The sequence below is a fragment of the Phaethon aethereus genome (assembly GCF_964289735.1).
Source record: "Phaethon aethereus genome assembly, chromosome: Z".
Classification (NCBI taxonomy): Eukaryota; Metazoa; Chordata; class Aves; order Phaethontiformes; family Phaethontidae; genus Phaethon; species Phaethon aethereus.
In genome coordinates, this window is record NC_138577.1 from 50,497,668 (window position 1) to 50,569,756 (window position 72,089).

General features: G+C 39.4%; 2 protein-coding genes across 3 annotated transcripts in view; both read left to right on the top strand.

The window, feature by feature from the left end:
* Positions 1-26,978: 26,978 nt before the first annotated feature.
* Positions 26,979-51,701, top strand: SPIN1 (spindlin 1; the record flags this gene model as incomplete). 2 transcript variants are annotated; one of them, XM_082012947.1, is made up of 5 exons in its annotated part: positions 26,979-27,037; positions 39,254-39,328; positions 47,206-47,459; positions 48,459-48,692; positions 51,502-51,701. In XM_082012947.1, 5 exons carry the CDS (start codon positions 26,979-26,981, stop codon positions 51,699-51,701), a joined length of 822 nt encoding a protein of 273 aa, XP_081869073.1. The 2 variants fall into 2 exon arrangements, with proteins under 2 accessions (XP_081869073.1, XP_081869074.1); XM_082012948.1 differs by having other exon boundaries at positions 26,979-27,030; positions 39,280-39,328.
* Positions 51,702-71,120: 19,419 nt separating this feature from the next.
* The window catches only part of NXNL2 (nucleoredoxin like 2), a gene marked incomplete at its 3' end in the record, with an annotated part of 9,110 nt that continues 8,141 nt past the window's right edge, over positions 71,121-72,089 (top strand). Inside the window, exon 1 of the mRNA XM_082013651.1 lies at positions 71,121-72,089. This exon is cut by the window's right edge and continues 66 nt beyond it. Within this exon, the coding sequence (XP_081869777.1) occupies positions 71,854-72,089 (236 nt within the window). The 5' untranslated portion in view covers positions 71,121-71,853.

Genomic DNA, 72,089 nt, shown 5'->3' on the forward strand with positions numbered 1-72,089 from the left:
AAGGATGGAGAGGTGCAACTACTAGTACCTGAATTAAAAGCTGTGGTAGCAAGAATTTTTCTGTTACAGGACACAAAAAGACTGGAGGAAAAAATTCCTGCAGAAGTAGAAGATGCAGTAACACCCGTGGTATAGGCTAGTGGAATGCCAGGTCAGTCCAAATTGGTGAAACCAGTTAAAATTGTTTTAAAGTCTGGAACTAAACTGGTAAGACAAGAACAGTATCCTATTAAGTGGGAAGCTAGAAAGGGGTTGGAAGAATTAATAATGATTTTTTTCAATTATGGGTTACTGATAGAGTGCATATCAGAATATAAGACCCGATATTGTCTGTCAAAAAAAAAAACTGCAGGGAATACTTTACTGACATCCTTGAAGGAAAAAATAAGTGGTTTATTGTACTTGGTCTCAAGGATGCTTTCTTCTGCATACACCTAGACAAGGACAGTCAGGTGATATTTTCCTTTGAACGGGAAAGCCCCACCACCAGATGTGAAACACAACTTAACTGGACAGTGCTACCTCAAGGGTTCAAAAATAGTCCTACAATATTTGGCAGCCAGTCAGCAAAGGAGCTGGAGTTAATGGCAAAAGTAAAACCCAGGGGGAACAATACTGCAGTATGTAGATGACATTTTGTTGGCTGAAGAGACTCAGGGAGAGTTTACCAATGACTATAAACCTGTTGAATTTCTTAGGACAAGGGGGATGTCAATGTACCGAAGAATAAAGCCCAGGCAGGGAAAGAGACTGTGATTAAATAAGGTTCTGAGATTTCACAAGGACACTGGAGACTGGGAGCCGAATAAAAGAAGCAATCTGCCAAACTTCAGAACCAAGAACTGTAAGAGTGCTGAGAGCATTTTTGAGTATGGTCAGATGGTGCAGACTGTGGATTCTCAGCTATGGACTATTGGTAAAACCCCTCTACAAAACTTTGAAGGGGTCAAAAGAGAACCACCTGCTATGGACCTCTGAATGCCAAGTAGCCTTTAAGGACTTGAAAAAGGCTTTCATATCAGCACCTGCACTGGGACTGCCTGATTTATCTAAACCTATTGAGCTATTTGTACATGAACAACAACATCTTGCCCTGGGCGTGCTGACTCAGAGGCTGGGAACATGGAGAAGAGCTGTAGGATATTTCTCCAAACAATTGGATAATGTGAGTAAAAGATGGCCAGGATGTTTGCGTGCTGTAGCCGCAACTGTTCTTTTAATCCAAGAAGTCAGGAAACTAACAATAGGGCAAAGAATCACTGTGTATGTTCCGCATATGGTGATTTCTGTCTTAGAACAAAAGGGAGGACATTGGCTGTCTCCAAGCTCAAACATCAAGTTACCCAGTTGGAAAAGGATGGTGTGGAACTTACAACCACCACAGCAATCAAACCTGCAGTGTTCTTGAATTCGGAGACAAGGGACTCTGAACCCTTGTACCATGATTACGTGCTCGATGGTTTGCAGGCAGAGTTGAGCAGACAGGATCTAAAAGATGAACCATTAATTATCTTTGATTCGGAGTTGTTTACAGATGGTAGCAGCTTTGTTGGAGATGGAAAACAGATGGATATGCAGTGGTCACAACTACACAGGTAGTAGAGGCTGGGACCCTCCCTATTAACACATCAGCCCAGAAGGCTGAGCTGGTGGCATTGAGACAAACCCTGAGGATAGTAGAAGGGAAAATAATTGCAGCTCTCCAATAACACATAATTTTGACAGGACCACTGACATTAGACGCTCCTGTCCACCAGTATCAACCAGGAGACTTTATATACGTAAAAACATGGCAGTCTGGCCCTCTGTGAGAAGAGTGGAAAGGACCCTTTCAGGTACTCGTAACAACCTGCACTGCAATCAAGGCAGAAGGAATTGAACCCCGGATTCACTACACTCCAGTAAAACCAGCATCAGCGTCGCTAAAAGAATGCAGTGGAAGGAAAAAATCTCACTCTGGTAAAGGAACTTCTACAACACAAGGATCTGAAATGGCTCTTGAAGAAGGTTCAGGAGAATGGACAAAAACTACTTACTGTCCATCATGAGGTGGAAAAAATACATCAAGTGTTAGAGGGAGTAAAGAAAGATGGAGAACACAAAGAGTGGGACAGTCTTTTTGGGTGGTCACCAACTGCTACCAGAATTCTAAACAAAATACTACACGCTGTTGTCGTGTTTTTAATATTTACCGTATTATGCCTTATTGTGACTCTTACTCTGTATATCAAGCTCTGGATTATGATGGAATGCTTAATGTATTTTACGATGTATATTTACTCTTAATTATGGCCATCTAGGTGAGATTCACAAAGAGATCTTACTTTGGAAATCTTAAGTGGGGGTGGGGCTGTCACAATCAAACTTGTTGATATGTAAATGTGTGCTTAGGAGGGGGACAGGCTAACTGTGGCAATCAAGGTTGCTGATACCTCAACAAGACATAAAGAGAACAATTCCTTTGGCGCCCACAACCACCAGAGACCACGTGAGGGATGCCCCCAGGATAGTGTGGAGTATGTGCGAAAGGAGGGAAATCATGCAGATGACTTCTGGGAACTAATCAACATAAGGCTACTTTTTCCAAGAAATGTGATGAATATGTGAATCATGACATGCATAAAAAAGCCTGCCTCTCACGAACTGGTGTGCATGTTAGGCGGACGGATCCCCCATGCACCCAGCGCTGAATAAAGAATGCCTGCCCTTTAATACTACATTGACGTTAAGGAGTTCTTTTCTCCGACTTTTTGGTAACAGTATCATTTTAGCTACTCCATTAGTTTTCCAGTTGTTCTCACACTGCTGACTTTATGGTGGCCTTGCATAGGGAGAACATTTTTTATTATGGTGACCAACTGTTGAGTCCACTTGCCATCTTTGAAGTTACACCTTCATTTTCACTTCACCACTTCTGGCCTGGCTGTATGCAGGTCCTGTTCTCTGGCAGCCTTGTATCTGGTAGTTCCCTTCTAACAGTGCCAGCTACCTCAGCGGGAGGCCCCTGGACTCAATCACTACAGCCACCTTTCTTGAGTGATGGTGGTGTGTGGTAGCATAACTATTCTTAATGGTTTCCTGCGTTGTTTGTTTTAGTGTCAGAGTGCTGGGGAGCCTGTCTGGTGAAGTCTAAGATTGCTTTTACCTGCATGTTTGGAAGTGCTTTAGAATTAAAGTGCTCCAATAAAATGTGTCGCTTTCTCTAAGGTTACTGGTGGATCTTCCATACTTTTGTTTTCAGAGAGTCTTCCTAATGGTTCAGAGGTAGTCTTGAATCCTGAGATCCCAATCTTGGCAAAGTAACTATGTAGCTTTGGGAGCAGCCTATTAAAATGACAGTTCCCTGTGAATGTGTGCCTCAGAGGATTTTTTTTTCTGCCCATTATATTGCTTTCTTTTCTCTCCTAGATTCCTGTTAGAGCAGAACAATTAATGAATACAGGGAATGTTTGTAAATGTAATCTGTTTTCAGACTACTATGCTGAGTTGTAAAGTGTAACATTACCTGGCAATTTAATATCCATCACTGATGCAGCTTCTTAGGGTGATCCTGCTCTACCCAGATGTGGCCAGTTACATATAAAATGAAAAAGTAATAAACTTGACTTTTTTTTCCCAGTGATGTTTTTTTACTTACTCTAAAGCAAGCTTTTCTACGTCATCTATGCCATCGTGCTGAGATCTGTAAAATTTCAGCTATATAGACTTTAATTTGACCCTGTTTCAAAAAAGAAATGCTTTCCCTCTGAACTGATATTAATCCAGTTTAAATGTAAAAATGAACATCGCTAGATCATAATCTCTTACCCTGAGTGTGTAAGAACAGAAAGATTTATTAGATGTCAGCCTTCTGGTATTTATTAAAATCAAATAATTATTTCTGTTGCAAAACTCATTTTCCTAATTTAGTATTTATGTTCCCTGCACAGAATTCTTCCTTAGTATGCTGAACAAAGGTAGCTTAAGTCCAATGTATAGTCTTGTGTTTGCTGTTGAGATTTTTAAATACGGAGGTTTCCAGCTTTCTAGGTTCAATGTAAATGTTGTGAACTGAGTAACGTAGGAGAAGGCATGTTCTGGAATAGTTCCCTGGTGACATTTCTCTTAAGTTTTCTTGGTAACCTTTTCCAAATGCCTTGACAAACATAACAGCTGCTAAATTTCAGTACTGTGCTTAGGCTTCTAGTATGCAAAGGTAAGTACCTATCATACACTGGCAAGTATGGTGTCTCTTCTGCACATCTGTAACTTATCTCTGGTCTTCAGCTTGAACGGTAAAAATATTTGCAGATCAGACTGTCTTTATTCAATTTTCTAGGAATGACAAAAGTCAATGAAAATAATGTTTGGAGGATGTAAGTCGTGTAACTCTTGGAAGACAGCTGGCGATGTCTGTATGATTGTGGACAATTGCTTGCCTGTCCTCTTTTATAAGCACACGTGTTTCAGGCAATGACCTGAACACCGAAGTGAAATCAGAATAGGGGCAAATATGTTAGAGATTAATTTACTGCTTCCTTCTTAAAACCTTCCAGTTGCAGAGAGCTTTATTAAATGGACATAATGACTTTTTGTTAATTAATCGCCTTCAGAAGATCTTTGTCTTAGTGGTGGAAGATGACACACAAATTGATTAACAGTTGTTTTGCCATCTGTGGAACTGCAGTTTTTGTGAGATATCATTGGTCAAAATTCGTGCTCTGACAAGTATATTCAAAAAATAGCTTAACAGTAATTCTGCCTTTCATGTGACTTCACAGAAACCTGGCTCTTAAATGCTTTTAGGGTTAAGGAATATGTTTGTATGAGGAATATGGTTAAGGTTTTTTATATACTTGGAAACCACACATTGTTGGATACTGACTGATGTGGTTGATAGGGGGAAAGGAGCATTCACAGTGATTGCTGTCCTTGGGGTGATCTCCCTGCTGCTGAAAGGAGGAGGAAAGGGCTTCCCTTAGGAGTGAATAAGGATAGAAATCTCTTGTAGTCCCTAGACTGCGGGAGTGTACCTCCGGTGAATTACGTGTCTCCATCTACACCTCCGTTTTGTCAGTAAAACCATACTTATCGTTAGGTGCCAGCCATAAGACATAGGGGGCAAGCAAATTGTCTTCTGGTTCATGTTCTCTCCTAACTATTCAAGTTGGGGTGGAGATTCACTCTTACCCAGAGTGTATACCTGTGGCTTGTATGGAGAGAGATGAGACAAATATATGGGGCATATATTTGATATTTGCTATATAGGGACATGTGGCTGTACTAAGAATGGATGAGGCATATATTTTTAAATAGTAATATCTTTCTGTGACCTTGGTAGGAAACCAGGGGTGAAGGAAGCATTTTATTACAGATAGTTTTAGGCTAGATACTTGAAGAATAGAATTTATATGGATGCATTTGAGGTGAGTTTTTTGTTTTGTTTTGTAAAAGTGGAGGGTGAGACTTTGCTGTGAATAAACATCTCTTTTTCAGTCATACTTAGGCCTCTAACCACATTTCTAGGAGATTTCATGTTTGGGTGGGAGTAGCACAAGGTTGGAGCAGGGGTCAGCATAAAAGGTGTGGGCGTGGTTGTCTGTTCTTGTGTGTGCTGTCCTTATTTATAGGACATAATTCTAGAAAGCCTCACCTGCTTTTATGGGGAACGATATCCTGCCTTCTGAGATCCTGTTTGCATTGGAAGATACCTCACATTTTCCCTTTCTGAATTTCTGTTTCTCCCCTTCTCTGCTCTTCAGTTGAGTAGACTCAACCTCGTTTCAAGTGCTACAGGACAGTTTAGTCCTCTCTGCAAATAAGTGTGCATTTCCAAAAGGAAGAAGGATGTGGGTATTTTGAGGGTGATGGTTGCTATTCCCAGTACCAAGATTGATGCAAAATCTTGGGAAATACAATTAAATGTTTATGTTAGTGAATCTAATTCAGGTCAGATACAAAGATTTCTGGAGAGAAAGTCGGATTAGGAAGCTAAAAAGAGAAAAGTCTCCGTCAACCTGTTGCTGCTGTTGAAAGTTCTCACTCTGAAGTCCTGTCTCAATTAATTGACTTTCTCACTTTATTTCTACTTGTGCTGCATGCACAGTGACATAATTCCAAAGCAGGGGTTTTGATCAGAGCTTATTATCAAGGTGTAAGAAAGGAAAGCATGTGGGACACGCAAGGTATGGTAGGGAACAAGTGATGCCAAGGGGTCCTCATTCTTAAAAGTCTTGACTACATTCTTGACATCATTTTGTCACCTTTCTGCTACTACAGAAGGGGAGGAATTCTACATTTTAAGGTAGCTGTTTCTGAGCAAAAATTGTCATATACTCAAACACATTCAGGTGTTCTCTTAAAGTACATTTTTTCACAGTCCGGTAGATAACTTTTCAGAGTAACTTGAAACAGTTCTTTGTCCTGTGAAGTACTTCATGATCTTCTGATTAGTTTCATGAGTATGCAGATACCATACCAGTATGGTACTGGAACTATGGAACTAGTACTTTGTGCATTTTTCTTCCATGTTTCAAAAAGCACCAACAGTGTAAGGATTGGCCTGTTCTGACGTCTCCACTGCTTTTAGGGAAAGTCACTGGTTTCAGAGCTTGATTTTTTTTTTTTTTTTTTCTCTCCCTGTTGTCCTGCCCCCTCCCAACTTTTATTTATGCAGGATGTTGTGTTTTCCACCGAAAAACTGGAAGACCGGTATGTAAGCAAAGAAAATACCCCATAATGTTACAATGCTGATGGTTGTCTTTTACAGGGGTAAAAAAAAATCAGCAGTTCAGTAAGTTATCATTGTCCTTGCTGATGAATCCAGTGTTGATGGCAGTGTTTAAATTATTATGATAAATCTCTGATTTCTTTCTCTACACTTATACTACACTTCTGTAAGTAACAATTTTTGTTAAGAAGTACCATTCTTTCACTGCCCCTCCAAATTTATCAAAACTGCATAGTTAGCTGTAGCTAGAGCTCAGAATGCAATGCTGAACATTGTATTTCAGTGCCTTGCTGTTAACTGCATACTACAACTTTGCAATCTACTGCAGCTATTTGCCATTTAAAGCTGATAATCTGTTTAGGTTAATATTTGTATTGACATTGTAGTCAGTGAGTGAATATTCTGTAGCTGGTCTGGAAAAATCACATTATTGTTAAAGATCACATTATTGGTTAGCAGCCATGGTAAGAGACTTGCCATTCTTAACAGTAAACGCTTTCACTTAAGCGTAAATAGTTACTTGAATGCATTTGTATGAGAAGTCCTTCAATCTAAGCTACAATGGATGAAGGTGAAGAAAATAGGCAACACAAATTCTGTTCATGACTGGTTGCTCAGCTTTTTCAAGATACAGATTAAAGGCAAGAGATCATTTCCCCCAAGTCCTCTTTTGGTGTGTGTGGCTTTTTTCTCATCATTGTAAATATAAGATGAAAATTACTACTGATTTAAATTGTCTAATCATGTCTATAAGCTTTTCTTAATATCAAGTCTGTAAGGAGAAATTTTTCTGCACTTGGAGTATGCGCGTAGGGTGTTGGTATTGGTGCAATCATGTTTCAGTTTGCAAAACGTTACTGTTTACTCTTTCATTGCAGTAATTCTTAATAAAATTATTTGTCCATTTTCTTGTGACTAGAGGAGGCATTAATTTACTCCAACAACTTCTCTCTAATTCCTCCCCCTACTCCCAGCTGATTTAAGAAAGAGAACTACATTTTTGAGTAGAGGCCCAAGTTAATAGCTCTGATTCATTAAACACTGTTATGGCTGTAGTCACTGTGGTGTTGATCATGGGAGAAGCTTAGGCATGTGTGTCTCAAATCCATGAATAAATGGGCTCATAGTGCCGCTTGCCATAGTTTTGGTTGTATACAGAGCTAATGTGGATAAATGTTTTCTAACCTGGTCCCCTTAAGTATTTTGTGGCCCTGCTTTTTTTAAGTGTTGAATTACAACTTATTTGTTAATAGCCTTATTGGTTACTTAGGTTGAGGTTCATAACAATTAAATTTTGACTTTCTAATCAATGTTCTGAATAATAGCTTGTCCTAATAAGAATTTTGAATGCTCATGCATTTTGTCTGTGTTTTAAAACTGGTAGGTAATTCCTGTAGTACAAGTCTTAAGTATTGATGTATAATTACTTGGCTTACTCCTCCCATACTGTTTTTTGTGTCTTCTCGCCCTCTCCCCCAAATTGGTGGCCTCATCTTGAAGACAAATAGTGATTATGTCATGAGAAAATTATAAAACAGTTGCAGAAATTGGATGTAAACTGTAAGAATCAATGATTGTTAAAGCATAAACTGTCATCTGAATGCAGGAAACAAAAAAACGTTCTTTACTGTGGGCCTTCATGAATAAAGTTGTAGAAGCATGCTGCATTAGAGAGAAAAAAATGTTTCAAGTATGTCAGCAAAATATTTGCTCTTGCAAAACTAACTGATGTCACAACTTCTTAATCGTGGCTTAGGAAAATATTTTAATTATGCTTATTTTCAATTTAGCGTTGCAGTGGTGTCTTCTCAGTATACTAGGCTCTAAGGTCTCAGGACTCATGTCCAAGAAAAATTTGTTACTTATGATCCACAGACTACTAGTGAGCTGAAAAGCTTGAAAGTCGTCTGTCAAATGGCAGATTCCCTCCCCACCGTGCCCCGCCCCCCCCCCAAATGATCTGAAATTTACAGTCCTTCAATGTTGGAAGGTGTGTGTAGTAGCATTCCTAGCCTGGATTGTTGAGAACCGGCTGTGATACGTACACTTAAAATGTCACTTAGATCAGACAGCCTCCTAAAGAGATTGATTTGCCATGATTAATCAACCTAACGGATTTAGCTAAGTGCAGTAATTTACCACTCTGTTACCTTCTAACAGCAGGGTTAGATATGTTTGCCTTGGGCTTGCTTTTCCGGAATGTTTGGGTGATCCTTTTGACTTTGGAACAATGTTTCTCAGACTAACACAATAGCAATTAAACCTAGCCTTCAAAGGCTGATGACCTATGTACGCCCTATGAGAAGACACAGAAGCAGAGAACAGAGGAATATCTTCTTCAGATAGACATTTCCCTGTCTAATTTCTGGAGACCTGTCTCTGTAACTGTTACCAAACCCAACTGAGTAAACTTGCTTACAATGATAATAAATCATTTGGGTCAACTGCATCTGTAAGAGCATGAGTAAGGACAAAAAACGTGCATTATAGCACTTAAAAGTTCACTTGTGTTTACCATAGAATGGTAGCAAGCATATGGCTTGTACAATAATAAGGTTGCTGCTGACATATCCTGGGCAGTGGTTATTTTTGTGCATACATTTTTTGGATTCAGGGGAAGAGAAGGATAGCTGCCTGTCAGTAACGAGAAGCTAAGCTGCTTTGTATTTTCCATAATGCAAAGGTGTGCAACTTAAGGCAATTACTGTGACAGCTTGTTACCCTGGTGTCTGTGCATGTTCTTGCCCTGTGGTTAAATGCAAGGTAATTTGCTGTAGACTGAACAATTAGAATCATAGAATTGTTTAGGTTGGAAAGACCTTTAAGATCACCAAGTCCAACTGTTGACTTAGCATGGCCAAGTCCACCACTAACCCATGTCCGTAAGCACCACATGTTCGTGTCTCTTAAATACCTCCAGAGATGGTGCTTCAGTGAGTTAAAATTTACTTTTGGATAAAGGGATGCAAGGCAGGTTCTCCTGGCTTTGAAAAAATATTAGATAACTTCTTTTTATTAATTCTTTAATTCTTAATTTTTTAATAAAAGCATTATCTTGTAAGATTTTTCTAAGCATGGAGGGCTGTGCATTTATTAAATGATCAGTCAGTAGGTTGGAACATACACAAAGTTTAGCCAGGGAGTAGTTTTGCTTTGCCTGTAAGTGGAATTGTGGATGCTTTAAAAAGTCATTTCGTGGCAATAAGAAATTTAAAACATATATCAATATTACTAAATAAGGAACTGATAAACTTTACCACTGTTTTTAAAGCTCTTTGGCTAAAGTCTTGTAGCCGTTTATGATGGTTCTATAGTAGAAAGATTGAAGAATACTGAAACTGAACTATGCCTTCTGTTGGCATAGGTAAATCATTCCAGAATAAACAAAAGATGACGTTCTTATCCATGCTTCTTGAGGGAAGAGTAGACTAGAGCTCTAAAACAACTCTTTAAAAATGCTTTATGCATGTGTCTCTATTGTCCTAATACTGAAGGTGTCCATAGTATTGCAGTAATGGGCAGATTTTTTTTTCTCAAAGTTGACTTTGCTATGCCGAAGAGTGACTGAAAGGTTTGTGTATAGCTAAATATTTCACTTGTTCTCCTCAGCTGTTAGAAAAGAAATATACTAGAAATGTGTTTTTTCTTTAAAAACTTGCACATGAATTAATGTGAAACATAAAATGTTATGTTGACAAGCACATTCTGTTTTTTTAATGAAGCTGTTGCAAGCTCATTGGGCACTAGTGTATTCTCTTATTCCTTCTTTAGCTTAATTCCTGTTCAGTACAAGAGCCAGTGCATGTGTTTTTAATACCACATTTCAGATCCAATTTTTATAATTCTTATGTTCAGTTTTTGGTATGTATTCTTCGGACTAATAGGGGGAACAAGGCATTTTTAAAGGGCAAGCATATGGCAAAATGTCATTGAGTCTCTTAGCCAGCTATTATTGAATCTGGTTGTGACATGGCTAAAGTGGGACGCAGATCAAATAAGAAACTATTACATTTAAATCAGTTTAATTTTGGACAAATGCTTGATACCTAGTTTTACTGTTGGTAAACCCTGAAAAAACAGATGAAACCTGCAAGGTGGTCTGGAATACATCTTTGGAGAATTTAAGTTTTCTTTCGTTTTTTGAGTTATTTATGTATTCTTAAAGTGGCAGGCATATAGTTGTCCTTTCCCCCTGAAACCTGGAGGGAATTTTAGAAAGTTAATTGAATTTAGTGTGAGACTAAACTTCAAACCTGTAATTGAAAAGAGGTGTGGGGGTTTTTTTTCTTATTGCACTCTGGATATCGCACGCGTATGTCATTTCGAACCCGCTGTCCCCTTTACCTCAGGAGTTTCATTTTTCTTTAATTATTTTGTAACTCTGGTTTTGTCAGTGCTGTGTTTTTGCCTGTGTGTGGTAATGACTAGCTCTTTTCCCTTTCAGGCAAAATCCTATGCTTACAGTTAATTGTAACCATCAGCTGATATTTAAATAACTTGTCTGGTTTAGTGAGTATGTAGTGTTATCACAGCCACTTACTTATAATCAGCCCATATGACTGACTTAGCAGTTAAAGATAAGTGCTTCTTCGATGTGAATTCCATAACCACTGATGTACATATGATTGATTCCCTTAGCAGTGGGTTATAGGCCTTTCCTGGCCTTTTTTCTTTCTCTGAAGAACTCCAGGAACATATAGAGCAACACATAATTAAACATAATGAAGAAGGCTTTGATCAGAGGTTCCCAAACTGTTTCCAGTTGATTCAAAGACCCAAACAATGGGAGAAGCCTTGACCTGTGAACTATTGAGGTGGACCAGCCAAGATGATCATCTCTTGTGGGCGCACCTGTCTGTTCATCAAGGGAAGATCAAGAACTTTAAAAACCTCTGGACAGAGGTGAGCTAATTCCTACACAACAGTACTGGTGTGAATGGTGTATCCACTAGTGGAACTTCGTGCTGCCTTTTATATGAAAAACACATTATGAAAAATAGATAAAGCATGGTAAAAGTATACCATTCTTCTGGTAGAAGCAAAGTTAGTCATCCCTTTTGTCCTTATTTGTCCATGCTTTTTAATTCCACAAATGGAAAAACTAGCTGACCTCTGGTTAGCTTATTTGGTAGCAGAGGGGGAGGAGAAGTCAGTGTTTCATATCTGCACTTGAAGTGCTATTGCGAAGATCACTTGCTGTATCATATACATGCATGTGTGACAGAGGCTGCATGCTATGCAAGTTCCTAGAGTTCAGAGAACTGCATTCATTTGCTGGTTATACCAAACAAAAAACTAAGTAAAACTGGGTTTTGTATTGCTTTCACTTCAGTGACTTCTATCCCTGATACATAAATGAATAAGGCTGCACGTTTAAAGGTTGTTGTGGAGTTGTGCTAGAATATGTTACAGAAAATTAAATGTTCACAGTTTTTACTGAAGCATAATATTTCTGATTATTTCCACAACTTTTTGCCATACCAAAGGATGATTCTTTCTCCTGTTAGTTCAGAGTTCTTCTTTGAACAGTTTAAGCAGCAGTATTGGTCACTAATGGGCTGGAATGATGCAAATTTGTCTACAATTATTTATAGGGATTTCTTACTTTCTGTTGAGTTTGCATTAGCTTCAAGCAACTGTTTGCCAATATTTTACCATTCTTTAGGAGACAGATTTAAAAATACTGATAGCAAATTGTCCCACGTCTTGGATCGTTTTGGTCATTAGAGCTAATAAGCCACATTTCATTGCTGTCTGTCTGAGGGCTGAGAGGTGTCCAGTCAATGACTGCTATTAAAAGCTTGTGAGAGCAAAATGGAGGAGTTCTTGCTGTTGAATGTCATTGGGTTAATCTTCTTTGTCTCTGTTCATGATACTGGTATTGAGTATACTTACGGACACTTGTAATATGTCATGAGTTTTCAGGTGTTTGGGTATACAAGATTGCCTATCTGGAAATTTGTCATTACCTCATCATTATTTACTTACGTTTTTAAAAAAATTACTGTGGTTTTGCACCATAAGGATCTGTAGCAATGGTTACAAGAGCTTTTGTGAATTTTGAGGAAGAAAATGTGTAACCTCTTAGAAGTGTTTTTCTTAAATACAGTGAAGTATTGTGTGGGAATTGTGTCAGAACAGAGGTTGATTTCATTCATCAGCCTTCTTCAGATGAAAACATTGCTTAATTTAACCTACTTAGGGAAGCTGTAAGTATAAGAAATAAATTGTAGGTGCGCTCTGAGTGGTAGTTTTTGTTAGGAAGGCTAGTTTCTTCAGCTGAAGAAGATTCTTGTAGGTATAACTTGTTACATGGTCTCCTGGGGAGTTCTGATAAACCATGCTTAGCATGTCCTTGGATTGGTGCCATCAGTGACTTGAAAGATAAAATGGAAGCATCCTTTCAAAACCTAAGAGAAGAATTTTAGGCAGCATACTTTAAAAATAAAAACGTAAAGTATAGGGGAATAATAAATAGAAAACACAAGACTTGGAAGATATGCTTTAGCCATAATCAATTTTATCTACCATCAAGGAAACAGCTTAAATAGATGATCATTTCAAGCACTTTTTTAAGGCCTACTTCTCTGTTTTATCATACATGTTATAGGGAGGGGGAAAGCACTTAGTATTTGTCTTTGAAGCCTAAAGCATACAGAATAATTCAAGAGTGGTTGGAAAATCTATAGGTGAGTAATGTAGACATTTTTATGAAAACTGTTGCTTCGGTTTTGTATGAGTTGGTAACAATTTTTTTAAAGCTAGTAAAAGAAAAGGCTGATAAAACTTGACTACAACTTTAGAGTTTAGTTTCATTAGTTTAGGGGGGTTTTGTTTGGTGAGGGGTTTTTGTTTAACAATTCGTTTTAATCGTGTGGGGCTGTATGGATTATGTTGTCTACTGTTGAGGGGAAAAAATGGTGTTCTTCCACTGTTCTTCAAAAAAAGCTACAATAATGTTTTTCTTAAGCCTCTCATGGTTTAACCCCAGCCAGCCATTAAGCAACATGCAGTCACTTGTGCACTCTCCCACAGGGGGATGGGGGAGAGAATCAGAAGAGTAAAAGTGAGAAAAATCATGGGTTGAGATAAAGACTGTTTAATAGGTAAAACAAAAGCTGTGCATGCAAGCAAAGCAAAACAAGGAATTCACTTGCCATTTCCTATGGACAGGGAAGTGTTCAGCCACCTCCAGGGAAGCAGGGCTCCATCATGCATAATGGTTACTTGGAAAGACTGACGCCATCGCTCCAAAAATCTTTCCCCCTCTCCCCGCCACCTTCCTTCTTCCCCCAGCTTATATACTGAGCAGGACATCATGGGATATGGAATATCTCTCTGGCCAGCCTGGATCAATTCTCCTGGGTGTGCCTCCTTCCAGCTTCCCGTGCACCCCCAGCCTTCTCGCTGGCAGGCCAGCATGAAAAACTGGACAGTCCTTGACTGCTTAGCAACAGCTGAAGACATCAGTATGTTACCAACATTTTTTTAATCTCAAATCCAAAACATAGCCTCATACTGGCTTCTGTGAAGAAAATTAATTCTGTCCCAGTTGAAACCAGGACAAGCCATATGAAGAGAATTGTATGGTGTGATTGATTAATCTTGCTTTGAAGGCCAGGATCATCATACTGTATTAGGTGACTAGACTGTCTACATGTTAGTAGAATTAAGTGTTAAGGCTTGTAAAAGAAGAAATAAATTTTACCAGCTTGTCAGTGAACTGTTAATTTAATTGCCAGTGTCCTGAGGAATTAAGGGAAGAGAAATCAGAAAGGTGCTCTTACAGCAGAGACATTAGCTCATTCCCCACCTCTACCAATACACAAAAGCATCTGTAACACTTTTCAGAGAAACAAGATGATGTTAAATCACACTCCTTTTCCTGCTTAAGCGTTGTACTGGGTTAGTAGGAGACCTTAGGAGAGGAACTTGATTCCAGCCAGCTTTACAGGTGGACGGACTTTAAATATAATGTAAATGGAGATTTTTTTAAATATGTGATTGCATAAGCTATGTGTTAACACAGATGATCTGGAGAACCTTTTGCCATTGACATTTAAACCTAGAAAAGTTAACTTTTGGAGGACTAGCAAGACCCAGCTTTATGTATGACTTTTGTAAGGAGGTGCAACTCACATGGCTAAGGCTTGAATTACAATAATTTTTAATTTTTAAAACAAAACAAAATCAACAATGCAATGCATTGCTAGTGGAATTAGTTACCAAGAGGAATACTTGTGCTTCTGAAGGCCTTCTAGAAACATCTGTATTTGTAGAGAAGCTTGAGGTGGATTTGGCAGTACTTAGATCCTGTTCAAAAACAGCATGAGAGGGAGATGCTGAGCTGCTGAAAAATTGGGCCAAGTGTTCAGTGCATTGTTCACAGCTGTAATATTTGGCCTCTGAAAGGATATTGACAATGCCTGAAGCATTTGTAATACCAACAGCTTTTTGTTGTCACAGATTGTAGAATAGGAAAAAAATAATGTCTTAATTGTGATTAAAAAATAATATTGGAAATAAGAAAACTATAAATGAGAATTATTCATGCTCTGAAAACTTCTTTAGCTGCAGAAAAGAGGGAAGAAGCTCCTGTGTAGTTAGTAGTCATATACTTGCATACCTATACTGTTTTAAAAAAGCAATGAATAGTAAGCAGGCCAGAAAGAACAGTGTTATGTGATTGCCTTCTGTGAAAGGGAAACTGTGTCCCCTGTGTAGATGGAACAGGAATGTATTCCCTGTGGATCTACACTGATAGCCTTAATTATTTTTCTGACTTTAACAATAAAATAGGAAAACTGTTCTTTCTCTAGAAGTGTTGGTTTTCTTACTCATTCTGGATACCTCAAGACTGTCCCTTGCTTAATGTATACAAAGTGTTTATCTGTCTTACGTGACAATATTTTGTGTTCAGCTGTAGTAGGTAAAGTTCTTTCTGGGTTTAGAGCTGTTCCACCTTTTAAACCCATAAGGTGAAGAGGTAGTGTGAATTAACCAGCCTAGTTCTTTCTCTTGCTGTGCACAGTTGTGTATGCATGGATACACCTGCTTGAAATTCATTCCGACCAGTGCTTTTTTTCACCAGCTGTCTTCCTAACTGTTTGCTGCTGAACAGTGAGGAAATCAAGTTATTTTCAGTTGCATATTCACTCATCAAGAGAGAAAGGCTGGTGAAGTTGAGACTAGTAAAGTGTTTAGCAGGGCTTTGCTTCTTAACAATACTAAGTAATTTTGGTTGATTTGCAGAATTTGGTAAAGTTCCTCATTTTAAACTGGTAGGAAATCTAAAAAATGCTCCCAAATGCTGTGCCACCTCTTTTGTTGTTAAAGTTGTGGCTAGTAATAGAAGATCAAGTTCATGAGCTGTTGAGTTTTATGTATTGTAATGGAAAATATTGCTCTTATTTAAAGTACAAAGGCAATAGTTTGGCTAGCTTAACTAATATGTTAAATAATATTTAAAGAACATTTTCTCTTTTAAACTTAAATAAGAAATTGCAGGTTACTTGCTTGTGTGCCCTGCATTTTGCTGTTGGCTGGCTAAAACCGTTGAGTACTTAACTGAAAATGATTTATAGCTTGACTTGTCAAATACCTGTTCAAGTTTTCTGACAAATATGATTCATCAATGAAGATTCAGTACTTCACTGCAATGAGTGTTAATACGTTAAAAAGCATATTCACCTTCAGATTTTTGAGGTAGCAGCTGATGAACTGAATTTCTGCTATAGGCTTTTTATTAATTTGGATGGCCTAATTAATTGTAAATAAGAGATCATTGGGTGGAAGGTGGAAAGGGGCCACTGGCTCTAAAACTTTATGGTCAAACATCCATGCCCTAAGAAAATGATGGAAAGAACAGCGTGTAGGAGCTGGTCAAAATACATTGCTGTAAGATTAGGAATTAAAAACAGCTTCCTTTTATTGCATTTTGGACTGGTGGGATGCGTGTGATTGGGAAATGCTTCTAAAGAAGGCATGTAAGAATGTTGTGGTACTGTGGTGCTGTGAGTCTGCCCATGGTTCTGTTTATGCTGGAAGCTACTTCATGTTCAAATTTGGGAAGGCTTGTTTGCAATTGCTTTTGGCTGCCCAAGGTCAGCCATTAGGACTTGCATCTCTTATTCTGGATGTCTGCTTTAAACTGTTTGGACTAAACTTCTAAGAAAACTTCAATCAAAATTGCGTAATTGTCTTCATGATGATATAGCTAGGAAAAAAACCTAGTGAACTGCTAACGAAAAACTTCAACTCTGAACAAAAAAGCACTGAGCAATTCCTGTTGATGCATACTTAGCAGAGACCCACTGGGGTCTGGCAGCAGAGCTCCGTAACTCCCCGCGTGTGTTTTCTTTCTATCCAGCATTGTGTGGGCTGGATAGGATTGCAGCTCTAATTTGGGAGTGTAGTTTGTTCTGCGGCTGAAGATGGCCAGTGCAACTTTCTGTATTTGTATTCTGTGTCCTGCTTTATCCACTTATTTAAATGGTTTTGTTATTGACTGAAATGCAGAGTTTTTCAGAGGTGATGGATAAAAGTTTTATTTGACACGAGTAGCCCTCGGTGAGAAAACAGAAACCACAGAGAAGCATGTACTGCAGCTAATTTTGCAAACAGGCTAGGACAGAAAAAAATGCTGCAGTGATCCCAAGAGAGTATTGGTATGAGGAACTATGTAAAATAGTTGAGCATCTGATTGAACTGGTCATTGTCAAATGACTGGAGGAGTTTTTCTATAAAGCAATGGTAAAATGACTTACATTAACGTAAGGAAGACTGGAGGCTGAAGTCAGTGAAAAGAATAATGCAGAAAGAGTGTAAGGCAGTGCTTGGGAATTAAGGTCTTTCGACAACGTTTAGAAAGAAATGGAAGAGTTCTTGGTTTGCTTTAATTCAATATTCTGGAGTGGCAGATAGCTTTAGAAACTGTGGTAGATTGACAAGTGGTTTTGATGGGTAAAGAGACGTAGCCAATCTGGAAAGGGTAACTGATGTGTAGTAATGTGGGCAGAGCCAGGCAAAGTAGGTGCTGTTCGTGGCACTGACTTCTTAACCTGATAAACCGTAGTAGAAGTGCTTGAATGTACATATGCAGTATTAATAGTCACTTCTGTTGTGCACTCGTTAAGTCTTATATCGCCTCTAAAGAAGTTATTATCCATGTACTTAAAATGTGAGAAGAGCACAACTCTGAAGAACATGGAAAGAATTAGTTGTGTTTTTATGAAGAAAGCCATATGTGATTAGAATGAAGCAAATGTAATGAGTGCACAATTTTGCCTTTAATATTTGTTTAACTCTTATTAAATAGAAATGCATTGTGACAAGTTCCAAGGATCCTACTGGGGAAAAGTTCATAATGATATACATAATTCAGGTAAAGAGAAAAAGTTCCCAGAGTTCTGTGGAATAAAAGTCTTAAAAAAATAAAAAATAATTGAGAAGCTTTTTTTAAACCTATAAAGCAGTCTCTGTGTGCGAAAAAGTGGAACTTAACTTTGATATTCCCAGGGTTTGATTTCTGATTTTTAGTTTTCTTAAATGTAATATTTAGATAAAGTTCAAATATTTTTAGATAGTTTTCAGAATGCACTGTATTTCATGCTGCTTCTTTGCTTTTTGTTTATCTTGCATATTCTTTGAGCAGATTTTTTTTTAATTGCTCTGAGATATGAAATCTTAAGTAAAATCTAAACATCAGTTACATTGTTATCTTGGAGTTTCAACAGCTTGGTCTGCAACAGTTCCTGTTGCAGTTCTGTGATTTGATCCTGGGCTGTGTTTCACAGTGATCTTAGTAGCACAGAATTTGCTGAAATAAGATCAAGGGAAGCCTGTCTCATAGTCTCAACATATATATGTTGTGAAGCAAGCTTCTCTGTCAGTTAGTCTCTTTAGTTTTATGCAATTTTGAATCTATAAAGTGATTCTGATATAACCCAAGTGATGAAGTTTTATAACTAAACTTCTACTTAATATCAGTGTCAAAATTGTCACTCTTAATTATTTGTCAGTTACATTTTGCTGCTGCATGAAGTGTTGATGACACTGAAATATAATGTCAAGCCTCAGAGAACATTTATGGATCTTTCTGTGTTAAGTGGCAGAGACATCCAGTTCAATTTCGTAACTTCTGGGTGGCAGTGTGTGTAGGGTAACTGCTAATTCTGTGTAGCGCTTAACTTTCTTCTTCATGTCTAGACACGGTGCTCTCTAAAAGTAGTCCTCTGACCATTTGTGAACTCAGCAAGAAAATAGGTGTGGCTCACTTGTTAACAGTTAAGGCACTTTTAAATTTCTGATCAATTCTATCTTTAATCCTTTATCCTTATCCTATGATCTTAATTTCATGCTAGAAAAGAAATCTCTTTATGGGAAGACCTTTTATGTATTGATCTCATAGCTCTATAGACTTCTAGAGTAGGGTTTCATTACCATGATTGCACATCAAAGCTTCCCACACAGTGATTTCTTGAACTACTTGGACAGATATTGGAGATTTAGTAATGGAACTTCTTGCAGGTTTTATTGAAATTCCTACCTAACTTTTATATTCAGGAAAGTGTGGAATTGTTCCAGGTCTCTGATGGATCAGGCTTCAACTTTTGCTTTTGTTTGCTAAAAATCTTTGGACAGTTTGTTCTAAGGGCTTTCTTCTTACTCCACTGAAGAATGAATAGAAAAACTAGACTGGTACAACTGGGACCTTCGTAACCCTGAAGGCAAATACCAGTTCTCTTACAATGTATTCGTACATACTTAAAATACTAAGTCATGTGTTCAAATATGCTGAAAATACTATCATCCACGTGAAAAGTTCTGCAGAGGAAGAAAGCCACATATTCCCTCTAAGGGGTACCCAAATGGCAGATGAAAAAACAATGGTATTGTGCAAACAGATGAAGATCATATGAAAGACTGGTAGGATGGAACTGAGAGAGAAAGAAATAATATGAACAGAGTACCGGCTGCACTACGGTACTTGTGCCTAAATTTTGGCTGCTCATATGGTCAAAACTTACTGCTAACGATCTGTAATAGCTTTAATCTAGATTGGAAAAAAGAAGGTAAATTGAATTATTTCTGAGGTACTTCCGTGCTTTCACTGTACAGATGTTCAGGTAGCTATTAGGCTGTGCCATGCTAACAGCTGACCTGCTAGTTGAGTCATCTCTGAGCAGTTTATCTTGGACAGTTTACTATTTACTCTGTTTCCACTTGTGACCCACTGAGTAAAATCTTTGATATGTCTAAATGCAATGTATTTCATGAGGGATCCCTTGGAAATACGTTAATGCTATGCCACTTGTGGCGACTGCTGCTTTTCAAGGCCAGAATCCCACATTAATGCTGAATATGAAGTTTGTGCTATATACTGAGGGCTAGCATAAAATATGAAGCCAGTCAGAGATGAGAATGCGATGACATCACCCTAATTTGTAGCTGACCAGAAAGTCTGAAATAATCCTTTGATTGCAGTAGCATTTAGATGCACTTTAGAAAGTGCCACTTTGGTATCTTTCTAAAAAGCAAGAGTTTGATTCTAGATACATAAACTTTCAAAAAAGTAGCTCTCCTATCTGGAGAGACTTTGCCTCCTTCAGTGCTTAATTTCTAGGCAGCTAAACTTTAATAATCAATTTCAGTGATGTGGCACTAGCCAGATCCATTGACTGTTTTCTTGAGCTGGAAAACATTTGAGAAATCTCACATTTTATGTTTTTTCACCTGTGGATTTTATTTTAAGAATGCAGTGCACATCTTCACAGAACTATAAGACAGACAACCTACCCTTCATTGTAGGGTGCTTAGAATTAACTTCCTGAAATTTAGATGTCTCCAAGTAATCCAGGGCTTTTCAAGAAGATGCCAGCAAGCTATGTCCAAACAGTATATATGATGTTCTTCCTGTAATGTAGAGTAGTTGTCCAGGATGGTAATGTTGAAAGTGAGTATTCTGGGTTTTGGGTTTTTTTGTTTGGTGTTTTTCTGTAACAAGTGAAAAATCCTCCTTGTTTTTGGTTTTGTGGTGGGTTGTGGGTTTTTTTGCATTCCAGGCTATTGATGGATGACTATTCTAATGCGACAAGAGCACACTTCTGTACCTTGCATCTCCCACAGTAACTATTTATGTAAGCATAAGGGTAGTGCAGGCAAGGCTAAAAATTATTTTATGTTTTTGGAGGAAATAACATCTTTTTAGCACTTAACCTGTAACTTTTTTTTTTGTTTTAAATCAGAAATAGGTGCATTCTGACATGCTCTCCAGCACTCTTTACTGATGCTTTTATTACAATTTAGAACGTAGTGTGGGAGTTCTGAAAATTAGACTTGCAAGATGACACTGATGGCGGGAGGGTGGTCATTAGGTCCCTGAAATGTAAAAAGATAAGCAAGTTTGTTTAAAATACTGTTTTATAGTATTGTCTCTAATGAAGTTCTTACTGCTGCCTTTACAAAGTGTCCGAATCATATACTGTCAGAGTTTATTTCAAATTACATCTGTTGCAAAAGTATCAGCTCTTAAATGCTAATCTGGATTAAGTGGGACTGCTTTAATGATATATGTCATGAGGAAAATGCAATGGAAGTAAAGAGCAAACTATACTGTTGTCTTGGTAACGGCTACATTTTGATAATTCAAGAGGGAAAAAACAAGCATGGATAAGGAACATGGGAAATTATATTATCAGGATTTCTTTCTGGCTGTTCTTTTATTTATTGGGGTTTTTTGTGTGTAAGAATTTTGAATGCAGTCTTTGAGAGTTACCTTTTACCCATGTTCTTGTAAAACTAAATGCTTCAAGTTAATGAAGTTAATTTTAAAAAAAAAAATTCACATTTCACCTGCAGTGTTTTTTCTAGCTTTAGTAGAACTATGGTAAGGCCATGTGCTGAAAGATGGTTTAGACAAAAGCTCTTCAAACTGCTGCCTGAGATAGAAGGCGTGTGAAAGATTAATATCCTTTGTAAAGCTACCTACCTAATTCTGAACCATCGGCGTAATTCTTCAAAATAGTATTACTGTTAATAGTTGTTTTTTTAGTTTTCAGTTTTTTAGCATTCCTAAATTATGTCAGCTTCCCTGGTTTTACGCTATAATATGAAGTTCTTATCTTCAGAACTTAGCAGCAAACTGGGTTTTGCTCTGTATTTGTGGTAAATAGTCGGTCCATTTGTTTATGCTAAAATATTTTAATAATTATAACTAGAAACTGCAGTGTACTTTTTCTTGCATTCTGTATTGTTAACACAAAGTTAAAATACAGGAGTTTGCTGAAAGATTAAAAACACTTTTATTCAATTCCAGAATCATCATAAAGTATTGTAGTCTGATCCTTAGAATTCAAGTGTATGCAAGTGCTGCTTCCTTTTCAGTAGAAACTGTACAGTATTTGCAGTCCCATTCTCAACAAAAGTCACTTGAATAGACACCCTATAGAGATAGTTTGCACAAGTTTTAGATTCTTTCAGTGTTCTGCCAAATAATCTGCAGTTGCATCACTGGCATTGTAGTGTGAAGGCAACTTAAAATTTTATTTATGTTCTTAGTTCGACCATAGAATTACAGAGTGGTTTGTTCTGGAAGGCACCTTTAAAGATCATCTAGTCCAACCCCCCTGCCATGGGCAGGGACATCTTCAATTAGATCAGGTTGCTCAAAGCTCCATCAAATCAAATGGACATGCATTTGTCTGTGTGTGTGTTTGTATATATGAGCACATAGTTGCATGCCAGTGCTGCTTGTTTCTATACAACTGTACACAAACAACAACACATCTCTGGATAGAGGAAAAACTGCAGAGGCTGTCATAGGGGACTTCATCTGGAGTCTTTCAGCTCATAAATCCATAATTGAAATGTATTGCTGTTCATGATTGTCAGCTGTAAATCACTTCTATGTTCAGAATTTACATACTGTAGTCTTTCTTCTCAGACATCAGATGTTACTACCCACACAACATTCTATTGATAGGGTAAAAAAAGTTCTTAATAACAAATATGCTGGTTGAGACTGTAGGGTACTTGAAAACAAATTTGAAATTTGAGTGGCTGAATTCTTGCACCACAGGAAAGTGTATTTTTTTTTTTTATTGTGGAAGGGGAAAAAAAAGTAACATAAACTAAAGCTGGGCATATATTTTTATTCCTCCTATTATTTAGGAGATATTTTAACATTGATTGCCTTTGGGGGGTGTGTGCAGAAGACTTGAGTAGGATGATTCTTTCTGTTCTTATGGTAAGAATTAGGGAGCCTAAATAACAATTCATGCTTCATCCAACTTGTTAGTGCTGAAACCATGGTACTACTTCAACTGAGACATATACCAGTGGTTCCAAGCTGAGTTACAGAAATCAAAATCCTACTTGCTAAGGAATCTCTTCAGCTGATGCATTTCATTTCAGAAGGTCCTTCCAGAAAACAGTCTTGTGATGGGTTGTGACGTGCTATCCCTTCACTGAACATCTACTGTTGTAAATGTACAGTGGGGGGGTTGCATGGAAGAGAAATGTTTTGGGTATCAAAGTGAGAAAGTTGGAGTCCACCAGGTGGTGCCAGAAAGCCTGCTCACTGGTAGCTGTGAAAGCAGGAACAGACCTCCTGAGAAGGTGTGAGCCTGTAGTTAACATAGAGGTTGTATAATATGAATTTGCAGTTCTGTATCTAAGAGATAGAAGCAACACACGCTATTACGCTGCTTCTCCTTCCAAACTTTTACCCCTAAAGCAACGTGTCAGCAAATGTTCTGAAACTGTTTCCTTCTGGTTTTTATTGTGTATTCACAATAGTAAAATTCAGATATGCTATGTAGGAGTGAAGCACATAACTTTGTTGTTTTGGTGCCATTAGCATTAATTATCACAACTATGTTTTTGTGCTACTAACATTCCTCTTCCATGGATAGTAGGGTCATGAAACTCCCACTAGAATGCAGTAAGCAACATTGTGCTGTGTGTTGCAGTGAAACGCAGGTAATTTGGTGGAAAAACAAGCATGAATGTTAACTGAAAGTTAAGCAAGAAAATTGTTTTAGGTGATTACACTTACTTTCATGGAGTTAAAAGCTCAAATAAAAACATTTTAATGTTTCTAAACTGAATTTATAGCAGGGTTTAAGCTGGGTCAGAGTGAAAGCTGAAGTCTCTGCATGCCGGTTTTTCCTCCCTTTGCCTTTATACTGCAAAAATAATTTTTTAACACAGCTTTATTTTTTCTGTCTTAATATTGAGTCTTCCTACTGTGATAGTATGATTGTACTATTCTTATTAAAACTGGTATGATTGACAGTTTGTAGGGCTTGCTTTTTTAGTGTAACACTTAACCTTCTGTGAATCACTCCACAATAATTAGAACACTATCAGACAAAAAAGTAATCTTATTTCCACATTGTGTTTTTTTGTAAGTGTGCTGTGATCTAGGAAGGTTTGTAAAAACAAATAAGCAAAACACCTGGGCTGGTGAGTAAGTTGCAGCTGATGACAAGTCAAAAGAATGCCTGTCTTTAAGTGAAACCTGCAGCTGTGCTGCTGGTGACCTGTGCTGTCAGGTGTTGGGGAAATAGGTACCTAAGTGGTGGGAAGGGGCACTTCTCTTCTGACAGTAACTGGCAGTCTGTAAAGACTAGTATAACTTGTTTTGCATGTGCCAGTTTGAATACAGAAAAAGCTATTTGTGGTGGTTTTGCTATATCTGCTGCTATCAACAGAATTACCCTAAAAGCTGATTGTTTTATAAGTCATCTTATATACATCCAAACAAGAAGTCTGCTCTTCCTTAACAGTATAGCTTATTGCTACTGAGTGCATCAGAAGCATGTTAAAAACTTCTTTTCCATTTTTTTGTGGAACATGACATTCTTTGAGACTTGTAATAAAAGGTTTTGCATTTTTTTCTTGATGATTTTCCATATTAAGAGTTTAAGATATTTGCATGATGGCATTAAATGTGTTGTTTTGTCCTTCATTCATATTTAAGACTCTGAAGTTTTATGGAGTTTTGTTTATTTTTAATCAGGTGAGACTTACACTTTAAAAATCAAGATGTTCTCGAAGTACCTCAGTTTATTTTCAGAAAATCAGGTTTTATCCCTCCTTATTAATATCTTCAGAACTGTCAGTATGAAACTGAAATGTAAATTGAGTTCAGAATGCTAGTTTTAGGAAAATTCAAGCTTCATTTGCTTTCACTGAATTAGTGACAGTTACTGGCTTAGCTTCTAGAAAATGAGTTTGAACTGATGAATAAGATTTTGACTTAAGTAGTCTTGTGTCCTTAGGTTCAGAGAGCAGTGAAACACTTAATGAAGTGCTAGCAAATTAATTGTGACTTTAAAAGGATTAGAAGTAATTTTCCTTTTTAGAGGTATGACTTCCTATTTGTGATGTAGTAATGATTGGGGATATACCATAAAAAACAGTTAACTGGTAGAAAACCACAACTTTTGTGGTGTTTTAGTTATCTTTGTAAACATAGCTATTTAACAACCAGTGAAATTGGAATACCTGTATAGTACTTTATATTTTTGCCATGAATTGGAAATTTGGGGAGGGGGGAAGTATGTTATACACATAGGTGTTACAAAATATTTACATGTTCTTGAATAACAGGTCAATCAATGGCTTACTGCAAAAGGGTATGTTAGTTCCTAAATCTGAAGAATTTTCACAGTTTGTGGTTTTGGGAGGGTGGTGGTCTTTGGTTTATGGTTTTTGTTTTGGGTTTTTTGTTTGTTTGGTTTTTTTTCTAGTTGAGGGGATTGTTTAGTTGGTTTTGTGTTTTTAAAGTACAATAATATAATACTAGATTACAGTTGATTCTCAACTAACAGCTCCTCTGGAGAAAAAAATTGAATCTCTCTTTTATGCTTATGCAGTGCCTGTGAGACTGAATATGGTAGTATATCACAGCAGTGCTCTGAATTCAGAGTTTGTTTTCATAATCAGTGATGCTTCTGTACTAAAATATTTTAATTCATAGTAAAATGCTTTCGAGTTCAGTAGAAAAAAAATCCTTATGCTGTGTTCTAGTAAAGTAGTTAAGCTAATTGCTTCTTATTGCGTCTTCAAGTGCTTTTTAGAAGTTCAGTTGTGTTGCCTTGGTATCATTTTTGTTGTGTATATGCTGGTAGATTTCCGGAAGAGGTGAAACATGGAAAAACTTAGTAAGTTCTGTAGAATTTTTAACTTCATTTTCACAAATTCTTACAAATTTCTGACTGTGAATGTCTAAGTTAGCTCTTCAAAACATAGTACGGATCTTTTTAAAAACTGCAAATTACTGAATGTTTGTCTCCCTGTTGCTGTTTTTTCCTGGGAGTATTCCTCTGTGTTGCTTTAATATACCTAGAAGTTAATGGGTGTGATTCGTGGAAAAATTGGCAAGGGTTATTAGATCCAAATGCATTTTTCTGTGTAACAGTTTTAACACACCTCAGGGCATGTCCTTGTATGTTGCCTTATCAGTAAGGCATGAGCATAATGTACGCTTTTGCCCTCAGCTGTGTCACTAGTTAGGGGCATTCCTTTGTTTTTAACCCCAGTATGAAAATTGATGGCAGGTTCCAAAACTGAAATAAGAGGGAAGACCAGTGCTGATCTAACATTGCAGTGGAATCAGTGTTTTTGATACCTTTTTGTGTGTTGGATTTTTTCAGCAGACTTTTCTAACTTCTATGAAGCAAAGTTATTCTGCTATGCATGTGTGAAGTTGTTTTGTTTCTAATAAATGGGAATAGTTTGTGCTTTACATCTGGTGAAGGTAGCACAGTTTCTTCTAAGCTAGTAGTCATTCTTCCCTGTACTAAGCTCAGTGGTTTTTAAAAAGCTTTCCTTCTTGTATGTAGTTGACTTTGTGATACAGAACTTGCCTGTGAATATGAGGGAAAAGTAGGTGCCCTATTACTTGTTTTGCTCTATTCTTCTCTGTATGCCCTCTGTTTGCTGAATGTTTTCAGCGTAACAGAGTATGAAGGAACTTCCTGTTGAGTATAAAACAAGTGTTAAAGTGAAACAAAATATTTTTATCTTGACCAAGTCAGTTAATGCTTATCTTAACCAAGTCTCAGGTCAAACTACTTATACTTTACCTGTTTTGTTTTTCAGAGTACTGTAATTGAAAGTGCATCTTGTACATTTGAGGAAGGACAAATTCATGATTGAATGGTGGATTAGTAAGTAGCTGTAAGAAGATATCCTGGGAGTTGGGAAGAACTGGATTTTCACCCTAGTCCAGCAGCTTTGCTGCTCACTTAAACACAGATGAATGAAGACCCCATTTGGAAAATCACCAGGTCAGCGGTCCAGAGCTGATGCAGGTGAGGTGTTTTTTGGAGTGGCTTTGTTTGGCTTTAGTGGGTAAAAAGTGTTCTTGCTTTATAGACTTTTTTTTCCCTTTACTATGTTAATCGTTTTATGAAGGTGTTATCATTCCTGTCTTAAAGGAACAGTTACTTTTTTAATAGAAGCTGATGAATTGAAAAGGCAGACATAAATTTAGTAATACAAACGTACATACAAAAAGTGTTTAATATAGTTATTAATATCAAAGTTTTATTAGAACTGTAAGTTGCATAAAATTTTTAAAAAGGAACAAAATCAATGTTTTAGGATTACATTGACATTAAGGGGAGAATTTCTCTTTTTCATCTTGGAAGTGCTGGAACAAACTTATTCGTCATATATTTATAATTTAGAGTAAAACTTCATGGGTTTATAGAAGCTGATCAGCTAGTAAATGTGAAAGAGAATCTCTTGGAAACACTACAAAAATGCAAATACTGTTGCTACTGTGTGTGCTCTCTAAACTGAAAAAGGTTAGTCAAAGTATTTAAAGCAATTTTTCATTCAGAGAAATGCAAAACATGAGTAAGCATTCATCTTCTTGTGATTAGTTAGGCTTATTTGAAGTTTTGCAACTTGAAAGACTAATGAATCTCTGCTCTGTAATAAGGATTGTCAAGAATGATGCCAAAAAAGCATCAAATGACCAATGAAGAATGGTTCTGTAGGCTGATACATGGTCCTGTATAAATTAGACTCTGCTTCGGCTGTGCATTCTGCCTCGTCTAGTGTGGGATAGGGGCTAGAAGTTACCATTTGCAAGTTAGGAATGCTACAGACCAGCAGTTTGGGGATGAAAAGATTACAGATTGTTGTTCATTCTTCTGTTCAGCTGTTTGCTTTTTAGTTGAACTTACTTGGGTAATGTAAATTGTTTTGTATGTTTAGGGGGGTTTTTTTCTGTTATGAAATTACTTCGTGGTTTTCATTGAGGGGAAGTGGCGTTCCTATTTTGTGCTGCAGCAAAACTGAGTAGTCAGTGACCTGTGTGGGGAGAGACTTAGTAGAGACATGATGCAGCGTGTTTTCTACCACCAACCATTGTGAATTGGTACTTCTCTAAAAATCTCAAGAAACCAAGCATCTGCCATGTATAATTGGGAAAGCTCAGTTCACTCTTAAAATACTGAAGCAATAGTCCATTCTGGTGCTTTCAAGGTACTAATCCAGATCATCAAGAACTGAAGCAACTGATACTGGAAAAGTTCTCTGAAACCCACTGGAAACTCAAAACTGTGTTTCCCTGTGTTTAGCTTAGTTAGTGTTAATGTGCTGTCACTCATTTGAAATATCTGCTGATTTCAAAAATAACTTCAGCAAATATTTTTAATAAATTGTTTCAAAGGAGAGACCCAATACAAAGTCTTAAACAGTTGGTTCAGTGAATTTTCATTCCATCAACTGATGAGTCATCCTTCCACTTGACGCTAGCAGGATACCTGTGGGAGTAGAATTATATTTATAAGAGAAAAGAAAGGAGGGCAGGCTTTGTCCTGGTATTTAAAATCAGGCTTGTTGACTTCTAAGCATTATCTGGGCACTGTGCCGAAGTTCAGAGAATTCAGACCCTAGGCTTTTAAGGCAACTGTTAGAAGAATGTACAAAATTGTTTTTTAACATTGAAACTACAGCACAGATTTGAAGCGTCATAACGTGAAACTTACATAGAGAGTGATTATGTGGCTGGATTTCTTCTCTGAAAACATCAAGACTTAAGCTAGGACATTTTACTTAAACATGTTGAGAAGAAAATTTTGTTTCCTATTTGTGCTTTTGACTTGGGGGGAAAAAAAAGAGAATTCATAGACTTATTTTGAAGTTGCATTTTCTATTCTTTGTTAATTATAGTTTGTCCTATAACTGGCACCATGCCAAATGGTCATTAAAATTGACACATGGATTTCTTTAGTTGCCATTTTTGCTTTTTAATATCCCTATACAACAGTTAGAATTTGTCTTCCTCTTTTTCTCCGTGAAGTTTTTTAATCTTAACTGAGAAGTCCTTAACTTATATTCATTTGATTAATGTGTTATCACTGTCATTTAAATACAACCCATAAATCATACACATTTGGTCTGCCTCAACTCTTGGCGTAGATGTGACCTAGGCTTGGGTGTTGCTGGCTTTCAGCCTCTGGCTATCATATTCTTGAGGAAGACAGCTACTGGCATCCTTGCTGTTGTTGCTCCTCCTCCTGATCATATTTGGTGGTCTGAGGCTAAATAGGTTTTAGTGATTTTGTGTGTGTGTGTGCGTGTGTGTGCGCAGTGGGTATGGAATTACCTGCTGTTTATTTCTGGATTATGGATGTGCATTAGGAAAGAGTGCATCAGGCAGCCATCATCAGACTGTGTAGCCCACTCAGCAATGAAGATTGAGCATGGGTTTTTAAAGGCAGATACTGAGCAAGAAAGATGGAATGTTTGCTTTTCGCAGTAGGTTTGATGGATTGGCTGGATGGCTGCATCTAAAGAATTTAAGTTGACAGCTTAATATCCAACTGGAAACCAGTAACGAGTGGTGTCCCTCAATGGTCTGTACTGGGACCAGCACTATTTAGAATCTTCATCAATGACATAGTGGGATTGAGTGCACCTTCAGCAAGTTTGCAGATTACACCAAGCTGAGAGGTGCAGCTGATTGACTAGAGGGAAAGGATGTCATCCAGAGAGACCTTGGCAGGCTTGGGGAATTGCCCTGTGTAAACCACATAAAGTTCAACAACATCAAGTGCAAGGCCCTTCACCTGGGTTGGGACAATCCTCAATATCCATACAGATGGGGAGATGAAGAAATTGAGAGCAGACCTGCACAGAAGGACTTGGAGGTATTAATGGATAAAAAATTGGACATGAACCGGCAATGTGCACTCGCATCTGAGACGGCAGATTGTTTCATGGGCTGCATCAAAAGCAGCATGGCCAGCAGGTCAAGGGAAGTGATTCTGCCCCTCTACTCTGCTCTGGTGAGATCCCACCTGGAGTCCTGAGTCCAGGTCTGGGACCTGCAGCACAAGACAGACATGGAGCTGTTGGAGTGGTTCCAGAGGAAGCCCACAAAAATGATCAGAGGGATAGAACACCTCTGCTGTGAGGACAGGCTGAGAGAGTTGGGGTTGTTCAGGTTGGAGAAGAGAAGGCTCTGGGAAGACTTTATTGCAGCCTTTCAGTGCTTAAAGGGGGGCTACAAGAAAGACGGGGACAAACTTTTCAGCATGGCAGCGTGCCTGTCGTTCTAGGGCTGTCTCCAGTAAAGGGGAATACAATTTTCTTTTTCTTTTTTTTTTTTAGGTAAATGTATAGTATAATTGATTGTAAAATAAGTTGTGATTTACCCTTGTGTTTATACTTAGATTCGGCCTTTTTTAGTCTAGTGATCACCTGTTTAATGCTGTGTAAGTGAAAGGCATGGTCTTCTAGAGTCCTTCCTAGCAGTTATCTCCTGGAGGCACAGAATCCTACCAAACTGTGTGATGCACAGGAACAATTGTAATGCTTTTACTGGTTCCTTGGAAAACAAAGTAATTTCTTGGCAAAGAAAATAACTAGGAAGCGTGAAGTCATATACAAGCTTTTGTAGTCTTTTCCCATTTAAAAGCAAGTGTAAATCGTTGCAGTATTGCCTTTGTGAGCTAAGAAAAGAGATCCCATTTGTAGAAGTGACTTGCTTCGGATTGCAGTGAAACCTTTTCACAGAGTCAGAATTCATTTTATCTCTATACTTCCGGTCTGAAAAGATTAAAAGAACTCTCTTCCTTCCTCAGACTCTTTTAAGTTGATGTTGCGTAATACTAGGTGTGAATGGGCACATCAAAGCATTTCTTAGATCCCTGAAAGTAATTCTGAAGTAGTCTCCAGATGCAGAATAATTCCTGTGGGGTTACTGCTGCTACTACAGAAGATTCTGAAATACAACTGAAAAACATACAGCTTTTGCTGCTTGCTTTAAACATGGGGGATATTCAAGAAGCAAGAGATTGGTGGTGTGTTTTGAAGAGCCTATCTGATTTTCATGGATTGAATGGAGTGTGCTGTCTGATGTGACAATAATAAAAATGTTGCCAGTAGCTTTCTCCCATCCTTCCTATTGTCTGCTATACCCCCCAGCTGAAGTGACATACATACTTCCCTTGGAGTCAACATCCTGAAAGAATGTTTGTTTGTGTCTTGTCTCATCGGGTTTTTTTGTCTGTCTTTGTCTAGGGTAAAGTAGAAGTATTCAGAAACATGGTTTCTAATTTGGCCATTGAATTTTGAGGCTCTATTGTCAGGATCTGATACCAGCAGAATTAACTGAGCCTCAAAAAACCCACACAGACCACATTACAATTAAATGCTTAACTGTTGCTCTTGACTGGGAGTTGGTGTTCGCTTTCTACTACAAAAAATGTGTTTCTGTGCTCTGACATAAGTGACTGAGACATAAACATTTTCTCCTTTCTCACATTCCTCAAAGTTTGAGTTCTCACTGCTTATTACAAAGAACACTAAAACTAATCCATACACTTTGATTTTTGTTCAGTATTAATTTTTTCTATTTTATATTCAGGGCAACGTAGTTGTAAGAGACTTTTTGAGTGCTATCTAAAATACGGAATTTCATGGAGTGTTCTAGTTAGAATTTGTCTTTCCATAGTTAAAAGGAGGTAAAGAATGTATATTTAAACCCATTCAGTCAATGGCCTTCATGCTGTATAGAATGTAATAACTCTTTTATTGTTCTGTAATTAGTATTAATAACTTTGAAGTCACACTGCTGCTTGTGACCAAGCTATGCTTAACCCCAAATTACTTGGTACACAGATGGTTTTTTTTCTCTTGAAATATTTGCATGAAGATACTGCCCTTGAAATGTTTGAGATTTTTTAAATGCCTTTCTGGTTTGAACTGGGAACGTGACAGAGAATGACTAATGCTAATTAGGCTTCTATGCCAAGATATTTAGGTAGTACTCGAGTTTTGAGGAGAATTTATATAAGCCAGGTTACTGCTTTATGTTCTGCAATTATTAGGTGAAGGAGAAGATCAGCAATATATGTGTATATTAAAAGTTAATTTAAAAAATTTCATGTTTGAGGCCATTAAGGCATAGCAGTGTGATGACATAGACCACTCATAAAAATGTCATGCATTTACAGATTAATACCTCAGTAAAGGAACTCTACAAGCACTTGGAAATTCTAAATTGGGAAGGAAGATTCTTCTGCAGATTTGTATAGCAAATTTCTTTGCCAGATAAAGATAAGTTTCCTGTCTTTTATTTTGTGGTGGCTTTACTTCTTCCTTTAATCTTGCAAACAAAGTAAAATACACAGGACTTAAGATATTCTCACACATGAGAAGAATTTTAGTATTTCCAATTCACTTTTTAACTCAGTTGGGAAAAGAATTCAGAATGCTGAACAGCATTTCTGAATATTTTTATAGTGAATTGGTTATAATGGGCTTTACCACTTCAAAGAAATAGGTGTTGCACCCATTCACAGGCTACCTCACATCAGCTGCTTGAAACAAAAGTTTTATCTTGGCATGGGTCAGATGATGATTTTGCGAAGAAGAGATGATAGTTATAGAGGTGCTTTGGGGTCCATTGATATTCCTCTGTGTTACAGCGGCTGTTCAGCATAATTGCTATATTTTTACTACTGGTGCTTGTGTCTGGAACATACCATCTTTTTGTGCCATCTCTGGAATGTAGTGTAAGGCCTTACTAGGGAGAGGTCTCACGTGCTGCTGTTAAACAGTTAAAGTGTGTACATCTTACTGAAACCATTTTGAGGCTTGCAGCATTATGTATTTTATGATCTTCAAGTGTGGAACTGGTTTCTTGAAGTATTAAAACTGCATTTGCTTGTTTTTCTTACTGTGTTGTATAAATAATACCTACAATTGTTTTAGCAGTTACTTTAAAGCAGTACTTTGTTTTAGATGCTTTGATGATAATTGGGAGAAGCAGTTTGAAACAGTTCTAATGTGTTACTACCATTTTACCTGGACGTCATCCTTGGTTTTCGGTGACTGGAAGGGGATCAGGCAGTGAAATTTGGGAGTGTGATGGGGGAGGGTGCATGTGTGTGCTAAATCAAGCTCTCTTACTGTTAAATGTGCATGAACCGCTTAAGCTGGCTTCTTCAGTTGTCTTGATCTCAAAATCCTCGCTGAAGATTGCAAGGATTATGGCTGTGCTACTTGAGTGTATCTTCTTCGTGCTAAGGAATGTGCTGTCCCAGGTCATAAATAATAAAGTGGCACTGTTGACATCTTAAACACTTCTCTCTCTGCGCCATCCTCCCCGCTTCTTCACCCCACCCCCAGCCCTCTGAGGGTTAGATACAACTCCAAAATCTGGATGGTACTGAACTTCAGCTTTTAAGTATGTCATAGATTCCTTGTAGCTTTCCAGTAGCAGTGGAGGAACTATTGTTGAAGGAATTCTCCTGGACCAAGAAAGATTGAGGCAGGCAGATGTATCAGATAATTTTTATTTTGACCTTGTTACTAGAATATGCTAAACGTAAGGATTCTGTTCTATTCCATCCCCCTATTTAGAACTGCTTTAGGGGACAGAAATGTTCATGGTTCCATGAATTCTTGCTATAATTTCTTCAACTGTCTAGCCAAGTGAAGTGCTACACATTTCAATTGTGTAACCTGAGATGTCTTCAGTTTCCAGTTTGCATCTGCTTTGAGACATTACTGAATTCAGACAGTGCAAAATACAAAGGTGAATTCTAGCAAATAGGCTTGTAGTTGGTACGAGAGTGGGTTTGTCCTAGGATCTTTAAGAATCCTGTCTAACATAAGATGCTGAGCAGTGCTTAGTTGGCTTTGGTTTGCAGCTCACTACATAAACGAACAAGTTGAATCCTATCAAAAATGGGAGGTTCCCAAGGTGAGAAGTTAGTGAATAGGGTAAACACCCATTCCCAGCAGTCTACATAGCTTCTCCTTTGTGTTTATTGCAGCTTCTGTAGTAAATATTCCTTCTGTGTACATCTTAGTGTTCTTCTTCACTTTGGGAGACTGCTGCTTTGGACCTCCCTTCTTAAACACAGGTTCAGAGTCCTTGAGCAGAGGACAGAAAAAAAGTTTTGTGCTGAACCATTGTGCAGAATATGTGTGTTATTTCTGTAGTGTTTTGAACTACTTGAGCTAATAAGCCAAAAGCTTACTTCGTCTCATCAGCCAGTAATGTAAAACATAAAATGTATGTTCTTGTTCTGATCGTGCAGTTCTTCTACTTTATAAGAACAGATCTCTTTTTCTAAGACTAAAAAACCACCATATTTTAATAAAATGTTTTATTATATTATGTATTAATAAAATGCAGCTGCCCCATACACAGAAGAGGTAGCTGACAATATGATCAGAAAGCTTGTTTAGTGATTGTAGTCAAGTCCCAAAGCCTTTTGGGTTTTTCATCAAGCTTTTTGTGATACCATTTTTTAATTTCCAGCTAATAGTTGTGTAAACATGCAGTTTAATTATTTGGTCTTATAACAGTCAAAAATTGCAAATAGGATCTTTTCTGTAGTAAACAGCATCTAAGGCTTAATTTCTGAAACCAAAACATTTCAGATGTTATTAACCCTGGAAACGCAGGTACCTAAGGATTTGATACAAGCTTGAGTGTTGTAAATGTAAGGGGTGGTATTACTTTAATTCTGCCATTTCTGTAATTTTGTATTTGTCCCCTTGAATTTTTTCATATGACAGTGAAAAGGTGACAATATTTGTGAAGACTTTGAATGTTAATGGTGCTTGAGTTAGTGCTTGACTTTCTTGTGTGACACTACTACTACCATGAAAGTTTTCAACATACATATTCCAAAGCTATGCTTGGAACATGCATATAGTGTTGAACTTCAAAAGAATTGGTTTGCTTAGTCCTAGAGAGAAACTCAGATACTTCTCTGTAGGTGTCAATTTAAGCATCAATAGTTGAAATTCTGGGTATGTTTCTACACACACACGAGACATTAGAGTTACACGTGTCAGTCCAGCACTCTGACAAGGTTCTTTTAGATATTGCAGACAAAGAGGTTTTAATGTTTTGATACCAATGGAAGGCAGTTGACATTATATGGAATTCTACTGAGCAGAGCAGTATACTGAAATAACAACACAATTGTAATTTAGCAAGTGCACTGTGACAGTGGCTATCACAGTGGCCTCTTGGTCGTGTGAGCCACCTCACTGCCTTTTGTCCTGAACCCTGTAAAAACCCACATGGGTGGCCCATGACTGACCAGGCTTCCCTGCACTGTAGCACCCAGGAGATGTGACAGTTACTTGCCATGACCTACAGGCTCAGATCTGTCCAGCATGTCTGAGATGGCAGACTTCAGCATGGTGATCTGCAACTCTTGAGAATTCTTCCACCACCATCTCCACTGCCTGTCATCCGCCACTTCCTGATGGCTAGCAGGGAGTTACCTGGCCCAGCAGACAGCACAGCCCCACATGCAGTGCAGGGTTGTAGCAGCTCCTTCTTTCCCCCTCCCATCCAGCCACATTTTGAGGCTGAGCATGATGTCATATAGTCTGGAGTATCTCTGGTCTGGAGTTGGGGTCAACTGTCCTGGCTGTGTCCCCTCCCAACTTCTTGTGTGCCTCCAACCTACTTGCTGGTGGAGCAGTATGAGGAGCAGAAGAGGTCTTGATGTTGTGTAAGCACTGCTTAGCAGTGACTAAAACATCTGCGTTATCAACACTATTTTTGGCACAAATTCAAAAGATAGCCCCATACAAGCTACTATGAAGAAACCTAACTCCATCTCAACCAAAACCAGTAAAATGAGGAAGACTGAGAGAATCGGGATCAAGCTAGATATCTACTGTCCGTTTCTCATCCTCAGCATACATAGCAGCCATCACTTCACTAGGATCTAATTGAGTTCACAGTAGTAAATGATCCCTACATATGTGGGTATTGGCTGTGATCTGAGGCTGCAGTTTTCATTCTAAGAACTTACTTTGATTTTTCTAGCTGTGCATATCACCTTTATACATCATGTTATCTTTTGTAACCTCCTTCTATCCTCTTGTTCTTGCCTATCTCCTCTGCTGACTTCACTGCTGCTCACAAGTAACTTTCTAACAATCAGCACAAGCCTGCTTTACCCTTTATTTTCTGCAACTTCTAAGAAGCTTTTCATTTTTCATATTCATCCCAAAATATCACTGAGATCAGTGCAGTGTTCTTCTGTCCCTGAAAAATCCCACGCAGGATTTCTCCATTCCTCTTTTACAAATTTTTCAGTGTATTGTGTTTGCATGGCAAGGTTTTGTTAGCGGGGGGGCTACAGGAGTAGCTTCTGTGAGGAAGCTGCTAGAAGCTTCCCCCATGTCCAACAGAGCCAATGCCAGCTGGCTCCAAGACACACCTGCTGCTAGCTAAGGCCGAGCCCATCAGTGATGGTGGTAGGGCCTCTGGGGTAACAGATTTAAGAAGGTAGGTGGAAGAATGGCAACACCAACTGCAGCTGGAGAGACGAGTGAGAATATGTGAGACAAACAATGCTGCAGACACCCAGGTCAGTGAGGAAGGGGGGGAGGAGGTGCCCCAGGCGCCAGAGCCGAGATTCTTCTGCAGCCCTTGGAGCACTCCACGCCGGAGCAGGGGGATGCCTGAAGGAGGCCATGACCCTGTGGGAAGCCTGTGCTGGAGCAGGCTCCTGGCAGGTTCTGTGGACCCATGGAGAGAGGAGCCCAGGCTGGAGCAGGTTTGCTGGCAGGACTTGTGACCCCGAGGGGCAACCAGGCTGGAGCAGCCTGTTCCTGAAGGATGGCACCTTGTGGAAGAGGGACCGAGGCTGGAGCAGTTCATGAAGACCTGTGGTCTGTGGGAAAGACTCAGGTTGGAGAAGTTGATGGAGGACTGTCTCCCATGGGAGGGACCCCACACTGGAGCAGGGGAGGAGTGTGAGGAGTCCTGCCCCTGAGGGGGAAGGAGTGTCAGAGGCAACCTGTGATGAATGGACCGCAACCCCCATTCCCTGTCTCCCTGTGCTGCTGGTGTGGAGGAGGTAGAGAATTTGGGAGTGAAGTTGAGCACGGGAAGAAGGGAGGAGTGGGGTGGAAGGTGTTTTAAGATTTGGGTTTGTTTCTCATTGATTGGTAATAAATTAAACTAATTTCCCCAATTTGAGTCTGTTTTGCCCATGACAGTAATTGCTGACTGATCTCTTCCTGTCCTTATCTCAACCCATGGACCTTTGGTTGTATTTTCTCTCCCCTGACCAGCTGGGGAGGGGAGTGATAGAGTGACAAGTCACCACTCTGAGGCTTTTACTCATCACTGAAGTGCTGAATCAGAATTCTGAGTATTATTGAACTGTTAGTACATAACATTCAACCTATCATGTCAGACTGCCATGACCTGTTAGTGTCAAGTGTCCACAACTCTGACCACATTCAAAGAGGGTTTAGTATTTTAATATCTTTTTCTTTTTAAGTTTTTTTTGGCATTGCACTAGTTTTTGATCTAGCAGAATGTTAAAACCATAAAATCACTGGTATTTGGCAGAATATAGTAATTGCAGAATACAACTGTGTCTCAATACAAATGTGATTCTGTTTACTGGTCTCTATAACATGTTCACCGTCACAGCACTGGGCATCCCCAGTTGCTGGGAGGGAGTACAAGGGTTGAAGCCAGTTCAAGCCTGTTGCTCTTCTGAAAGCTATTTTTGTTCATCGTTCGTTTTGTGTGTTCTCTGTTAGGTTGATATGTGTATATACTTCCCCTAGTGCTGGTCTGGCTAACTCAGGAAGGATGTATATTTGCACCCTTTGGATTAACTGAAGGGTGAAAAACTACAGAGCCAGTTAATTCATGTAACTGTTGTAGCTGAATGATCATCTCAATTGTTACAGCCGTTTTCCTAGAATAAAGACAACCCAAGCCTCTGCTGTGTTAAGTTCAGCTTTCTTTTTAATAGTTGTGGTCCGTCACTCCATATGTTCATCCCTGATCTTCTGTATTGGGTTTGTATGGGCAAGGTTTGGTAGCGGTGGAGGTTGCAGGAGTGACTTCTGTGAGAAGCTGCTAGAAGGTTCCCCTGTGTCCAACAGAGCCAATGCCAGCCAGCTCCAAGATGGACCTGCCACTGGCCAAGGCCGAGCCCATCAGCAACGGTGGTAGCACCTCTGGGATCACATTTAAGAAGAGGGGAGTTGTGGGGAGGGAAATGGCACAGCAATTGCAGCTGGAGAGAGGAGTGAGAATATGCAAAACAACTCTGCAGGCACCCAGGTCAGTGAAGAAGGTGGGGCGGGGAGGAGGTGCTCCAGGCACCAGAGCAGAGATTCCCCTGCAGCCTGTGGTGAAGTCCATGGTGAGGCTGGCTGTGCCCCTGCAGCCCATGAAGGGCCCCACGCCAGAGCAGGGGGATGCCCAAAGTAGGCTGTGACCTAGTGAGAAGCCGACGCTGGAGCAGGTTTGCTGGCAGGACTTGCGAACACATGGGGGACCCACACTGGAGCAGTCTGTTCCTGAAGGATAGCACCTTGTGGAAGGGACCCAGGCTGGAGCAGTTTGTGAAGAGCTGCAGCCTGAGGGAAGGACTCACATTGGAGAGGTCTGTGGAGGACTGTCTCCTGGGGGAGGGACCCCACGCTGGAGCAGGGGAAGAGTGTGAGGAGTCCTCCCCTTCAGGAGAGAGGAGTGTCAGAGACAACGTGTAATGAACTGACCACAACCCCCATTCTCCATCCCCCTGTGCCGCTTGTGGAGGAGGTAGAGAATTTGCGAGTGAAGTTGAGCCTGGGAAGAAGGAGGGGGGACCTGTTTTAAGATTTGGTTTTATTTTCTCATTAAGCTACTCTGATTTAATTGGTAATATATTAAACTTTCCCCAGGTGGAGTATTTTGCCTGTGGTGGTAATTGGTCAGTGACTTCTCCCTGTCCTTACCTGGACCCACAACCACTTGGTTATATCTTCTCTCCCTTGTCCAGCTGAGGAGGGGAGTGATAGAGAGGCTTTGGTGGGTGCCTTGGCGTCCAGCCAGGGTCAACCCACCATACTTCATGACCCTTCAGCCTGTGTCTGTCTATGCAGAACCTTCTCCCATTGTAGCAGTTCATTGATCAGTCAGAACATGAAGTGTTTGGATTCTTTACATTTTGACGTGCGAAGGGAAGGCTTTTGTATAAGATGGCTTTTTTGGCATGATATAAACACTTTATTTTTCAGTAATTCCACCATCATTTATATTGTAGGTCATGCAGGAGTGTCTGCCAGCATGATGAAGAAAAGAACTTCCCACAAGTAAGTTGTTAATATTTTTACTAAAGTACAGCTCTCAGTAACTGGAAGTACTGTTCTAGAAGTATATCTCTATTGTTCCACTCCGTTCTTGAAAATCATGTGGAATAATACTCAGTCTGTATATGTGTGTAGTCAGACTTCTAATTCTCTCAGGAGGGTGGTAGAAAAGAATGCCCCACAAATAAAGTTTTAAATGTTGATTTGACTGTTAACATGGAATTACATTTTTGTAATTCTTTCTGGATTTCAGAGAGAAGGAGTTACAAGCCATAAGTTAGTTATGTGTACTGTAGGATCCCTGTTCTCTGGCACAGAGTTCATTCATTGTCACCAGGACAATAAAAATTGCAAAGCATGCTTACTGATAACCCAGTCTGGAAGAAATCTTGGAAATACCTAATATTGTATTCACTACAACTGTAGTTTTGAACAGGATTTTTCACTTTTCTAAAATAAAGAATATACTGAAATAATTCTGTAAGGAGGCTGCTATTTGTGTGTGAAGGATACCTGCTTATCCTGCACATTCATGGCATGTATTTTTCCCTCTACATTTTCAAATAGTAGCAGCTGAATATCGGTGAGTAGCTGTGTGAAAATAGATGTAGTTCTAAACATGATTGGTCTTAATGTCAAACAGCAAGATACCATATCTGGCTACAGATCTAAGCTGGGTAAATGTGAAACTTAGTGAAATGTTACTAGTTGTATTTTAAGTGTAAAGTCCTATAGTGGTGCATCAATCAAAAGCGATTTGTTCAGCCGGTGTATTTTCCATGATTAGCATAGTTAATCACTGCTAACAGTGTTAAATGTTGCCCAGAGACAGCACCTGATGTAAAACTACTCTAATCCCTTCCACTAGCTCATCATTATCCATTCTGTCTATCTTCATAGAAGGCAAAGAGAAACATTTATTTGTCTAGGGGCAGGTAGAGTTGGTTAAAACTTAATTTCTCTTGTTCTCTTTCAACCGCTCAGAGAAAGGAGTGTATGATGGGAAGACTATCAGAGGTGGGTTGCCTTTTGTACTTGAGGGTGGCTAGATTTGTCTTAATTGTTGTGTTGATATACACTTACTTAAATACCTAAGTAGGCTGTAAATTTGTTAGCATAAAGGCTTTTGTGGGGCATAAGAAGTTTTGATCCTAAGTGACATGATTCTGAGGCATTTAACTTAAGCGTCCAGCTTAGTTTTATATTAATGTAGCCTAGTTCAATTGTTTATTAATGATTTAGTAAAAGTTTTTTGTACCAAACCAAGATGATTTCTTGTGTGCTGCTCACTGACTTATCTGAGAATCAGCAGAGTAGTAGAGAACTCTTCATATTTTCAGTTTACCATAAATGAGTAGTATATGAAAGACCATGATACTACTCTGAGCTGTTATGGTAGACCATGAGGTAGTAATGCATACTTTGTCACTGATATAGTTAGTTATGTAAAGAAAGAGGACAAGCCTACTGTCACTCCAAGGCCATCAAGGAGATTTTAATCTAGGTTCAGAAGGTTTGTGGCAGAGGAAGGATCCAAGAGGATGGAACACGGCATGACTCAGTAGTTGAAGATGGGGCAGAATGAGCAGCATGGATAAGTCTTCTGAACTCTTCTTTGCTAAATGATAGTTAACTGTTGAGCCTTTTGGAAATGGTTCCTGTGGTTATAGGGCAGTTCTTCCAAGTGCTCTGTCAATGAGTAGTGGTGATCTCTGCCAATATGAAGCTGACCTCACTGGCATCAGATCAGTCATTAATCTCCCAGATTTCATTCTTTCCACCTTTGGTGCATAAGGGAAGAGTACAAGAAACACTATAAAACAATCCTTTCTTCATAGGCTCTCCAGATTTCTTGTAGTTGGCAATTCAAGGACATTGAGGCTCAGGTTACACCTGCAATTTAACAAGAAGTGAGTTTAAACATTTTGAAGTTCTGATCCCACTTTAGGCTAACTTGTAATCTTGGTTCCTGCAGTATCTGAAGATGAAATTCACAACTAACTGATGGCTTTTGAGGGATTACAGGAAGTACTTTTAAAACTTTTGCCTCAACTGATGTGCCTCATAGTCTGAATATTGTGCAAAGTAGTTAATAACAATTCTCTCATCACCCTTCTGCTATTAATGATAGTCTGTAGTAAGATTGCAATTGTAAGAAGTTCTGAGTCCTATTTTTAATAACTTTTCTGCTTAGCATCGTGAAAGACTTTAAATTGTACTGACTATTGCTACTGTACTGCATTTATACTGTTTTATAGTTTTCCTTCCTGTTTTTCACAGTTGTGCCTCTTTTGCACATCTGAGGGGTATGTTTTCTTTCACCGTTCTGTTTTTTTCCTTTTTTCTACCCTGCAGTGTTTTTCTGAGATGAGATGATCAGAAAAGAAAAAAAAAAAAAACACATCCACCAAACCTAAATGGATAACTTCACTTGATAGGTTATTGGAAATTAATATTCTTCTTTCTATAAATGCTACTTTGTCTTCTAAGCACAACCCTGAAGTAACAGTTGATTTTTCTGCTAGCAGTTCTGTATTACATTGCTTTCCCTGGTAGTAGTTGCCAAACAAAAGTTTATGCAAGGACCATATAAATACAACTTTAAAATCTGTCTAGTCTTTAGAAACTTTCTAAAGTATCTGGTTCTGATTATGAAACCTTTTCATGTAACTAGGCTTACTGCCTTCAAGATATGGAAGAGGATCTGAAATTTTTGGGGATTGAAAAGCCATTTACAATGAGGATATGTCAAGAGCTATTTCTGGAACTTTCTATTTTCTGGTTTTCTTGGCTCTGATTTTTATATGGTCATGGTTTAGCCCCAGCCGGCAACTAAGCCCCATGCAGCTGCTCGCTCACTCCCCCACGGTGGGACAGGGGAGAGAATTGGAAGAGTAAAAGTGAGGAAAGTCATGGTTTGAGATAAAGACAGTTTAATAAACAAAGCAAAGCAAGGAATGAATCCACTACTCCCCATGGCCAGGCGGGTGTTCAGCCATCTCCAGGGAAGCAGGGCCTCATCACGCGTAATGGTTTCTTGGGCAGACAGATGCCATAACTCCGAACGTCCCTCCACCCCTTCCTTCTTCTTCGTCCCAGCTTTATATACTGAGCATGACGTTGTATGGTAGGGAATGTCTCTTTGGCCAGCCTGGGTCAGTGGTCGTGTCTGTGTCCTCTCCCAGCTTCCCGTGCACCCCCACCCTTCTTGCTAGCAGGCCAGCATGAGAAGCAGGACTGTCCTTGACTACTTAACGTGCTGAAGTTTTTAGTTGTTGCTATCAACATTACAGAATCACAGAATCATTAAGGTTGGAGGGGACCTTCAAAATCATAAAGTCCAACCGTTAACCCAACACCACCATGCCCCCTAAACCATGTCCTGAAGCATCACATCCACACATTTTTTGAACACTTCCAATGATGATGACTCCACCACCACCCTGGGCAGCCTGTTCCAATGCTTGACCACTATGTCAGTGAAGAAATTTTTCCTAATATCCAATCTAAACCTCCCCTGGTGCAACCTGAGGCCATTTCCTCTTGTCCTATCACTAGTTACTTGGGAGAAGAGACCAACACCCATTTCGGGTAGCTGTAGAGAGCGATAAGGTCTCCCCTCAGCCTCCTCTTCTCCAGACTGAATAATCCCAGTTCCCTCAGCTGCTCCTCATAAGGCTTGTGCTCCAAACCCCTCACTAGGTTCGTTGCCCTTCTTTGGACACGCTTGAGCACCTCAGCGTCCTTCATGTAGTGAGGAGCCCAAAGCTGAACACAGGATTCAAGGTGCAGCCTCACCAGTGCAGAGTACGGGGGCACAATCACTTCCCTATTCCTGCTGGCCACACTATTCCTGATACAGTCCAGGATGCTGTTGGCCTTCTTGGCCACCTGGACACACTGCTGGCTCATGTTCAGCCGGCTGTCAACGAGCACCCACAGGTCCTTTTCTACTGGGCAGCTCTACAGCCACTCCTCCCTAAGCCTGTAGTGTTGCATGGGGTTGTTGTGGCCGAAGTGCAGGACCTGGCACTTGGCCTTATAAAACCTCATACAGTTGACCTCAGCCCATCAATCCAGCCTGTCCGCATCCCTCTGCAGAGTCTTCCTGCCCTCCAGCAGATCAATCTTCACACCCAGTGTGGTATCATCTGCAAACTTACTGATCCCCTCATCCAGGTCATCAGTAAAGACATTGAAAAAGACTGGCCTCAGAACCAAGCCCTGGGGAACACCACTTGTGTCTGGCCACCAACTGGATTTAACTCCATTCACCACGACTCTCTGAGCTTGGCCATCCAGCCAGTTCTTCAGCCAGAGAAGAGTACACCTGTCTAAGCCACGAGCCGCCAGTTTCTCTAGGAGAATGCTGTGGGAGACAGTCTCAAAGGCTTTACTGAAGTCTGGGTAGACAACATCCACAGCCTTTCCCTCATCCACTGGGCGAGTCACCTGGTCATAGAAGGAGATCAGGTTGGTCAAGCAGGACCTGCCTTTCATGAACCCATGCTGCCTGGGCCTGATCCCTTGGTTGTCCTTCACATACACTGTGAGCACCCTCAAGATGAACCAACCGCTCCATGATCTTCCCCAGCATGGAGGTCAGGCTGAGAGGCCCGTAGTTCCTGGGTTCCTTCTTCCAGCCTTTCTTGTAGGTGGGCGTCACATTGGCAAGCCTCCAGTTGTCTGGGACCCCCCCTTTTAACCAGAACTGCTGATAAATGGTGGAGAGTGGCTGGGCAAGCTCCTCCGCCAGCTCCCTCAATACTCTTGGGTGGATCCCATCAGGCCCCATAGACTTGTGGGTGTCCAGGTGGTTTAGCCTGGCTGAAACCAGGACATATGTCTAGGAAAACTGTTATCCAATCTTCAAGAGCAAATCTTTGTGGAATTTTAAGGATAATTCTAATGCAATGGGATGAAAAAATTTTGTTGGGCCTTCTGGATATAGCATTATAGAGGGTTTTGTAATTTTGTATTTCTTTGTGTATGTTGTGGTTTAACCCCAGCCAGCAACTAAGCACCACACAGTCACCTGCTCACTCACCCGCAGTGGGATGGGGGAGAGAATCGGGAGAATAAAAGTGAGAAAACTCATGGATTGAGATAGGGAAGTTTAATAGATAAAGCAAAAGCCGCACACACAAGCAAAAGAAAACAAGGAAGTCCTTCATTACTTCCCATGGGCAGGCAGGTGTTCAGCCCTCTCCAGGAAAGCAGGGCTCCATCATGCTTAACGGTTACTTGGCAAGACAAACACCGTAACTCTGAATGTCCCCCCACTTCTGTCTTTTCCCTCCAGCTTTATATGCTGAGCTTGGCATCATATGGAATGGAATATCTCTTTCCTCAAATGGGGTCAACTGTCCTGTCTGTGTCCCCTCCCAGCTTCTTGTGCAGCCCCACCCTACTCACTGGTGGGGTAGGGTGAGGAGCAGAAAAGGCTGTGGCACTAACAAAAAAGTCTCTGTATTATCAACACTGTTTCCAGCACAAATCCAAAACATAGGCCTATACTAGCTCCTATGTAGAAAACTGACCTAATCCCAGCCAAAACCAGTACAGCGTATCACAGAAACAACACACTGTTGATGAGAGATTTGAGTTGGTTACTTGGTTGTCTTACATGGAAGTACATTCATAGCTATTGTTGATAGTTAGAAACCTATGCTTGCTTTCTTACCACATATTCAGATGCAAGAAGGTTTTCCTCAGTAATTTACTAGTTTGAAAATCTCATTTCTTGCAGTATGAGCCACTGCAGATGAGAGTAAATGGCTGTTCAGTAGTACAACTTTCAAATAAAAAATTGAACTGCAAGTACACCTGGTGGGTACTTGACTTGTATTTAAATTTGTAATGCTTTTTTCTCTCTGAGGCATTTTAAAGGTAGTTAGCAGTTTGAACTCAGTTATGTAGTCTTTTTCCGTCATATTTTTTAAAATTAGTGTGAAGCTTTTCACTTAATTGTTCCAATTTAAACATTAAAGTGGATTATGCTTTACAGGTAGAAAGTAAAATTGACCAAGGTTGAACATGAATAGTATTGTTTTTACCTCTTTCAACGATGAGATGATTAGCAGCATAGACAAATTGCTTAAAACTGAATTGTTTTATCTATCAAGTTTTTTATCTTCCATTGGTTTTATTCTGCTTTAGAATGGAACTGTGTTTCATTAGAACTAAATAAATTAATTGCACGCAAAACAAATTAATTTTTATTGTGCCGAGAACTAGAGCTCTGATCTCATTTTGTAAGAATTAACTAAGACCTTTACAACTTTAAAAAATCAAATATATATATTACTTGAGCAAGAACAAGAATTTGAAAATGTGTTTCTACCTAAAATTAGAACTAGCTTTGTAGGGTAGTTTCTCTTAACTGGAAGAGGTTGGAGTTCCTATAATAGTCTGTGCTGTCAAAGTTAGGAATACAAAAACTGCAGATAGATCTTGTTGAAGAGCTCAAATGATAACGAAAGTGAAATTTGACAAATCCTCCTGTTAAGATCTTAATGGTGAATGTATGTCTGGAGGTGGGACAAGCTGCTGAAGGAATAGTTCGGTTTTTTTTTTAATAGTTATAATTACATCTTCAGCATTAAGCATTCCAGTGTCATGTAGTGAGTGCATTATTCTGAAAGACTGTTTCCAGGATTTCAGTGGTATGATTGTTATTTGTCTTTTTTGGATCATATAGGGGCTTCTCTGAGAGCATTCCATCGTTCCTGGAGATGTTTCTTTTTGGTCACTATCTCTAATCTAAGGAAGATTATTCTTTTCTGCAACTGATACTCTCTTTTAGACGTTGCTTTTAAGCATGCTAGTGGTGTGTATATTTTACTGCCATTTAAATGAAGTGTGCTACATATGGTAACCTAAAAATTTATTTTACAACTAGCTGACATTCATGAGAATTCTGATCAGGCAACTATCTAAATAATCTTTTTAGGAATGAAAATGTCCGTTGTAATGTGCAAAAATAGATATAATACTAATTTCTTATAACCAATGTACTGTCATAGTATTCCTTCGTTTCTTCCATTTGTATTCAGAATTGTCAATTCGTGTTGTTTATAACTGGGTAGAACAAAACCTGTATAACACTTGAAGTGATTTGAAACTGTCAAATAGCTTATGTGACTGTTGATTAGAACAATAGCTATTATTCACCAGAGGGAATTCCCATGCAACTTGCATGAAAATACAAGAAGGGCAAAAAGAGTATTTTTATGTTTTCCACGTTAAGGAGTATCCCTTCTATTGCCATTACTATTACATAACATTTTTCTTTTGCTATACTAAAAAGGAATGCTAGAGAAGAGTTGTTGCTACTGTGTGTCTTTAAAAATACTTTGAGTCAAAAATACCTGTAAATGGAGAAGAAAGCTGAATTTCCTTCAGGTGAAAACACAGCTTAGGGAAAATAAACGCCTTGGAAGAATTTTAGTCAGCCACTCGTAATGTTTCCATTGACCTCTTCCTCCTGGGACAGGAGTTGTGTGTACCGTTCTGCAGAGAGCAACGAGATAGTAAAGTTATAATTCTGCCAGGTAACCTTGTGCTTTTGAGACCTGATCAGGTGAGTTTTACTTTTGACATTGAGGGTAGCAAGGGCTAAAAATAGTTCTTTTGCTTTAATCCAACTAGTTTTAGATACGATTATTAGGAAGCTGACCTTATAGAGCACATCAAAAATGTGCCTCTGCTTTTCAGTGTTTTTCTTTTTCCCATACTGTGTTATATACTTTATGTCTTAATTTGAATAAAGTGCACTAACTATAAAAAATACTGCCATCTTAAAGCATACAGCTTTTATCTGGAGTAGAATTTTGAATATGTATGTACTGTTTAATATTGATGTTTGTATCTGTGTACAGAAAGCATAGAAACAATGTGGGACCAAGCAAACCTATTTCTCAGCCACGAAGAAATATTGTAGGCTGCAGAATACAGCATGGATGGAAGGAAGGGAGTGGACCTGTAACACAATGGAAGGGCACAGTTCTTGATCAAGTTCCTGTAAATCCCTCCCTTTATCTTATAAAGTATGATGGATTTGACTGTGTGTATGGACTAGAACTGCACAAAGATGAAAGAGTTTCAGCACTTGAAGTTCTTCCAGACAGAGTTGGTAAGTGTTTTGGGTTTTTCTCATAAATTCACACACATACAAGCTGACATTTACTATTAAATATTCTCCACTAATCTCCCCAGACTTACCCCAAAATATCTGAGCACCTGTTAATAGTCAATTTCGTTTTTGCCACATGGCAGGTAGCCCAAATGCTCTGTTTAAATTTTCTTGATTTTGCAAAGATTTGATCATAGCCAGTGAGTGCAGTGCTGTCTTCTGACTTTAAGTGATATGCAGTACATATACTGTAGTTTTTGTTTAGAGTCTTATGCCTAAGAACCATATGTAAAGTTAATGTTATTTCTGTTAAAATTTAAACTCTAAGGATCTTGGCTCTGTTGTCTTTTACGCGTGTCTAATAGTAATCATGTCACATGTAGTTCCCCTAAGTGCTTTTAATAATAAGGGGGGAAAGGCATTTTCCAAGTGAAATAACTTGATTAGAAACAAGGCTTTTTGATTTTCAGAATTAGCACTGGATTGTTAAACTGCAGGTTTTTCAAACTGCGAAGTTCAATATTTACCCAAGTAATTACTATTTTATAAACAGAATAAACTGTTGCTTCTTCTGACTGCATAGCAATTGGTAGCAGTCTCTAGAGTGGTGTTAAGTGGAACCAAACACCCAAGTTTCATTAATAACTTCATAGAACTGTTCTGTGATTGACCTCTTCCTCTTCTCCCCTGACTGCCTCTCCCCCTCCAGTGTCTAGTTAAAATACAAAGAGTTTTCACTGGTGTGGCCTCGATTGATCTCCTTTTACCTTGCATGATGATTGATTAATCTTAGGGAGTATGATAATACATTGGTTTTTTAACAACATTCTGAAGTTCTGCAGTTCTTCAGCAGTAAACTCTCTGGAATGGACAGTGTTTGTTTTGTATATGAATTGACTAATTCCAGTCAAATTTGTTTATGAATCAGGGTAAAGATTATTTTTCACAAAGACATGTACCTGTGCTTTTGAATTAATTTATGAAATGCTATCATTTCAGCTTCATCTCGAATTAGTGATGCCCACCTGGCAGACACAATGATTGGTAAAGCTGTGGAACATATGTTTGAGACAGAGGATGGCTCAAAAGATGAATGGAGGGGGATGGTTTTGGCTCGAGCTCCTATTATGAACACATGGTTTTATATTACCTATGAGAAAGATCCCGTCTTGTACATGTACCAACTCTTAGATGATTATAAAGAAGGTGACCTTCGCATTATGCCTGATTCAAGTAAGTAGACCAGTTACTGTTTTCTTCTGTGTGTCATAAAAGTGTCAGTTTTTTATATCAACATTGTGCTGTGTTTTATTTATGGATAGGAGAGTCCAAACAAAGATCTTGTTTGTTACTCCAATTTTTTTTAAGCATAACAACTAACAAAGGTTATAGCACAACAAAACACCTGCGTTAACCGCTGAAATACTTTACTTTTATCAGCAGTGACATATGCACAGAAAGCATTTTCTGTAACTGTTCCTCATTCTGCTGAACGTATGTGCATACTACTTTGGAAGAGGTTATGCTTGGATTTTTTGATAGAAACTGGCAAATCAGAAGTTTTCCACTGTTGTTTTTGTATAAAACTATCACGGCTTGCCAGGATGGATCTTGATTTGTGCTTCTGAAGCAGTTCTTGTGGGAATAGTATTTTGTGACCAACTAATATAGTCAGATTAATTTCTTTGGGGTAGGTGTCTTCAGTGTGAAAAGCTACAGAGTAGTTTCTTGGAGGAAAGAAGTACTAATCTTTTGAGAACTCATTCTCTCACATGTTGCAGCGCACTAGCAAGAAAAATACTTCAGTAGATTAGGAGGGATATTTTTTTTTCCCCCCTCCCTTCTTGAGGGGAAAGTCATCAGGACTTTTTCCTTACTAACTTAGAAGGATTTTCACAGAGTCAATATTGTTCAAGAGATTAGGATAGCCAGTACAAAAAAAGAGGGGAAAAAAGCTTGTAAAGAATACTTTATTTCTGGCATGTACCTAAAACACACTTCTCTGACAGAGGCAATGTGGGCTTTAGAGATGATTAATAATTGGATAACTGGAGTGGTTGGCTATGTAGTGCTTTACATAAGTATTAGTTATAACTAATTTGTTGAGTTTGAGACTCTCTTCCTTCAGATCTAGCACTGGTAACAGTCTGCTGGCTAAATAAACAATTCACACTTACCTGCATAGTATCTGTAGCGGTCATGTGTTTAGGTGTTTTCCCACCCCCCTCTAACAAAAAGCATCATATCTGTTGCTTGTAAAGAGTAAGCCACAAATGTTAACAGAAAAAAGTGACCCTCCTCTTCCTGAAGAAATAAAGAAAACTCTTTCGGATTTGAATCTTCCAATAATTAGTTCGTTGTCTTAACTGTTGAAAAGGACTTGGAATGTATTTTAAGTCTGGTTTGCTTTCTTTCACCTTTAGGGGTGGGGGTTAGGGAAAAGGCTTGTATAATTTCCATTTGAGAACTAATTAGTTTTAGTGCACTTTTTCTTCCATGCCCACCACTAGACTGTCTACTGCTTACCTGTTTCCAAAACACTTCTAAGTATTTGCTATCTTCCCTGAATCTGAATACTTTCCAGATCTTTTGAATTGTGTCCTTAAGTAAATGATTGGATGTTAAAAGTAGTATTTTTCAAATCAGATTTTAGAATACCTGGAAGTAAATATAGTGGAGCCATAGTATTATAACTAAAATTTCTAGGGAACCCTTTTTTCTTAAAGACAGGCTTTGCATATGCAAGGAGACCACAATATAGATAATTTCTTTTAAGTTTTATTGGTGAGGGGAAAATGTATTGCTGGATCTGATACTAAAACTTTGTCAACATTTTGTAAATCCTTCTAAATGAAAATGTAAGAGTTTAACTTGCATCTTTGCCAAGGAAGACTCTTTACATAAAGCTAATATTAAGAGGAAAATAACTATGTCAGTGCATTTATAAGAGGAACTGAAACAAATATTGAAAGAGAAACTTCCTAAGTTGTGGAAGAATCTTAAGTGTAAGTATAAGCCAATGTATTCATTCCCTGTTGGTATTTTTTTTTCTCCCTTGGGAGTTCTTTCACAGCTCACAGAACTGAAAAGAAAATGAGTGAAATCTGGAAGGGATTCTTAATGCAAACATGGAACAAAGACATTAATTTAAAAGCTTAGGATTTCCAGAATAAAAACCACATAAAGTGTGACCATTACTAAGAATTTGTCATGGAAATACAAAACGCAAGTTTATCTAAACTGGTCAAAAAGAAGACAAGCTGCAAAAGAAGGTGTGGTTAGCTTCTAGTTCTCCAGTACAGTGCTTTGACCTTTTATCACATTTGTTCTGTGATTGGCTTATAACCAACCCTTTGGCAATTCAGTGTTACCAGTCAGGCCTTTTTGTATCCAAATTTATCATAGGCATCATCTAAAATATACAGATATTTCTGGCTAGGTCTTGGTAGACAAGCAAATAATATGGTTAGACTTTACTGACAGCATTGGTCCAATATGGAGTCAAAAGCCCCATTTAATAAGGAGTTTACACTTACTATCGTCTTAGAAGAGATGTTTTTGTTGCAGTGGCATGCATACTCTGAAACTTTGAATAATGTATGTGAAATGACGGAAGTTTAGTTTGGCTGCCTTTCTGCTAAGGAGATACAGTGCCTTTTTCTGCTGGTGGCTTAAATTCAGTTATCCACATTTTCTGTAACTTGTCTGTAAACTGTCACATCAAAAGATTTACTTCTAGTACCAAAGTGCTATTTTTGTCTTAATAAAACTGAAGACAGTATTACTTGAAAATTTTTCTGCAACTGTACTTCTAAAACAATGGCAATCATTAGGTTCACTGAACAAAACTAATTTTCTGCATAATCTGTAGATTATGTAGAATTGAAAATTATGAAGAATTGTATAGATTAAAACTTCTGATTGTTTTGTATGGGTTTTTAAGAACTTCCATATCGCAAAGTTCCTTTAATGTCTACCAAAGTTGTCTTGCATATCGAAAAGTTCCTTTAATGTCTACCAAAGTAATCTGGTTTTGTTACAGATGATTCACCTCCTGCAGAACGGGAACCAGGTGAAGTTGTGGACAGCCTGGTAGGCAAACAAGTGGAATATGCCAAAGAAGATGGCTCAAAAAGGACTGGCATGGTCATTCATCAAGTTGAAGCCAAACCATCTGTCTATTTCATCAAGTTTGATGATGATTTCCATATTTATGTCTACGATTTGGTGAAAACATCCTAGACGTCATCGTGAACTTTTGCCAAATTTGTGGAACTATTAAATGTAAAATTTGTAGACACAAAGACTTGACTGCTTTCCAGTTTAATGAAAGCTTAAATGTCCCTGCGAACCCACAATCTCTGCCAGCAAAACTGTTTTGTTCTGAATAATATAAACAAACGTGACACATTTTGTGTAAGAGAACTCCTTTTCTTGAAGGAAGTCAATATATTTGGGCAGGAGGGAGTTAAAAGCAAAGAACAGCTGCAAATTCAAGCTGTGTAAAGTTGATCTAGTATTGTAATCATTAATCTAAATTGTTTCCTAGATTTTAACTTTTTCTTCAACCTTGCACTCACTTGTTCAACTGCCACATGCAAGTGTAGTTTGATATTTTGATATGCCTTCTTTTGTAACATTAAATTTAATTTCTTGGCTACTGGCAGTCCTTGTTTTCAGGGTTGGGACAGAGGTGACTTTCTGAAAGATTTAAAGACTTTGTGCAGCATTGAGGAGTGCCTAACCCACGTAACATCAATCTGCTGTGTTTCTACACTTTATTTCAAATTTAGCTTTTTAAGAACTTGCAGTACATGGAAATACTTGTGCATTTTTGCTAGTCACAGGGCAGTAGGGTATCAAGTGTTTGACTTAGCACCTTTCAGTGAAAAGGCTTTAAACCATAAAAATATATTTAATCTGTGTAACCAGTTAATTAGAAAATGCAGGTTAATGGCCCATATTTACAAGTTGTAGGAACCAGTAAAATACATGCGACAAGGCTGCCTTCAATTCTAAATGTTGTACTTCTTTCTTTCTTTGTTATACACACTACTTAGCAAAACCCAAGTGCTTGGTGCCACAACTTTACAGTATATATGCTATTTCAGAAAACTTTAGACTACACATTGGCAATTGGTAGTCTCTCATTTAATATCAAAATCTAGCAACCTGAATCTTTGTGTGTGGACTTAGAAGCCTAACAGTAGTTAATATTTTACATGGTAAATACAATCTCATGGCGGGGGGTGGGAGGGTGTCTTTTTGCATTGAAGACTTACTTTAGAGAAGGAGAAGCATTTGTTGCCTTCTGCTCAGTCTGTCGCATTCCTCTCTTTGGTTTGTTTTTAACCATTTTGGTTCAAGAAGGCACCTTCCCAATTTGTTCTTTTTCTGGCTTTTCCACATAAGGAGTGTCCGGACAAATCTACAGCTTAAACCTGTTGTTGCCTTTTGTGGTGTACATTTGTACTTGCTTTGAGGTATGCTGTTAATGTGAATTTCATTCTATGAACACTAGAGTTCTGCATGCCAGTGGTGTACTATCTAATGGAAGCTATAGGCAGTCTCAGTGGTTCAGTCATCTGCATTAGACTGTGGATGTAAATAGCAGCCCACAACAGCAAAATCCTTTCATGGTTTTAATCTTGCAAGATAGTTGTAAATGAAAATTAGGGTTTTTTAAGTGTGGCAGCTTTTAAAGTATCAGAATTGCAACAACGATCAGCACAGCAACAGAATTGTCATGTTACATTAAGGCAGAGCTCTGCAAGTTTCAAAGAACTGCTTCACAGAAATAACAGTATGTGAAGACAGTCAACACTGTCGATGGAAGGAACAAATACTCTAATATCCAACCGTATGCCATTAGTGGAGGGATGCAGGAGAGGTGCTGTTAATCAGAGATCAGAGGTCGAGATGTCCTCTGTGGGTATTCTTGATATTGAAGACTCAGTGGTTTAAGCCCCTTTCTGTCCATTTTTTTGCCTGATTTCATATTTTAGCCTTAAGGCTTGTGCCTCATTATGCTGTTGAATGGTAATAAATACTCTCCATATAAATATGATACCTTAATTCTTTGTCCATTGCTACTATATTGCATTACGTCCAGTATTCCATCATGGGCAACCAAAGGCAGGCTATTGTCTTTCAGTGAATAGCTTCTCAATGCAGTCCTTAAGCACTAAGTACCTGAGTCCTAAATGTTCCTTGTGTTTTGAACAGAGTGAGCAGATTTGCAACATGGTGTTTTCATCCTGCAGATCTGTTATGTGTTTTCTATTGACTCTTAGGAGTCCTGCATGTAAATCTCAAAGCTGAGCCTGGCTCCATGAGCCCAAGTTGATATTTGTGGCACAAGAATGAGTGAGTGTATTGATTATACACAAGATACATGAATAACCTAGTACACTGAACTTTGGGCTATATATCTGAGGAATACAAGGTTTGTTTTGAAATATCTGATGTTTAGGTCTACTGGAACATTTTTAGCATTAGGCTTGCATTTGTGGGTTTTCTGCAAGCCTCTTGAATACACCACGTATTCTGCCAATTAGAGTATAATCTATAAACTGTAAATTTTATGGTTGTTTTTAGATGTCCCCGCTGTCTGTTGTGTGGGTATTTCTTTTCATCTTTTCTTCTCTGTTTTTTTTTTCTTTTTTTTTTTTTTTTTTGGATAGCTTAAACCACCTTTTTGAGGCTTGAGACTAATTCCACTCCCTGCCCATCTGCTTTGGGCTTTGTTTTAGGCTCATGTTTCAGATCTGCATGCAGTGCTTGCGTTACCCTGGTAACTAAATGTTGGTTCCTTGTTATAGGGGTTCAACATTACTTTCCAAAATCACATAGGGCTTGTGATGGCACAAGCCATGGATCTTTGTATAAAAGTTATTCGCCTTTCACATTTACCTGCTGTAGTATTGTTGTATATTGTGTGTGTGTGTGTGTGTGATGTCAGGCTGCCATGTAAAACTTTTTAAAAGGAAAAAAAAAAACAACCAACCTTAAATGCAGACCATCCTTTTTTGCATGCTTAGAGGGTTAGAACGTTCAATGTAACAAACTAAAGTTGCATGTTAAAATGTTTAGGTTTTTGTTTTGTTCTGTTTTTATTTTGTGTTCAGTTTTTTGTGAATTTGCTTATTGTGCTGTTTTAATGGTTGTTAGTAGGATTAAATGCACCGGTGAGACGAGCATAGTGCCAACGGAAGGTAATTTTCCAGTTGTATGTGTCATACAGCATTTGAAGGGACCATGTATTCTGTTAAAGAAAAAATAAAATCGCAGTTGATTAGCAAAACACAACATTTTCCTTCTTTCTTTTGAGTGCCAAACCCTAAACTATGTTGGAGTAGACTATGGGGAAAACCCTTTTCATTGCAACAGGTAGAAGCCACCTTTAACTGAATTATTTAAAAGTGGAGGCTTTATCTTCAGATAGAATTGACTGGTTGCTTCAGGGAAAAGAATTATGGTTAAAACAGTTTCTGGTTCCTTGAAAATGCTGTGCTTTTTGTATTTTACATCATTAGTGCAATTTGGATGGTTCTTGGTATGTGTATAGTTCAAAGGTCTTCGTGTTCACATTTTAGAATTAGGTAATTACTTCATCTTTAGAGCTTGGTTTCATTATTTTTATTTTATTTTGAACAATGTAGACAGTTCCCTGTTCTCTGCATTTAGAAGTATAAACACTTTAAATCTGTTACTTAATTCTGTAAGTAATTTTTATAATTATGATGTAACTCTATCCTTAAAACATTTAAAATAAACCCTTTATGTGCAACTTATGACTGTAAACTTTGTTCTCATGAGCAAAATGTAGTGATGTGATTTCAGATTGCGAAGAAGCAGTTTCTTCAGTTTTCTAATTAAAAAGGATTTATTATTTTAATGCTGAGCCATATGGGCTGGTATAATACTTGCCCTATAAAATAAGCTTGCTTGCAAAGCCAAATCTTTATTCTTCTTTCCAAGTAAGTATAAATGCTGATAAGATGGAATTTGGCTAAGGTAAAGCATACTGCTTAAATTGTATTTTACCAAACACAAAAAAACCTGCCCTCCAGGGGATTATGCAAGTCTGTAAAGGAGTGTCTATTTCCAGAGCACAGAAGATATTTTAGCAGTGGGGAACAGCAGAAACATTTGGCAGTGGTTAGGTGGTACATTTGCCTCCTTTGAATTAATAAAATTCAGAATTCAATTAAGCACACTTTACTGATGATAAAAAAGCAAAGTTCATCCAAATTAGAGGTGATGAGCAGAGAAGATGGCATCACCATGCTGCAAATTTTTTTAAGTCATGTAAGTTGTTACAATTAATGCATGAAGATTCAATGTTGTTAAATTACTAAGGCAGACCTTCAATATTGAACAGATTTCCTTTATTCCTACTTCTTTTCTGACAATAAAGAGGAAAATGTTACATGGATACACAAAAATACAGCACCAACTCATTAGATGTATACTAAAGATTTTGGAGCATGCTAGCATGCTGTTGGGATGAATACCCAAGCCTCTTCAGTTCCCTCCGTTCAGTGTCCTGTTTATTGTATCCTGTTGCCTGAGGGACTGGTCCTGGTGAAGATTTATATTGTGTACATTTGTTGATTAGGAAGAGTCTTAAGACTTTGCTGTAGCAAGAGCATCACATCCAAAAAGCAAATGTTAGTCTGTGTGAGCTGGCTACATTAACTTACAGTTAAAAATAGATGCACTAAGATTTTGTGACTAATGCCTGGACCTGTTCTGTGTTAGAGCTGATAAACCAACCTCAGTTTCGTAGCATCTCTTTTCATAGAGGAAGGAGCCTTAAAAAACAAAGATATTTTTGTTCCCTATTACTGCAGTAATGAAACTGCCCCTGAAAGCTGTTTACTTACAAGCCCATTTACAAGCAGCTCAGATGTCAATGCTTTGAAGACAGTAATGTGCCACAGATTTAGGAGGGTGGGAGTAGGAGTCCTACCCAGAGCTACAGCTTTAGTACTACTCATTTTCACATCTACTAAGTTCCTCCTTATACATATGAACAGGTTACATTTTCAGGAAAAAAAAAAAAAAAAAGCTCTCTGCTCAGTGAGTTACTTATTTTGAAATTAATGATTTCTTAAATATTCATGCTGTAAGCAGTTGAGCTGCTGATGACTTCAGTGTTTCCATTGTTTTTTGGAAAGGATAAGCTTTCAGTACAGATATTTTGGAGGAGGTTGGGCTGCTGCAATTGAAGATCATTAAGGTCTAAAAGGAGAAAGAAGAATAGGTCAAGGAAATGACAGGCAAGTTCATCCTCAAGCACTAGATACTAAGTTATTTTCACTTCTTTTTGCACAATTAGAAGTTTTTTTTTCATTCTAACTAGTTTCTTTTTCAGTAGATTCCTGCTTTGGCGTGTTACATCACTTAATGCTTTTCTCTGCCAATATCCATACCTTACCATTTTAACTCACTTCAGGGTTGGCAGCCTGGGAAAGTTACCAGGCTACTAAGCATTTTTTTCAGGCTCTGCTCTTCCTGTTCTAATAGTTTGCTGCCCTGTGAATTCCTTGGTTTCTCTTCCGAATTCAGAGTGCAGAGCTCCATATGCACAATGTTCAGCTGTGTGTGCACAACAGAAAGCTGCTGGGGTCCCAGCGGTGTAAGTTAGGGTGGTGCCTACTTAACACTACCCTAGTCTACTTAGATGTTAATTACAGATTTCTGCACATTCTTTTTCTGAAATCAGGATTTGCATAACTTCATTTGTACACAATTTGTGTAGATGGTTTTGTAGCCTGAGGGTGAAAAAAACTATATGCTTTGGCACTGGTTCCACCCACCCCACCCCATGCAATTAATCCTTAAATTTACTTATATTCAATAGAGTGACTTTTACAAGTCCTTTTTGAATATTTGGATGCATTTTGGTGCCACGTTGTTCCTCAGGTCTCTGCACAAAAGACCAATCTGTTCAAAGCTGACTTTGGTAATGAACATGGACATCTGCAACAGTTACTTTGTTTTGAGCAAACTTCTTTTGTTATTTATTAATCATGTTCCACCCAGAGCTGACATTTGAGAGGCCCGGTTTTGTTAATAAAATAATTAACACAACTTTATACTACGTTAAATGCACATTCCTGTTAATCGTAGTGATTTCATGTAAACAGGCACTATTTGGGAGGGAAGAGGGCTGTGGGGTTTTTTCTTGTATTTATATGGAAGTTTGCTCAGTCACAGGGCTCCTAGGCCATTAAAATAAGAGAAAGGAAAGGTAAGATCCTTACACATTTCACTCAGCTGGGTTTTGGGCTGATGATTTTTAGACCTACTGCACTAACTAGCTACACACTCACCTTTGAACGGGACTGTGGGATGACTTCCTAGATTACTTCACGAAGACTTACCTTTTACTGCTGGAGTCACGCACTGGGAACACGGGTTGTCCTGCTTTCCATAAAGTTCTACTTAATTTGATTTTACACTGTTTGCTGATTCCTAGCCATTTTTTAACTTACAGAAGCAGATGTCTAACTTAAACTCTTAGGAATTTAATGAATTAAAAAACAAAGTAAGCTTTTAAGCTGTAAAAACAAATCACTAACAGCAGAAGCATTAGAGAAAAAATGTATAATGATTCAAAGGTTATGCTCAAAAGTGTAAAAAGGACAGCAATAGCAAGTTATTTATACAAGTAACTTTTTGCTACATTACCATTCATTGTGGAAGGTTGAAACTGTCTTACTGGGAATTGTCATTAATCTCTGGCTTTGTTCACTCAGTTTTCTGCCTTAAAAGGATAATTCATTCTGCCTGATGCAAAATTCTCTTCTATTGTTAGTGAGGCTCAGTGTATGGTCTACGCAGAACCTGACAGAATAAAATGAAAAAGTGGAGTTATGGTGCAGTTTTCTGAAAAAGTCTGTAGAAAGGTAACTACTCTTATTAAGAATTTGTGATGGTATGGAAAAAAAAGAACCCAGTACCTACTCATCATGAACTGAGAATAAGAGTTCATTCCAAAATAATGGGAGTAAGACTAACCAAGAGGATGTTCATAACATAGGATAAGCACAATGTATTAGGTTTTACTGAGGAGAAAAAAATCAAGATTAATTATTGCCTAGGATGGGAAATTTTTTCTAATGCTGTAATTCCAAACATTAACTTGATATTACAAAGCTAGCAATGTATATAGGAGAATATTCATAGCATTTTGGTTTCCACAGAATTAGTTTAGCACATTAAAACTCTCCTATTTAAAAAATAATCAAATTATGCCAGCAAATGGCCACAATTAACATCGTATGTTCTCCGAATTCTGAATTTTTAGTTGAACAAATAACAGTCTTGCAGATTACAAAATTATAACTACCCAAAATTACTGCTAATTATTACTAACCAGTCATATTCTTGCAGATAGTTTGAAAGTGTGAAAAGGGAGATCTGAATTGCTTAAGACTTACAGAATACAGTTGTGTGTGGAAGGAAGAAAGTCTTGAAGAGTGCTAAAAATCTCACAGCAGAAAACCTATGATGCACATGGTCATATCCCTAAAAACTATTTTTTACTTCATGCTTTGTACTGAGATGCTCCTCTGTGGAGTAAAAACCTTTTTTTGCACTCAGCATAGGTTCCAGATTGCAAAGATAAGTGATGCTGATGACTTTGTCCACTTGAGTCAATAACGAACAAAGGAAAGTATGCACTGTGCTGCTGAAGACAGAAATTTGAGTTCTGCAGTTACCTGCTTTTCCATAAACTTATTTGATTATATCACTGGCAAGCATCTTAGAAATAATTAATGAAATTTCAAGGTTTGTTTTGGTATGTGGTCGTTGTTTTTTTTTCCTTACTGGGCTTAGTCATTCATCTTGAATGGCTACTTGGCAGGGTAAAGGTGCAGAATAACCATCAGAGGAAATGGTGCAGTGGAGTGAAGAAGTCACTTCGCCAACCGACCAAAATCCTGAACTGCACTGAGACAGCAGGCTCCAGGCAAGGTACAACAGCAACTTGAACCCACTTTTTACTAGGCTCTCTACCACAGCTATAAGGCTTTAAATAGTTAGTTCTGAAGCAATAATCCTTTAATCAGATTAAGGTTGGTCCTGTTCCAGGCTGTAGTGCTCTCTCTTCGAGCTGATTAACAACAGGTAAGGAAGGATCTGTCTTGATGCTCTGGTACTGGGGGAGTCCTGTCCCATTCAAAGTCTGTTACTTGTTTTCAAGGTCCAAATTCATCTCAGAGGAAGAATTTGTGACACAGCCAATCAGAGATGCAGAATGTGATATGGTTTCACTGTGAACATTGAAGACTTACGAGCTTATGAAGCCCAAAGATCTTATGAAGCTTTGAGACTTCATTAAAACTTGACACTCCATCTGTGCAGACAACAGATCTCCCCTTCTAGTGGCAAATGACCTTCCAGGTCCTTCCATCCTGGGCCTGACTTTCTGCCTCTTCACTGTGTCCAGTTTGCAGCGATCTGTTCCTGTGGCTTAGCCCCAGAAATGTCTGTGGAGCAGCCCATTTTCATAGTTAACAGCTTTCTGATTTCTTGAATATGAAGAAGATAAAGGTGATTGAATTCAAATAGTTCCTCCTCTGAATTGTTTCAGCAATGGAACAAGTTTTGGGATGAAGTTGTTCTTGGGATACAAGAATTTAAAATAGCTGTATTGGGTGTACATGGCAGGGTGTTGGCAGCAGGGAGGCTGTAGGGGTGGCTTCTGTGAGAAAAGGCCAGCAGCTTCCCTGGTGTTGGTCACAGCCAGCTGCAATGGACCCAAGCTGGTGGCCCCTCTGGAAAGCATATTAGAGAAAGGATACAAAATGCTGCACAGTAGCTGTGAGGGAGGAATGAGAATAATATGAGAGAAACAACTCTGCAGACACCAAGGTCAGTGAAGAATGGGGAGGAGGTGCTCCAGGTGCCAGAGCAGAGATTCCCCTGCAGACCATGGAGGACCACAGTGAGTCAGATATTCACGCTACAGCTTGTGGAGGATCCCACAGCGCAACAGGTGGACAAGACCTGAAGGAAGCTGCAACCCATGGAGAGTCCACACTGTAGCAGGCTCCTGGAAGGAGCTGTGGCCTGTGGAGAAAAGCCCACACTGGAGCAGGTTTTCTGGAAGGAACTGCAGCCCAAGGGGGACCTGTGTTGGAGCAGTCTGTTCCTGAAGGACTGCAGCCCACGGAAAGGATCCATGTTGGAGCAACTGCATCCCATGGGAGAGGCCCCACACTGGAACAGAGGAAAAGCATGAGGAGGAACGAACAGCAGAGATGGAGTCACAATCCCTGATTGTGAAACTGATCACAATCCCCATTGCCCAGCTCCCTGCACCGCTCAGGGAGGGGTGGAGGAGGTAGAAGATTCAGGAGTGAAGTTGGGCCTGGGAAGGAGAGGGGGGTGGGAGGAAGGTATTTTTGGTTTTGTCTTTTTTTGTCACCACCCTACTCTATTTTCAATTGTCAATAAATTCATTTTCCCCAGATCGACTCTGTCCTGCCTGTGACAGTAATTGGTATGCAACCTCCCTGTCGTTATCTCAGCTGACGAACTTTCTCATCATGCTTTCTCTCCCTGTTCTGTTGAGAAGGGGGACTGAGAGAGCAGCTGGGTGGGCATCTGGCAACCAGGCAAGGTTAACCCACCACAACAGCATAAGGATTTATCCTACTCAACAACCTTGGGTATGATTTTTTTTTTTCCCCTTGGCTAGGATAATTTTTTATGTCATTGAAAATTATATGTTTATATGAAAATCAAAGTTCATGAGGCAGAGCAACTAGCAGGTGACACCTGAGTCTTTGAGATCTTTCATTCTCCAAAGTTAAATGTCATTTCAGAGCTTTAAAATACAGTCACTCTTCTCTTAACCCATGTTAAACCAAAGGAACAGGTCTTCTTTTCCTATCCTTTTTGTAGCAGAGCTTTCAACCTATGCCAATTTTCTGGTGATGTTTCTTTCTCAGTGCAAAAAACACACCATGTTTTAACTGTCTGAGCTCCTAATTATTTCTCTGTTTCTAATGGATTTAAAATTAGAGAGCATGAGACTAAAGGCTAGGGGTTGTTTTGTATTCTGGGTATGTTTGTGTAAGGGGAAGGTCTTTGGGTATTTATAGTGGTTAGATAAAGCATGTACAATATAAATGACACTGAATACCAGCCTTAAAATAATGTATCTATCCTTCATGCAAAGAGCAAAACCAGAAATTTCTTATGAAAGCGAGCATGCTAGACAGAAAACCCTCTCTGGAGAGTATCTGCAAGCCCCTGAAACAAGTGACTGCAGTGGGGTCAATATGCTCCGCTAAAATTCCTATTAGGAGCTCCTACTAGCAGCTGCAACATAGCTGCATTGGCAGCTTGCTTACCTGCAGAAAAGTATTCTAGCTTTAAGCCCTGTAACATGTTGGCGTGGCTTTTTTTTCCCCAGGACCTGTTCCTTTATTTGCTAGTGAAGAAAGGTATACAGTGTGAAATGGGAATGGGAGCAATACAAAACAAGGCTGGGCACTCAAAGCATGCTCTGTCTGTGTTGGTCTTACACATTATGAATCTGTAATGAACATAACCATCTAATGAAACAATAGGTCATTTCAAGTATCTTTTTTAAAGATGAAGCTGGAAAAAATGTTAGGCTGAAATGGTGCCATTATGCATGACAAGTTTTTTAGTAGTGTCATTTTGCCTTCTATAAATAAGAATATAATCCTTTCATTCCTTAAAATACAACTCTTTTAACTTATGAGAAGTAATACTGTGAATGACCACCTGAAATCCTTGGATTAATTAAATTGTTCAAAGTCAATCTAGCTAGAATAGAGGCTGCTAACAAGATTGGCAGGAGTAGATGCAAGCTGTCCTCTCCATGACTGAAGTCTCTTATTGAAGTTTTGCCTAAAGAGGATCTCTTTATATAGCAGAGGACATTTACTTTTGTATGTGCCTATTAAGTTACTTAAACAAAGCAACAGAAACTACCACCAAAACTCTGGAGTCCGTCCTTGTGACAGAGTCCTCGTAACATTCAGGCCTCCTTCTTCCATTAAAAGCTTGGAACAAACAGGATGAGATGGTGGCTGCTGGTGTCTAGAGGACTAGGCTGGATTCTAGGCTGAAGTCTCACACAGCCTTACACTTCTCATAAGGCACAGAAATGTAGGATCTAATGTTGGGTGATTCTGGTGAAAGGGATGCATCTAGTCAGAGGTCTCACAGAAAAACGTCTACTTAGTTACACTAAACTGACAAAAAGCTAAGAAGTGAAGGAGTGTCTGAGCTCAAATGAACTTGAGCAGAACGTTATTTCAGGTTTTTTCCACTGCTGCAGGCACAAATGTTGTTCCTTGCTGCCATGCTCCTGCTGCTCTATTACAAGACTCCGAATTGCTTCCCAGTTGTTTGGAAGTCAGAAATGCTACAGCACTGATACCTAGCCTGTCTAACACTACTTGGCAATCTGATACACACTAGCCAGCGTAAAGCTAGATGGAAAGGATGGTTGAATTGGGCTTTTCATGCTGCATGGAGAAATTCAGATACCTTTGCTATTTTCCCAATGTTCAGCACTGCTATAATTTTGAACTCGGGGAACAATGCGAAGAATGTAGACCTAGTTGTTGCACTTTTTATAATATATTTCTTAGATTCTTAGTTAGAATCTATAAATAGGCTTGAATATTTCCTGGTCAAAAGAAAAAATATTCCTTGCAACGTCTCAAATCCAGCTAATTTATAAGTCTTTGTAATGGCATTATTTTCTCCTTGATGTATGTGCCGCTGTTTATTCATGCCAAGAATGCATATTAAGCTGAGACACAGGGGTTTGTTCTAAATGTTAGTATAACAATTGTTATCTATAATAATTATTACCTGTTATTCATGACAACCTGTTGCTTAAAAAAAAAAAAAGGATATTACTTACCTAAACAGTATCTTCTGTACTAAAATGTTTTGGTTAACTGGTAGCTGTTACAGCTCTTACTCAGTCCTGACCTGATGCCAGATCTCGGTAAGAATGATAAGCTTTGTCCCAGGATCTCTCTTCTCCAGGGAAAGCAAGATTCCCTTACAGCTAGCCTTTGATGTCTGCAGTATGTTGTTAGGCACTAGACAGTTTGAATTACAGTAATAAAATTGTAATTTAAAGAACCTAGGTGCTACTTACTTGGTTAATTTTCCTACTTGGAAAAAAAAAAATAGAAGATAACTGTTATTTCTTTTGTGTTTGGAGGTTATGCAGGGGAAGTAGATCCAAGAACAGTCATAAAGGAACATTCACGAAGCATTTGTGTAACTGCTAACTATATAACAATGACCCATGTGTTTGGGTCTCCTGTTCCCAGCTAAGGAAACAGCGTACCAAACGTGGCACCTCTAAAGGAGTGCTACAAATATCCAATAACTGTTTTAGTTGGCAGATTGTGTATGGTAAAATTGAGGGGGTTTTGGCTCACTATTTCTTTGTGCACTGATCCCTTTTCACAGCTCACTTGTTAATGTATTGGGTTGAGACTAAGAAGCTTTCTTTCACTTCTTTTCACTGTGTACACTGTGGAAAGTAGTTTTACCTGTTTTCTCATCAATAACACTGATTATAATAACTCCCTCCTGTAAATCATATTGTTATGTACTGTGGAAATGAATTAAAATACCAACTATTTAATCTAGCTGTATCAATGGTTGCTATATATTTAACTCTTAAAGCCACTGCTATGTTTCCTTTATTCTGTGTGTTCCTTCCCTTGATGTCTCCTTTGGGGTTTGATTTTTCCGACTGGCTAATAGTCACACACAATGGGATTCTCCAAGGTCAGTTTCTAATATGACTTCTTCAGGGATTGCAGTCGACACAGTTTTTCCCAACCAAAATTTATCTTCATTAGGTTTGTCTATTTTTTAATTAGAGTATAATTAAGTACATGGTGTGCTAGTGATTAAATTGAACACAAGGCCAACAAGCCCTCATCCAGGTAACGCTCTCCTTCGAGTAAATTTAGTTGTCTTTTGCTTTATGGCTTCACTGGATGCACGTATAACTTGTCAACGTCAGTTGTGTTATACAGGTATGTGTTTCCTACATACCACTTAAGAACTATAAGCAGATTGAAACTTTGCATTTAATACCTTTTCACTTAAAAATCCAGCATCATGCACATACCGCAAGTTGTAAGAGACTGCTTATTGCAAGTGCTTATTGGATCAAACCCTTTACTACTCAGAACAGTGTCAGCTATGGAAAAGGTGCACGAAGGAGAGAGTGAAGGGTATGTTCATTAAAGACCTAAAGAGGCTTTCAGAACCTTTTCCTAGTTTAACTTTTATATAGCCTACAGAGGCATTAGCTCTGCCACCAGAGGTGTATGGAATTACACAGACTTGAGCATATGTCATATCATATCATGTCATATCATATCATATCATCTCATATCATATATCATATCATATCATATATCATATCATTATTATATTATAGTTTGCAAGTTTGAACATTTTTTACTTCTGTTTCATTTCTTTGATGTCTCTTTCTCAGCATGCTGCACCATATAATTGAAAACATGACTTTATTGATGCAAGCTTTTAATATATTTTTTTATATTCTCATTTGCTTGTCAAAACCTGGATATGTAATTTACTTCAATGTTAATAGAAGCAAAACACACAAGAGAAGTAGGATCATCTTCGCAATGTGAGAACAAATAAACTGAAAGTCTTGCTTGTAGATTGAAAGATAGATCTAAATACTGGTACATTAAAATAATATAGTAAATTCAATAATAAAAATCTTGTTTTCCAGGAGAATCAGAAATGCAGTATTTCATGGTGGGAAATTTTTATCTCAATTGTTTTGCCCTGGAATTCCCCAGAAGCTTCCACTCCTGGAATGAGTGGATGAGCACTGTTTACAAGTTTTCTGATAGTGTCGTCTCAGAACTTATACAGTCCCTTGAGAAAGGACCACAGGTTCTACATAAAAAGCTACATTATTATCAGTGTAAGTGGAGATTAGGGAATGGAATAGATCACAATAGTATTAACACCTCTAATGAGAATAGTCCTAGAAAACATTTGGAGCCGAAACGGACTCTAGCCTCCCTGGTATAAATCATAAAGTGAAACTTTTCCTATTGGTCCATGCTAGTGTCATAAAGAACTGCTTTGTGGTTAAATCAAAGGCAGGTGCAAGGTAAGACCTTCTGGGATATGCAGCATTTTCAGTGAATCTGTGATATCTTCATAGAGTCGATCACTTTAAGCTTCCCAAAGAAGGTATCTGGTTTCTCATGTTTAGTAGCTATTCCTTAAATAGTTTCAAGAACTTTAATATCACTGTCATTGAGACATGATCTGGAGGACATCACCTAATAATTTATAGTTTTCTTTATAAACCAGGACGCGTGCATGTACCTGCCTTCCGTACAGACAGGGTGTGGCTCAAGCCATACAGTCTTCTGCACACATTTTAAACTTTTAACCTGTCTTCCATTGTTTGTATGCTTAGGTTAAGGGGGAAGGGGGAAGCACACCCAAACTAAAATAATTTAAATAATTAAATAATTCAAAACAATTTAAATAATTTAAAATAATTAATAAAATGTTGTTAATTATAATTTAGAAGGTGGTACACTTCTTATACACAAGACCATGATTTTACCAGCTACAGGAATTACCAGAGGTAAAAAATGGTGATTGCTTTGCAATGTAGGCAGGCTTCTTCAGCAAGTTACACGTACGGGAAGCAGCAAAGCACTGTACTGTCACAGCTATGCTCCCTGCTAGCTTGGACTCTCTTCTTTGCTCGCTGCATTTGTCAACAAAGCTTAGTACAGACAACTCAAACCTTGTGTACCTTGTACACCCAGCTCTTTCTCCCAGTAGAGTTGTAGGTAGCTGGGAACTTTTCCCTGCGTGCCCAGAGGCCTCGAAGACAATCTCGGTATGTCCTTTTCTCATGGACTAGCACCATATCTGTCTAACCAGCTTTCTGACCTGTAGAGGTTGGGATGCTTGCAACTTCCTTGGGTCATTGCTTCAGTTCATAATATCTGAGAAAATACGCTTTCACTGATTGAAGGAGAAATAGGAATATCAATAATGAACCTATGGTAGCCTGAACTTACATGGAAGCTATTTTTCCATTTTCCTGTGACTCTGAAGGTTTCAAAAGCTCCAACTCCTTCCTGTTTCACAAGCAGTCTCACAAAGGCAGGCAGTATGGCAAGTCAAAGGTTCCAGTGAGCTGAACTTCACTTCTGTGCTGTTTCAAGAACAGGCAACCATTCAAAATAGGAAACCATTCACAGCTCCTTTTGTCTTCTACTTGTGACATCAGGTGGGAAGGAGGGAACGGCAAAAAATAGCATTCAAAACTTGGAGAAAGGATTGATGGGAGACATGAGAGATGGGAGGATTACATTGTTTTAAATGTCACTTCTGTGTCAGAAGTAGATACTTGGATTTGAGAGTACCATAACTCAACAGTCCATGAAAATGAATAAATATTGCATTTGAAGAAAAAACACTTCCCAAGCACCTAAGCAATTCTTTTTTCCCCCAGTAAAATATCAGAAGAGTAATTACAAATTAGTCAGATATACCAGGACATAAATAAAAAGGCTTCATTTGTGAAGATTAATTTGCATAAAAGCAAATATCTTAGAAAATAATAATAATGGCTGAACTTTTCTGCTTTTTTTAAAGATGTGTGAGCTTTTGCACAAGAAGCAAGCAGTCTTTTAATTAGCAGTACATCTACAACCTGAAAGGGAAAAGGGTTAAGAGAAAGGGCACATGAATGCATCTCCCAAAGCAAATTGATCCTACACCCAGGTGGTTAGTTTTGATGAAGCCTACCAAAAAAAGAAACCATTGCTGTGTTACTTCCGTGGTGCTTCTTTGGGCTTTCTCTCACACAGTCAAATTTTTTAAATGATACCTTGTTTCTCCCACTCAGGACAGAAAGTGGCAGTAGATGACCAAAAACTTCAGGGGGAGTCAATGAAAGAAAAAAATATTTCAAAAAGATCTCAAATAGGAAAGGCACGTGTGTGGAAGGAGACCTGTGCCCAGATTATTCCTATACCAAAACAAATCTGAATTTTTGACTTCAAGTATTGCAGTTCTTACAGTGCAAGCTGTAGAAGGTCAGTAGATGGTCTTGGACTTCATTTCACAATGAAATTAGTCGCAGTTTACCCAACTAAGCACTCATCATGATTAACATTAGTTCCATTCTAGTGTTCAGTATTTTGAATCACGATATATAATCGTCACAACTGTCTACCAAAAGTAAAAGTGACAGATTTTTGAGCCACACCTTAGAAAAGAGCAACAACCAAATAGTGAAAGCCTAGAAGACATTTGGACACACAGTTTTAATCTGAAATATTTTCACAGAATCACAGAATAATTAAAGTTGGAAAAGAACTTTCAGATCAAGTCCAACCGTTTAGCGAACACCACCATGCCCACTAAACCATGTCCTGAAGTGCTACATCCACACATTTTTTGAACACTTCCAGTGATGGTGACTCAACCACCTCCCAGGGCAGCCTCTTCCAATGCCTGACCACTCTCTCAGTAAAGAATTTTTTCCTAATGTCTAGTTTAAACCTCTCCTGGTGCCACCTGAGGCCATTTTCTCTCATCTTATCGCTAGTTACTTGGGAGAAGACACCAGCACCCACCTCACCAGAGCCCCCTTTCAGGTAGTTGTAGAGAGCGATAAGGTCTCCCCTCAGCCTCCTCTTCTCCAGACTGAACAACCCCAGTTCCCTCAGCCACTTCTCATAAGACTTGTGCTCCAGACCCCTCACCAGCTTTGTTGCCCTTCTTTGGACACGTTCCAGCACCTCAGCATCCTTCTTGTAGTGAGGGGCCCAAAACTGAACACAGGATTCAAGGTGCGGCCTCACCAGTGCTGAGTACAGGGGCACAATCACTTCCTTACTCCTGCTGGCCACATTATTCCTGATACAGGCCAGGATGCTGTTGGCATTCTTGGCCACCTGGGCACACTGCTGGCTCATGTTCATCTGGCTGTCCACCACCACCCCCAGGTCCTTTTCCGCCAGGCAGCTCTACAGCTACTCCTCCCCAAGCCTGTAGTGGTGCATGGGGTTGCTGTGACCCAAGTGCAGGACCCAGCACTTGGCCTTACGAAACCTCATACAGTTGATCTCTGCCCATCGATCCAGCCTGTCCAGAACCCTCTGCAGAGTCTTTCTGCCCTCCAGCAGATCAACGCTCCCACCCAACTTGGTGTCATTTACAAACTTACTGAGGGAGCACTCGATCCCCTCATCCAGATCATCAATAAAGATATTGAACAAGACCGGCCCCAGAACCGAGCCCTGGGGAACACCGCTTGTGACCAGCCGCCAACTAGATTTAATGCCGTTCACCACAACTCTCTGAGCTCGGCCACCCAGCCAGTTCTTTTGCCAGAGAACAGTAAACCTGTCTAAGCCACGAGCCACCAGTTTCTCCAGGAGAATGCTGTGGGAGACGCTGTCAAAGGCATTACTAAAGTCCAGGTAGACAACATCCACAGCCTTTCCCTCATCCACTAGGCGGGTCACCTGGTCATAGAAGGAGATCAGGTTGGTCAAGCAGGACCTGCCTTTCATGAACCCATGCTGGCTGGGCCTGATCCCTTGGTTGTCCTGCACAGGCCCTGTGAGTGCCCTCAAGATGAACCACTCCATGATCTTCCCCAGCACGGAGGTCAGGCTGACAGGCCTGTAGTTGTCCAGATCCTCCTTCCGGCCCTTGTTGTAGATGGGCATCACATTGGCAAGCCTCCAGTTGTCTGGGACCTCCCGTTAACCAGGACTGCTGATAAATGATGGACAGCGGCTGGGCAAGCTCCTCCGCCAGCTCCCTCAATACTCTTGGGTGGATCCCATCAGGCCCCATAGACTTGTGGATGTCCAGGTGGCGTAGCAGGTCATTAACTGCTTCCTCCTGGATTATGGGGAGCTTATTCTGCTCTCCATCCCTGTCTTTCAGCTCAGGGAGCTGAATACCCTGAGGATACTTAGTTCAAAAGCTATTAATTTTTTTTTTTGTCTCTTATGACCATGGCCAGATTGTACTCTATCTGGGCTTTCACTTTCTAATTTTGTCCCTGCTTGACCTAACGAGATCCTTGTTCTCTTCTTGAGTTGCCTTCCCCTTCTTCCCAAGGTGATAAACTCTCCTCTTTTCCCTGAGTCCCAGCAAAAGTTCCCTGTTCAACCAGGCCTATTATCTTCCTCGCCAGCTCATCTTCCTGCACATGGGAAGTGTGTTTCTGTGCCTTTAAGACTTACTTATTCAAGACTGTCCAGGCTTCCTGGACTCTTTTGCCCTTCAGGACGGTCTCCCAAAGGACTCTCTCAACCAGTGACCTGAACAGGCTGAAGTCAGCCCTCTGGAAGTCCATGGTAGCAGTTTTGCTGACCTCTCTCCTTACTTCGCTCAGAATCGAGAATCCATTCATGTCGTGGTCGCTAAGCCCAAGACGGCCTCCGACCATCACATCTCCCACCAGTCCTTCTCTGTTTGTAAACAGCAGGTCCAGCAAGGCACCTCCCCTGGTGGGCTCACTCCCCAGCTGTGTCAGGAAGTTACTCTCCACACACTCCAGGAACCTCCTAGACTGTTTCTTCTCTGCCATGTTATACTTCCAGCAGATGTCCAGTAGATTGAAGTGCCCTACAAGAACAAGGGCTAACGATTGCGAGACTTCTGCCAGTCACCTGTAGAATGCTTTATCTGTTTCATTTTCAGTGGTAGCTCCATGATTAGACACTTGAAGTATCCAGTATAAATACTAGTATTTGTTTTGGGGGATATTGATAATTTTTTGTTTAAGATAAATTCTCTTTTAAGAAAAATTTAAGATAAGAGCTAAGAGATAAGAGATTTAAGAGATAAGAGATTTAAGATGAAACAAAAAAAAATTACGATAAATTCTCTTTTAAGAGAGAATTATTTATTCTAATAATAATTTTTATTATGAAATATAGTTATTATACATATTATAAAATAAGAATTTATCTTAAACAAAATTGGGTTTTGTATTGTACTGTGCAATTAATGAAAATGAGACAGTGTACCAGTTGTGTTTATCACCCTATCGTGACCCTTTAAATTACAGTTTAATTAAGTCTCCTACGGCCAAATCATCTTTCAGCTCCTTTTTGAAGGTTGCTTTAGGCAGAAGAGAGATTACATGTTTGTAATACAATGCTGCTTTTATTAACTTCTAATTCAGTATCAGCTGGAGGAAAAAGGCATTATTCCACCCAAACACATGATAAATGCACTGGAATAAAATGAGAATTCCTCCTCTGCTTGGACAGAGAATAGACAGTGCCTTTTACAGACAGAATTCAGATGATTTTCCATGATAGAAAAAAATTCAGTGCCGTATGTCAGACAAAAAATCCCAAAAAGTTCAGTGCCAAAGCTGACCAAGCCTTGTGATGAGATCTTCAGGGGACAGAAGGTAAAATCCGTGACAAGCTGAAGAGGTCTGACGTTGGCGTGAAGGCGATTACTGCTTAAACTTATCACAAGTTCAGTATCTCCGGTAAGCTCAGTAAGTCTTGAAATTGCATTTGCCGTCTCAAAAAGGCGTATTTGGCACTCCGGGAGGAAAAACATCTCTAGATCAAACCCCCTCTTTTGCGCAATAGCCGCGTAAGGCAACAACGTGGGCCGGGGTGAGGGAAGAGGAGCGGGGCCCTGCCCGCCCTGCGCACCTCGGTGCGCCCGCCGCCGCAGCCAGCCCGGCCCCCGGCCCGGCTCCCCTCGCCCGCACCAGCGCAGCTGCTCCCTGACGGGGCGGGCGTCCGCCGGGCCCGACGAGGCTGAGCAGGGTAAGTCTTCCAGGCACAGGCTGTATCTCCAGAAACTCTTTTTAAAAAAACAAAACGAAAAAAAACCCCAAACAAACAACAAAAGCTGCGGTTTTGTGGACTAGCCCGAGGGAGGCGGTGGAGCGGGGCCCTGCGCGCTGCCGCGCGTTACCCGAGACGGCTGACAACGGCCCCTGCACCGCCGCCCTGGCAGTGCCCAGCGCGGCCTCGAGCCGCCGGCGGCCGCAGGGTACTCGCCGGCCTCCGGCGGGGGGCGCGGACGGCCGCCGACCGCTGGCTCCGTTACCCCCCGCCACCGACGGCACCGGCCGGGGCCGCGGAGCGGTCACGCCCTCCTGACGCGACCATTGGTGAGCTCCGCTGTCAGTCAGCGACGGGCGGACCTGGGCGGTGGCGGGTGGGTTATAAAGGCGGCGGCCGTGCCGTGGGTGGGCTCAGTGGGGTCGCAGCTGGTAGGGTGGGGTCTGCTGCGAGGCCGCGCCGGGGGTCGCCGTTCACTCCGCGGCGTCCCGCCGGGTGCCAGCATGGTGGATGTGTTCAGCGGGCGGCTCCTGGTCAGCAAGGACGGCCGCAGCGTGGACCCCGAGGAGGCCCTGCAGAACAAGGTGGTGGGCTTGTACTTCTCCGCCGGCTGGTGCTCGCCGTGCCGGGACTTCACTCCCGTCCTCTGCGACTTCTACACGGAGCTGCTGGAGGAGACCCAGCCCCCCGCCCCCTTCGAGGTCGTCTTCATCTCCTCCGACCACAGCGCCGAGGAGAT